Below are 72089 nucleotides of genomic sequence, written 5' to 3' on the forward strand. Positions count from 1 at the left end.
TGATCGGGATTCCAACGTCAAAAATACCAAATTTGTTCGTGGACGTTCGTCAAGACGTTGTCTATGCATACGGTTGGCCATCACGGGTTTTCTGGGCCATTTGGAAGGTCAAACGAGCCCCGGAGCGAGCATACGCCTCATTTTGACGATTTTCGTGTGCTATTGCACACCATTTTTTGGGTGATCAGGATTCCGACGTCAAAAATGCCAAATTTGTTCGTGGACGTCCGTCAAGACGTTGTCTATGCATACGGTTGGCCATCACGGGTTTTCTGGGCCGTTTGGAAGGTCAAACGAGCCCCGGAGCGAGCATACGCCTCATTTTGACGATTTTCGTGTGCTATTGCACACCATTTTTTGGGTGATCGGGATTCCAACGTCAAAAATGCCAAATTTGTTCGTGGACGTCCGTCAAGATGTTGTCTATGCATACGGTTGGCCATCACGGGTTTTCTGGGCCATTTGGAAGGTCAAACGAGCCCCGGAGCGAGCATACGCCTCATTTTGACGATTTTCGTGTGCTATTGCACACCATTTTTTGGGTGATCGGGATTCCGACATCAAAAATGCCAAATTTGTTCGTGGACGTCCGTCAAGACGTTGTCTATGCATACGGTTGGCCATCACGGGTTTTCTGGGCCATTTGGAAGGTCAAACGAGCCCCGGAGCGAGCATACGCCTCATTTTGACGATTTTCGTGTGCTATTGCACACCATTTTTTGGGTGATCAGGATTCCGACGTCAAAAATGCCAAATTTGTTCGTGGACGTCCGTCAAGACGTTGTCTATACATACGGTTGGCCATCACGGGTTTTCTGGGCCGTTTGGAAGGTCAAACGAGCCCCGGAGCGAGCATACGCCTTATTTTGACGATTTTCGTGTGCTATTGCACACCATTTTTTGGGTGATCGGGATTCCGACGTCAAAAATGCCAAATTTGTTCGTGGACGTCCGTCAAGACGTTGTCTATGCATACGGTTGGCCATCACGGGTTTTCTGGGCCATTTGGAAGGTCAAACGAGCCCCGGAGCGAGCATACGCCTCATTTTGACGATTTTCATGTGCTATTGCACACCATTTTTTGGGTGATCAGGATTCCGACGTCAAAAATGCCAAATTTGTTCGTGGACGTCCGTCAAGACGTTGTCTATGCATACGGTTGGCCATCACGGGTTTTCTGGGCCGTTTGGAAGGTCAAACGAGCCCCGGAGCGAGCATACGCCTCATTTTGACGATTTTCGTGTGCTATTGCACACCATTTTTTGGGTGATCGGGATTACGACGTCAAAAATGCCAAATTTGTTCGTGGACATCCGTCAAGACGTTGTCTATGCATACGGTTGGCCATCACGGGTTTTCTGGGCCGTTTGGAAGGTCAAACGAGCCCCGGAGCGAGCATACGCCTCATTTTGACGATTTTCGTGTGCTATTGCACACCATTTTTTGGGTGATCGGGATTCCAACGTCAAAAATGCCAAATTTGTTCGTGGACGTTCGTCAAGACGTTGTCTATGCATACGGTTGGCCATCACGGGTTTTCTGGGCCATTTGGAAGGTCAAACGAGCCCCGGAGCGAGCATACGCCTCATTTTGACGATTTTCGTGTGCTATTGCACACCATTTTTTGGGTGATCGGGATTCCAACGTCAAAAATGCCAAATTTGTTCGTGGACGTCCGTCAAGATGTTGTCTATGCATACGGTTGGCCATCACGGGTTTTCTGGGCCATTTGGAAGGTCAAACGAGCTCCGGAGCGAGCATACGCCTCATTTTGACGATTTTCGTGTGCTATTGCACACCATTTTTTGGGTGATCGGGATTCCGACATCAAAAATGCCAAATTTGTTCGTGGACGTCCGTCAAGACGTTGTCTATGCATACGGTTGGCCATCACGGGTTTTCTGGGCCATTTGGAAGGTCAAACGAGCCCCGGAGCGAGCATACGCCTCATTTTGACGATTTTCGTGTGCTATTGCACACCATTTTTTGGGTGATCAGGATTCCGACGTCAAAAATGCCAAATTTGTTCGTGGACGTCCGTCAAGACGTTGTCTATACATACGGTTGGCCATCATGGGTTTTCTGGGCCGTTTGGAAGGTCAAACGAGCCCCGGAGCGAGCATACGCCTCATTTTGACGATTTTCGTGTGCTATTGCACACCATTTTTTGGGTGATCGAGATTCCGACGTCAAAAATGCCAAATTTGTTCGTGGACGTCCGTCAAGACGTTGTCTATGCATACGGTTGGCCATCACGGGTTTTCTGGGCCATTTGGAAGGTCAAACGAGCCCCGGAGCGAGCATACGCCTCATTTTGACGATTTTCGTGTGCTATTGCACACCATTTTTTGGGTGATCAGGATTGCGACTTTAAAAATGCCAAATTTGTTCGTGGACGTCCGTCAAGACGTTGTCTATGCATACGGTTGGCCATCACGGGTTTTTTGGGCCGTTTGGAAGGTCAAACGAGCCCCGGAGCGAGCATACGCCTCATTTTGACGATTTTCGTGTGCTATTGCACACCATTTTTTGGGTGATCGGGATTCCGACGTCAAAAATGCCAAATTTGTTCGTGGACGTCCGTCAAGACGTTGTCTATGCATACGGTTGGCCATCACGGGTTTTCTGGGCCATTTGGAAGGTCAAACGAGCCCCGGAGCGAGCATACGCCTCATTTTGACGATTTTCGTGTGCTATTGCACACCATTTTTTGGGTGATCAGGATTCCGATGTCAAAAATGCCAAATTTGTTCGTGGACGTCCGTCAAGACGTTGTCTATGCATACGGTTGGCCATCACGGGTTTTCTGGGCCGTTTGGAAGGTCAAACGAGCTCCGGAGCGAGCATACGCCTCATTTTGACAATTTTCGTGTGCTATTGCACACCATTTTTTGGGTGATCGGGATTCCGACGTCAAAAATGCCAAATTTGTTCGTGGACGTCCGTCAAGACGTTGTCTATGCATACGGTTGGCCATCACGGGTTTTCTGGGCCATTTGGAAGGTCAAACGAGCCCCGGAGCGAGCATACGCCTCATTTTGACGATTTTCGTGTGCTATTGCACACCAGTTTTTGGGTGATCAGGATTCCGACGTCAAAAATGCCAAATTTGTTCGTGGACGTCCGTCAAGACGTTGTCTATGCATACGGTTGGCCATCACGGGTTTTCTGGGCCATTTGGAAGGTCAAACGAGCCCCGGAGCGAGCATACGCCTCATTTTGACGATTTTCGTGTGCTATCGCACACCATTTTTTGGGTGATCAGGATTCCGACGTCAAAAATGCCAAATTTGTTCGTGGACGTCCGTCAAGACGTTGTCTATGCATACGGTTGGCCATCACGGGTTTTCTGGGCCATTTGGAAGGTCAAACGAGCCCCGGAGCGAGCATACGCCTCATTTTGACGATTTTCGTGTGCTATTGCACACCATTTTTTGGGTGATCGGGATTCCGACGTCAAAAATGCCAAATTTGTTCGTGGACGTCCGTCAAGACGTTGTCTATGCATACGGTTGGCCATCACGGGTTTCCTTGGCCATTCGGAAGGTCAAACGAGCCCCGGAGCGAGAGTACGCCTCATTTTGACGATTTTCGTGTGCTATTGCACACCATTTTTTGGGTGATCAGGATTCCGACGTCAAAAATGCCAAATTTGTTCGTGGACGTCCGTCAAGACGTTGTCTATGCATACGGTTGGCCATCACGGGTTTTCTGGGCCGTTTGGAAGGTCAAACGAGCCCCGGAGCGAGCATACGCCTCATTTTGACGATTTTCGTGTGCTATTGCACACCATTTTTTGGGTGATCAGGATTCCGACGTCAAAAATGCCAAATTTGTTCGTGGACGTCCGTCAAGACGTTGTCTATGCATACGGTTGGCCATCACGGGTTTTCTGGGCCGTTTGGAAGGTCAAACGAGCCCCGGAGCGAGCATACGCCTCATTTTGACGATTTTCGTGTGCTATTGCACACCATTTTTTGGGTGATCAGGATTCCGACGTCAAAAATGCCAAATTTGTTCGTGGACGTCCGTCAAGACGTTTTCTATGCATACGGTTGGCCATAACGGGTTTTCTGGGCTGTTTGGAAGGTCAAACGAGCCCCGGAGCGAGCATACGCCTCATTTTGACGATTTTCGTGTGCTATTGCACACCATTTTTTGGGTGATCGAGATTCCGATGTCAAAAATGCCAAATTTGTTCGTGGACGTCCGTCAAGACGTTGTCTATGCATACGGTTGGCCATCACGGGTTTTCTGGGCCGTTTGGAAGGTCAAACGAGCTCCGGAGCGAGCATACGCCTCATTTTGACAATTTTCGTGTGCTATTGCACACCATTTTTTGGGTGATCGGGATTCCGACGTCAAAAATGCCAAATTTGTTCGTGGACGTCCGTCAAGACGTTGTCTATGCATACGGTTGGCCATCACGGGTTTTCTGGGCCATTTGGAAGGTCAAACGAGCCCCGGAGCGAGCATACGCCTCATTTTGACGATTTTCATGTGCTATTGCACACCATTTTTTGGGTGATCAGGATTCCGACGTCAAAAATGCCAAATTTGTTCGTGGACGTCCGTCAAGACGTTGTCTATGCATACGGTTGGCCATCACGGGTTTTCTGGGCCGTTTGGAAGGTCAAACGAGCCCCGGAGCGAGCATACGCCTCATTTTGACGATTTTCGTGTGCTATTGCACACCATTTTTTGGGTGATCGGGATTCCGACGTCAAAAATGCCAAATTTGTTCGTGGACGTCCGTCAAGACGTTGTCTATGCATACGGTTGGCCATCACGGGTTTTCTGGGCCATTTGGAAGGTCAAACGAGCCCCGGAGCGAGCATACGCCTCATTTTGACGATTTTCGTGTGCTATTGCACACCATTTTTTGGGTGATCAAGATTCCGACGTCAAAAATGCCAAATTTGTTCGTGGACGTCCGTCAAGACGTTGTCTATCCATACGGTTGGCCATCACGAGTTTTTTGGGCCGTTTGGAAGGTCAAACGAGCCCCGGAGCGAGCATACGCCTCATTGCACACCATTTTTTGGGTGATCAGGATTCCGACGTCAAAAATTCCAAATTTGTTCGTGGACGTCCGTCAAGACGTTTTTTATGCATACGGTTGGCCATCACGTGTTTTCTGGGCCATTTGGAAGGTCAAACGAGCCCCGGAGCGAGCATACGCCTCATTTTGACGATTTTCGTGTGCTATTGCACACCATTTTTTGGGTGATCAGGATTCCGACGTCAAAAATGCCAAATTTGTTTGTGGACATCCGTCAAGACGTTGTCTATGCATACGGTTGGCCATCACGGGTTTTCTGGGCCGTTTGGAAGGTCAAACGACCCCCGGAGCGAGCATACGCCTCATTTTGACGATTTTCGTGTGCTATTGCACACCATTTTTTGGGTGATCGGGATTCTGACGTCAAAAATGCCAAATTTGTTCGTGGACGTCCGTCAAGACGTTGTCTATGCATACGGTTGGCCATCACGGGTTTTCTGGGCCATTTGGAAGGTCAAACGAGCCCCGGAGCGAGCATACGCCTCATTTTGACGATTTTCGTGTGCTATTGCACACCATTTTTTGGGTGATCAGGATTCCGACGTCAAAAATGCCAAATTTGTTCGTGGACGTCCGTCAAGACGTTGTCTATGCATACGGTTGGCCATCACGGGTTTTTTGGGCCGTTTGGAAGGTCAAACGAGCCCCGGAGCGAGCATACGCCTCATTTTGACGATTTTCGTGTGCTATTGCACACCATTTTTTGGGTGATCGGGATTCCGACGTCAAAAATGCCAAATTTGTTCGTGGACGTCCGTCAAGACGTTGTCTATGCATACGGTTGGCCATCACGGGTTTTCTGGGCCATTTGGAAGGTCAAACGAGCCCCGGAGCGAGCATACGCCTCATTTTGACGATTTTCGTGTGCTATTGCACACCATTTTTTGGGTGATCAGGATTCCGACGTCAAAAATGCCAAATTTGTTCGTGGACGTCCGTCAAGACGTTGTCTATGCATACGGTTGGCCATCACGGGTTTTCTGAGCCGTTTGGAAGGTCAAACGAGCTCCGGAGCGAGTATACGCCTCATTTTGACAATTTTCGTGTGCTATTGCACACCATTTTTTGGGTGATCGGGATTCCGACGTCAAAAATGCCAAATTTGTTCGTGGACGTCCGTCAAGACGTTGTCTATGCATACGGTTGGCCATCACGGGTTTTCTGGGCCATTTGGAAGGTCAAACGAGCCTCGGAGCGAGCATACGCCTCATTTTGACGATTTTCGTGTGCTATTGCACACCATTTTTTGGGTGATCAGGATTCCGACGTCAAAAATGCCAAATTTGTTCGTGGACGTCCGTCAAGACGTTGTCTATGCATACGGTTGGCCATCACGGGTTTTTTGGGCCGTTTGGAAGGTCAAACGAGCCCCGGAACGAGCATACGCCTCATTTTGACGATTTTCGTGTGCTATTGCACACCATTTTTTGGGTGATCGGGATTCCGACGTCAAAAATGCCAAATTTGTTTGTGGACGTCCGTCAAGACGTTGTCTATGCATACGGTTGGCCATCACGGGTTTTCTGGGCCATTTGGAAGGTCAAACGAGCCCCGGAGCGAGCATACGCCTCATTTTGACGATTTTCGTGTGCTATTGCACACCATTTTTTGGGTGATCAGGATTCCGACGTTAAAAATGCCAAATTTGTTCGTAGACGTCCGTCAAGACGTTGTCTATGCATACGGTTGGCCATCACGGGTTTTCTGGGCCGTTTGGAAGGTCAAACGAGCCCCGGAGCGAGCATACGCCTCATTTTGACAATTTTCGTGTGCTATTGCACACCATTTTTTGGGTGATCGAGATTCCGACGTCAAAAATGCCAAATTTGTTCGTGGACGTCCGTCAAGACGTTGTCTATGCATACGGTTGGCCATCACGGGTTTTCTGGGCCATTTGGAAGGTCAAACGAGCCCCGGAGCGAGCATACGCCTCATTTTGACGATTTTCGTGTGCTATTGCACACCATTTTTGGGTGATCAGGATTCCGACGTCAAAAATGCCAAATTTGTTCGTGGACGTCCGTCAAGACGTTGTCTATGCATACGGTTGGCCATCACGGTTTTTCTGGGCCGTTTGGAAGGTCAAACGAGCCCCGGAGCGAGCATACGCCTCATTTTGACGATTTTCATGTGCTATTGCACACCATTTTTTGGGTGATCGGGATTCCGACGTCAAAAATGCCAAATTTGTTCGTGGACGTCCGTCAAGACGTTGTCTATGCATACGGTTGGCCATCACGGGTTTTCTGGGCCATTTGGAAGGTCAAACGAGCCCTGGAGCGAGCATACGCCTCATTTTGACGATTTTCGTGTGCTATTGCACACCATTTTTTGGGTGATCAGGATTCCGATGTCAAAAATGCCAAATTTGTTCGTGGACGTCCGTCAAGACGTTGTTTATGCATACGGTTGGCCATCACGGGTTTTCTGGGCCGTTTGGAAGGTCAAACGAGCCCCGGAGCGAGCATACGCCTCATTTTGACGATTTTCGTGTGCTATTGCACACCATTTTTTGGGTGATCGGGATTCCGACGTCAAAAATGCCAAATTTGTTCGTGGACGTCCGTCAAGACATTGTCTATGCATACGGTTGGCCATCACGGGTTTTCTGGGCCATTTGGAAGGTCAAACGAGCCCCGGAGCGAGCATACGCCTCATTTTGACGATTTTCGTGTGCTATTGCACACCATTTTTTGGGTGATCAGGATTCCGACGTCAAAAATGCCAAATTTGTTCGTGGACATCCGTCAAGACGTTGTCTATGCATACGGTTGGCCATCACGGGTTTTCTGGGCCGTTTGGAAGGTCAAACGAGCCCCGGAGCGAGCATACGCCTCATTTTGACGATTTTCGTGTGCTATTGCACACCATTTTTTGGGTGATCGGGATTCCGACGTCAAAAATGCCAAATTTGTTCGTGGACGTCCGTCAAGACGTTGTCTATGCATACGGTTGGCCATCACGGGCTTTCTGGGCCATTTGGAAGGTCATAGGCCCCGGAGCGAGCATACGCCTCATTTTGACGATTTTCGTGTGCTATTGCACACAATTTTTTGGGTGATCAGGATTCCGACGTTAAAAATGCCAAATTTGTTCGTGGACGTCCGTCAAGACGTTTTCTATGCATACGGTTGTCCATCACGGGTTTTCTGGGCCGTTTGGAAGGTCAAACGAGCCCCGGAGCGAGCATACGCCTCATTTTGACGATTTTCGTGTGCTATTGCACACCATTTTTTGGGTGATCGAGATTCCGACGTCAAAAATGCCAAATTTGTTCGTGGACGTCCGTCAAGACGTTGTCTATGCATACGGTTGGCCATCACGGGTTTTCTGGGCCATTTGGAAGGTCAAACGAGCCCCGGAGCGAGCATACGCCTCATTTTGACGATTTTCGTGTGCTATTGCACATCATTTTTGGGTGATCAGGATTCCGACGTCAAAAATGCCAAATTTTTTCGTGGACGTCCGTCAAGACGTTGTCTATGCATACGGTTGGCCATCACGGGTTTTCTGGGCCGTTTGGAAGGTCAAACGAGCCCCGGAGCGAGCATACGCCTCATTTTGACGATTTTCGTGTGCAATTGCACACCATTTTTTGGGTGATCGGGATTCCGACGTCAAAAATGCCAAATTTGTTCGTGGACGTCCGTCAAGACGTTGTCTATGCATACGGTTGGCCATCACGGGTTTTCTGGGCCATTTGGAAGGTCAAACGAGCCCCGGAGCGAGCATACGCCTCATTTTGACGATTTTCGTGTGCTATTGCACACCATTTTTGGGTGATTAGGATTCCGACGTCAAAAATGCCAAATTTGTTCGTGGACGTCCATCAAGACGTTGTCTATGCATACGGTTGTCCATCACGGGTTTTCTGGGCCGTTTGGAAGGTCAAACGAGCCCCGGAGCAAGCATACGCCTCATTTTGACGATTTTCGTGTGCTATTGCACACCATTTTTTGGGTGATCGGGATTCCGACGTCAAAAATGCCAAATTTGTTCGTGGACGTCCGTCAAGACATTGTCTATGCATACGGTTGGCCATCACGGGTTTTCTGGGCCATTTGGAAGGTCAAACGAGCCCCGGAGCGAGCATACGCCTCATTTTGACGATTTTCGTGTGCTATTGCACACCATTTTTTGGGTGATCAGGATTCCGACGTTAAAAATGCCAAATTTGTTCGTGGACGTCCGTCAAGACGTTGTCTATGCATACGGTTGTCCATCACGGGTTTTCTGGGCCGTTTGGAAGGTCAAACGAGCCCCGGAGCGAGCATACGCCTCATTTTGACGATTTTCGTGTGCTATTGCACACCATTTTTTGGGTGATCGGGATTCCGACGTCAAAAATGCCAAATTTGTTCGTGGACGTCCGTCAAGACGTTGTCTATGCATACGGTTGGCCATCACGGGTTTTCTGGGCCATTTGGAAGGTCAAACGAGCCCCGGAGCGAGCATACGCCTCATTTTGACGATTTTCGTGTGCTATTGCACACCATTTTTTGGGTGATCAGGATTCCGACGTCAAAAATGCAAAATTTGTTCGTGGACGTCCGTCAAGACGTTGTCTATGCATACGGTCGGCCATCACGAGTTTTCTGGGCCGTTTGGAAGGTCAAACGAGCTCCGGAGCGAGCATACGCCTCATTTTGACGATTTTCGTGTGCTATTGCACACCATTTTTTGGGTGATCGAAATTCCAACGTCAAAAATGCCAAATTCGTTCGTGGACGTCCGTCAAGACGTTGTCTATGCATACGGTCGGCCATCACGGGTTTTCTAAGCCATTTGGAAGGTCAAACGAGCCCCGGAGCGAGCATACGCCTCATTTTGACGATTATCGTGTGCTATTGCACACCATTTTTTGGGTGATCAGGATTTTGACGTCAAAAATGCCAAATTTGTTCGTGGACGTCCGTCAAGACGTTGTCGATGCATACGGTTGGCCATCACGGGTTTTCTGGGCCGTTTGGAAGGTCAAACGAGCCCCGGAGCGAGCATACGCCTCATTTTGACGATTTTCGTGTGCTATTGCACACCATTTTTTGGGTGATCGGGATTCCGACGTCAAAAATGCCAAATTTGTTCGTGGACGTCCGTCAAGACGTTGTCTATGCATACGGTTGGCCATCACAGGTTTTCTGGGCCGTTTGGAAGGTCAAACGAGCCCCGGAGCGAGCATACGCCTCATTTTGACGATTTTCGTGTGCTATTGCACACCATTTTTTGGGTGATCGGGATTCTGACGTCAAAAATGCAAAATTTGTTCGTGGACGTCCGTCAAGACATTGTCTATGCATACGGTTGGCCATCACGGGTTTTCTGGGCCATTTGGAAGGTCAAACGAGCCCCGGAGCGAGCATACGACTCATTTTGACGATTTTCGTGTGCTATTGCACACCATTTTTTGGGTGATCAGGATTCCGACGTCAAAAATGCCAAATTTGTTCGTGGACGTCCGTCAAGACATTGTCTATGCATACGGTTGGCCATCACGGGTGTTCTGGGCCGTTTGGAAGGTCAAACGAGCCCCGGAGCGAGCATACGCCTCATTTTGACGATTTTCGTGTGCTATTGCACACCATTTTTTGGGTGATCGGGATTCCGACGTCAAAAATGCCAAATTTGTTCGTGGACGTCCGTCAAGACGTTGTCTATGCATACGGTTGGCCATCACGGGTTTTCTGGGCCGTTTGGAAGGTCAAACGAGCCCCGGAGCGAGCATACGCCTCATTTTGACGATTTTCGTGTGCTATTGCACACCATTTTTTGGGTGATCGGGATTCCGACGTCAAAAATGCCAAATTTGTTCGTGGACGTCCGTCAAGACGTTGTCTATGCATACGGTTGGCCATCACGGGTTTTCTGGGCCATTTGGAAGGTCAAACGAGCCCCGGAGCGAGCATACGCCTCATTTTGACGATTTTCGTGTGCTATTGCACACCATTTTTTGGGTGATCAGGATTCCGACGTCAAAAATGCCAAATTTGTTCGTGGACGTCCGTCAAGACGTTGTCTATCCATACGGTTGGCCATCACGGGTTTTCTGGGCCGTTTGGAAGGTCAAACAAGCCCCGGAGCGAGCATACGCCTCATTTTGACGATTTTCGTGTGCTATTGCACACCATTTTTTGGGTGATCGGGATTCCGACGTCAAAAATTCCAAATTTGTTCGTGGACGTCTGTCAAGACGTTGTCTATGCATACGGTTGGCCATCACGGGTTTTCTGGGCCATTTGGAAGGTCAAACGAGCCCCGGAGCGAGCAAACGCCTCATTTTGACGATTTTCGTGTGCTATTGCACACCATTTTTTGGGTGATCAGGATTCCGACGTCAAAAATGCCAAATTTGTTCGTGGACGTCCGTCAAGACGTTGTCTATGCATACGGTTGGCCATCACGGGTTTTCTGGGCCGTTTGGAAGGTCAAACGAGCCCCGGAGCGAGCATACGCCTCATTTTGACGATTTTCGTGTGCTATTGCACACCATTTTTTGGGTGATCGGGATTCCAACGTCAAAAATGCCAAATTTGTTCGTGGACGTCTGTCAAGACGTTGTCTATGCATACGGTTGGCCATCACGGGTTTTCTGGGCTATTTGGAAGGTCAAACGAGCCCCGGAGCGAGCATACGCCTCATTTTGACGATTTTCGTGTGCTATTGCACACCATTTTTTGGGTGATCAGGATTCCGACGTCAAAAATGCCAAATTTGTTCGTGGACGTCCGTCAAGACGTTGTCTATGCATACGGTTGGCCATCACGGGTTTTCTGGGCCGTTTGGAAGGTCAAACGAGCCCCGGAGCGAGCAAACGCCTCATTTTGACGATTTTCGTGTGCTATTGCACACCATTTTTTGGGTGATCGGGATTCCGACGTCAAAAATGCCAAATTTGTTCGTGGACGTCCGTCAAGACGTTGTCTATGCATACGGTTGGCCATCACGGGTTTTCTGGGCCATTTGGAAGGTCAAACGAGCCCCGGAGCGAGCATACGCCTCATTTTGACGATTTTCGTGTGCTATTGCACACCATTTTTTGGGTGATCAGGATTCCGACGTCAAAAATGCCAAATTTGTTCGTGGACGTCCGTCAAGACGTTGTCTATGCATACGGTTGGCCATCACGGGTTTTCTGGGCCGTTTGGAAGGTCAAACGAGCCCCGGAGCGAGCATACGCCTCATTTTGACGATTTTCGTGTGCTATTGCACACCATTTTTTGGGTGATCGGGATTCCGACGTCAAAAATGCCAAATTTGTTCGTGGACGTCCGTCAAGACGTTGTCTATGCATACGGTTGGCCATCACGGGTTTTCTGGGCCGTTTGGAAGGTCAAACGAGCCCCGGAGCGAGCATACGCCTCATTTTGACGATTTTCGTGTGCTATTGCACACCATTTTTTGGGTGATCGGGATTCCAACGTCAAAAATGCCAAATTTGTTCGTGGACGTTCGTCAAGACGTTGTCTATGCATACGGTTGGCCATCACGGGTTTTCTGGGCCATTTGGAAGGTCAAACGAGCCCCGGAGCGAGCATACGCCTCATTTTGACGATTTTCGTGTGCTATTGCACACCATTTTTTGGGTGATCGGGATTCCAACGTCAAAAATGCCAAATTTGTTCGTGGACGTCCGTCAAGATGTTGTCTATGCATACGGTTGGCCATCACGGGTTTTCTGGGCCATTTGGAAGGTCAAACGAGCCCCGGAGCGAGCATACGCCTCATTTTGACGATTTTCGTGTGCTATTGCACACCATTTTTTGGGTGATCGGGATTCCGACATCAAAAATGCCAAATTTGTTCGTGGACGTCCGTCAAGACGTTGTCTATGCATACGGTTGGCCATCACGGGTTTTCTGGGCCATTTGGAAGGTCAAACGAGCCCCGGAGCGAGCATACGCCTCATTTTGACGATTTTCGTGTGCTATTGCACACCATTTTTTGGGTGATCAGGATTCCGACGTCAAAAATGCCAAATTTGTTCGTGGACGTCCGTCAAGACGTTGTCTATACATACGGTTGGCCATCATGGGTTTTCTGGGCCGTTTGGAAGGTCAAACGAGCCCCGGAGCGAGCATACGCCTCATTTTGACGATTTTCGTGTGCTATTGCACACCATTTTTTGGGTGATCGGGATTCCGACGTCAAAAATGCCAAATTTGTTCGTGGACGTCCGTCAAGACGTTGTCTATGCATACGGTTGGCCATCACGGGTTTTCTGGGCCATTTGGAAGGTCAAACGAGCCCCGGAGCGAGCATACGCCTCATTTTGACGATTTTCGTGTGCTATTGCACACCATTTTTTGGGTGATCGGGATTCCGACGTCAAAAATGCCAAATTTGTTCGTGGACGTCCGTCAAGACGTTGTCTATGCATACGGTTGGCCATCACGGGTTTTCTGGGCCATTTGGAAGGTCAAACGAGCCCCGGAGCGAGCATACGCCTCATTTTGACGATTTTCGTGTGCTATTGCACACCATTTTTTGGGTGATCAGGATTCCGACGTCAAAAATGCCAAATTTGTTCGTGGACGTCCGTCAAGACGTTGTCTATGCATACAGTTGGCCATCACGGGTTTTCTAGGCCGTTTGGAAGGTCAAACGAGCCCCGGAGCGAGCATACGCCTCATTTTGACGATTTTCGTGTGCTATTGCACACCATTTTTTGGGTGATCGGGATTCCGACGTCAAAAATGCCAAATTTGTTCGTGGACGTCCGTCAAGACGTTGTCTATGCATACGGTTGGCCATCACGGGTTTTCTGGGCCATTTGGAAGGTCAAACGAGCCCCGGAGCGAGCATACGCCTCATTTTGACGATTTTCGTGTGCTATTGCACACCATTTTTTGGGTGATCAGGATTCCGACAAAAATGCCAAATTTGTTCGTGGACGTCCGTCAAGACGTTGTCTATGCATACGGTTGGCCATCACGGGTTTTCTGGGCCGTTTGGAAGGTCAAACGAGCCCCGGAGCGAGCATACGCCTCATTTTGACGATTTTCGTGTGCTATTGCACACCATTTTTTGGGTGATCGGGATTCTGACGTCAAAAATGCCAAATTTGTTCGTGGACGTCCGTCAAGACGTTGTCTATGCATACGGTTGGCCATCACGGGTTTTCTGGGCCATTTGGAAGGTCAAACGAGCCCCGGAGCGAGCATACGCCTCATTTTGACGACTTTCGTGTGCTATTGCACACCATTTTTTGGGTGATCGGGATTCCAACGTCAAAAATGCCAAATTTGTTCGTGGACGTCCGTCAAGACGTTGTCTATGCATACGGTTGGCCATCACGGGTTTTCTGGGCCGTTTGGAAGGTCAAACGAGCCCCGGAGCGAGCATACGCCTCATTTTGACGATTTTCGTGTGCTATTGCACATCATTTTTTTGATGATCGGGATTCCGACGTCAAAAATGCCAAATTTGTTCGTGGACGTCCGTCAAGACGTTGTCTATTCATACGGTTGGCCATCACGGGTTTTCTGGGCCATTTGGAAGGTCAAACGAGCTCCGGAGCGAGCATACGCCTCATTTTGACGATTTTCGTGTGCTATTGCACACCATTTTTTGGGTGATCAGGATTCCGACGTCAAAAATGCCAAATTTGTTCGTGGACGTCCATCAAGACGTTGTCCATGCATACGGTTGGCCATCACGGGTTTTCTGGGCCGTTTGGAAGGTCAAACGAGCCCCGGAGCGAGCATACGCCTCATTTTGACGATTTTCGTGTGCTATTGCACACCATTTTTTGGGTGATCGGGATTCCGACGTCAAAAATGCCAAATTTGTTCGTGGACGTCCGTCAAGACGTTGTCTATGCATACGGTTGGCCATCACGGGTTTTCTGGGCCATTTGGAAGGTCAAACGAGCCCCGGAGCGAGCATACGCCTCATTTTGACGATTTTCGTGTGCTATTGCACACCATTTTTTGGGTGATCAGGATTCCGACGTCAAAAATGCCAAATTTCTTCGTGGACGTCCCTCAAGACGTTGTCTATGCATACGGTTGGCCATCACGGGTTTTCTGGGCCGTTTGGAAGGTCAAACGAGCCCCGGAGCGAGCATACGCCTCATTTTGACGATTTTCGTGTGCTATTGCACACCATTTTTTGGGTGATCGGGATTCCGACGTCAAAAATGCCAAATTTGTTCGTGGACGTCCCTCAAGACGTTGTCTATGCATACGGTTGGCCATCACGGGTTTTCTGGGTCATTTGGAAGGTCAAACGAGCCCCGGAGCGAGCATACGCCTCATTTTGACGATTTTCGTGTGCTATTGCACACCATTTTTTGGGTGATCAGGATTCCGACGTCAAAAATGCCAAATTTGTTCGTGGACGTCCGTCAAGATGTTGTCTATCCATACGGTTGGCCATCACGGGTTTTCTGGGCCGTTTGGAAGGTCAAACGAGCCCCGGAGCGAGCATACGCCTCATTTTGACGATTTTCGTGTGCTATTGCACACCATTTTTTGGGTGATCGGGATTCCGACGTCAAAAATGCCAAATTTGTTCGTGGACGTCCGTCAAGACGTTTTCTATGCATACGGTTGGCCATCACGGGTTTTCTGGGCCATTTGGAAGGTCAAACGAGCCCCGGAGCGAGCATACGCCTCATTTTGACGATTTTCGTGTGCTATTGCACACCATTTTTTGGGTGATCAGGATTCCGACGTCAAAAATGCCAAATTTGTTCGTGGACGTCCGTCAAGACGTTGTCTATGCATACGGTTGGCCATCACGGGTTTTCTGGGCCGTTTGGAAGGTCAAACGAGCCCCGGAGCGAGCATACGCCTCATTTTGACGATTTTCGTGTGCTATTGCACACCATTTTTTGGGTGATCGGGATTCCGACGTCAAAAATGCCAAATTTGTTCGTGGACGTCCGTCAAGACGTTGTCTATGCATACGGTTGGCCATCACGGGTTTTCTGGGCCATTTGGAAGGTCAAACGAGCCCCGGAGCGAGCATACGCCTCATTTTGACGATTTTCGTGTGCTATTGCACACCATTTTTTGGGTGATCAGGATTCCGACGTCAAAAATGCCAAATTTGTTCATGGACATCCGTCAAGACGTTGTCTATGCATACGGTTGGCCATCACGGGTTTTCTGGGCTGTTTAGAAGGTCAAACGAGCCCCGGAGCGAGCATACGCCTCATTTTAACGATTTTCGTGTGCTATTGCACACCATTTTTTGGGTGATCGGGATTCCGACGTCAAAAATGCCAAATTTGTTCGTGGACGTCCGTCAAGACGTTGTCTATGCATACGGTTGGCCATCACGGCTTTTCTGGGCCATTTGGAAGGTCAAACGAGCCCCGGAGCGAGCATACGCCTCATTTTGACGATTTTCGTGTGCTATTGCACACCATTTTTTGGGTGATCAGGATTCCGATGTCAAAAATGCCAAATTTATTCGTGGACGTCCGTCAAGACGTTGTCTATGCATACGGTTTGCCATCACGGGTTTTCTGGGCCGTTTGGAAGGTCAAACGAGCCCCGGAGCGAGCATACCCCTCATTTTGACGATTTTCGTGTGCTATTGCACACCATTTTTTGGGTGATCGGGATTCCGACGTCAAAAATGCCAAATTTGTTCGTGGACGTCCGTCAAGACGTTGTCTATGCATACGGTTGGCCATCACGGGTTTTCTGGGCCATTTGGAAGGTCAAACGAGCCCCGGAGCGAGCATACGCCTCATTTTGACGATTTTCGTGTGCTATTGCACACCATTTTTTGGGTGATCAGGATTCCGACGTCAAAAATGCCAAATTTGTTCGTGGACGTCCGTCAAGACGTTGTCTATGCATACGGTTGGCCATCACGGGTTTTCTGGGCCGTTTGGAAGGTCAAACGAGCCCCGGAGCGAGCATACGCCTCATTTTGACGATTTTCGTGTGCTATTGCACATCATTTTTTGGATGATCGGGATTCCGACGTCAAAAATGCCAAATTTGTTCGTGGACGTCCGTCAAGACGTTGTCTATGCATACGGTTGGCCATCACGGGTTTTCTGGGCCATTTGGAAGGTCAAACGAGCCCCGGAGCGAGCATACGCCTCATTTTGACGATTTTCGTGTGCTATTGCACACCATTTTTTGGGTGATCAGGATTCCGACGTCAAAAATGCCAAATTTGTCCGTGGACGTCCGTCAAGACGTTGTCTATGCATACGGTTGGCCATCACGGGTTTTCTGGGCCGTTTGGAAGGTCAAACGAGCCCCGGAGCGAGCATACGCCTCATTTTGACGATTTTCGTGTGCTATTGCACACCATTTTTTGGGTGATCGGGATTCCGACGTCAAAAAAGCCAAATTTGTTCGTGGACGTCCGTCAAGACGTTGTCTATGCATACGGTTGGCCATCACGGGTTTTCTGGGCCATTTGGAAGGTCAAACGAGCCCCGGAGCGAGCATACGCCTCATTTTGACGATTTTCGCGTGCTATTGCACACCATTTTTTGGGTGATCAGGATTCCGACGTCAAAAATGCCAAATTTGTTCGTGGACGTCCGTCAAGACGTTGTCTATGCATACGGTTGGCCATCACGGGTTTTCTGGGCCGTTTGGAAGGTCAAACGAGCCCGGAGCGAGCATACGCCTCATTTTGACGATTTTCGTGTGCTATTGCACACTATTTTTTGGGTGATCGGGATTCCAACGTCAAAAATGCCAAATTTGTTCGTGGACGTCCGTCAAGACGTTGTCTATTCATACGGTTGGCCATCACGGGTTTTCTTGGCCGTTTGGAAGGTCAAACGAGCCCCGGAGCGAGCATACGCCTCATTTTGATGATTTTCGTGTGCTATTGCACATCATTTTTTGGATGATCGGGATTCCGACGTCAAAAATGCCAAATTTGTTCGTGGACGTCCGTCAAGACGTTGTCTATGCATACGGTTTGCCATCACGGGTTTTCTGGGCCATTTGGAAGGTCAAACGAGCCCCGGAGCGAGCATACGCCTCATTTTGACGATTTTCGTGTGCTATTGCACACCATTTTTTGGGTGATCAGGATTCCAACGTCAAAAATGCCAAATTTGTTCGTGGACGTCCATCAAGACGTGGTCTATGCATACGGTTGGCCATCACGGGTTTTCAGGGCCGTTTGGAAGGTCAAACAAGCCCCGGAGCGAGCATACGCCTCATTTTGACGATTTTCGTGTGCTATTGCACACCATTTTTTGGGTGATCGGGATTCCGACGTCAAAAATGCCAAATTTGTTCGTGGACGTCCGTCAAGACGTTGTCTATGCATACGGTTGGCCATCACGGGTTTTCTGGGCCATTTGGAAGGTCAAACGAGCCCCGGAGCGAGCATACGCCTCATTTTGACGATTTTCGTGTGCTATTGCACACCATTTTTTGGGTGATCAGGATTCCGACGTCAAAAATGCCAAATTTGTTCGTGGACGTCCGTCAAGACGTTGTCTATGCATACGGTTGGCCATCACGGGTTTTCTGGGCCGTTTGGAAGGTCAAACGAGCCCCGAAGCGAGCATACGCCTCATTTTGACGATTTTCGTGTGCTATTGCACACCATTTTTTGGGTGATCGGGATTCCGACGTCAAAAATGCCAAATTTGTTCGTGGACGTCCGTCAAGACGTTGTCTATGCATACGGTTGGCCATCACGGGTTTTCTTTGCCATTTGGAAGGTCAAACGAGCCCCGGAGCGAGAGTACGCCTCATTTTGACGATTTTCGTGTGCTATTGCACACCATTTTTTGGGTGATCAGGATTCCGACGTCAAAAATGCCAAATTTGTTCGTGGACGTCCGTCAAGACGTTGTCTATGCATACGGTTGGCCATCACGGGTTTTCTGGGCCGTTGGGAAGGTCAAACGAGCCCCGGAGCGAGCATACGCCTCATTTTGACGATTTTCGTGTGCTATTGCACACAATTTTTTGGGTGATCGGGATTCCGACGTCAAAAATGCCAAATTTGTTCGTGGACGTCCGTCAAGACGTTGTCTATGCATACGGTTGGCCATCACGGGTTTTCTGGGCCATTTGGTAGGTCAAACGAGCCCCGGAGCGAGCATACGCCTCATTTTGACGATTTTCGTGTGCTATTGCACACCATTTTTTGGGTGATCAGGATTCCGACGTCAAAAATGCCAAATTTCTTCGTGGACGTCCGTCAAGACGTTGTCTATGCATACGGTTGGCCATCACGGGTTTTCTGGGCCGTTTGGAAGGTCAAACGAGCCCCGGAGCGAGCATACGCCTCATTTTGACGATTTTCGTGTGCTATTGCACACCATTTTTTGGGTTATCGGGATTCCGACGTCAAAAATGCCAAATTTGTTCGTGGACGTCCGTCAAGACGTTGTCTATGCATACGGTTGGCCATCACGGGTTTTCTGGGCCATTTGGAAGGTCAAACGAGCCCCGGAGCGAGCATACGCCTCATTTTGACGATTTTCGTGTGCTATTGCACACCATTTTTTGGGTGATCAGGATTCCGACGTCAAAAATGCCAAATTTGTTCGTGGACGTCCGTCAAGACGTTGTCTATGCATACGGTTGGCCATCACGGGTTTTCTGGGCCGTTTGGAAGGTCAAACGAGCCCCGGAGCGAGCATACGCCTCATTTTGACGATTTTCGTGTGCTATTGCACACCATTTTTTGGGTGATCGGGATTCCGACGTCAAAAATGCCAAATTTGTTCGTGGACGTCCGTCAAGACGTTGTCTATGCATACGGTTGGCCATCACGGGTTTCCTTGGCCATTCGGAAGGTCAAACGAGCCCCGGAGCGAGAGTACGCCTCATTTTGACGATTTTCGTGTGCTATTGCACACCATTTTTTGGGTGATCAGGATTCCGACGTCAAAAATGCCAAATTTGTTCGTGGACGTCCGTCAAGACGTTGTCTATGCATACGGTTGGCCATCACGGGTTTTCTGGGCCGTTTTGAAGGTCAAACGAGCCCCGGAGCGAGCATATGCCTCATTTTGATGATTTTCGTGTGCTATTGCACACCATTTTTTGGGTGATCAGGATTCCGACGTCAAAAATGCCAAATTTGTTCATGGACGTCCGTCAAGACGTTGTCTATGCATACGGTTGGCCATCACGGGTTTTCTGGGCTGTTTGGAAGGTCAAACGAGCCCCGGAGCGAGCATACGCCTCATTTTGACGATTTTCGTGTGCTATTGCACACCATTTTTTGGGTGATCGGGATTCCGACGTCAAAAATGCCAAATTTGTTCGTGGACGTCCGTCAAGACGTTGTCTATGCATACGGTTGGCCATCACGGGTTTTCTGGGCCATTTGGAAGGTCAAACGAGCCCCGGAGCGAGCATACGCCTCATTTTGACGATTTTCGTGTGCTATTGCACACCATTTTTTGGGTGATCAGGATTCCGACGTCAAAAATGCCAAATTTGTTCGTGGACGTCCGTCAAGACGTTGTCTATGCATACGATTGGCCATCACGGGTTTTCTGGGCCGTTTGGAAGGTCAAACGAGCCCCGGAGCGAGCATACGCCTCATTTTGACGATTTTCGTGTGCTATTGCACGCCATTTTTTGGGTGATCGGGATTCCGACGTCAAAAATGCCAAATTTGTTCGTGGACGTCCGTCAAGACGTTGTCTATGCATACGGTTGGCCATCACGGGTTTTCTGGGCCGTTTGGAAGGTCAAACGAGCCCCGGAGCGAGCATACGCCTCATTTTGACGATTTTCGTATGCTATTGCACACCATTTTTTGGGTGATCGGGATTTCGACGTCAAAAATGCCAAATTTGTTCGTGGACGTCCGTCAAGACGTTGTCTATGCATACGGTTGGCCATCACGGGTTTTCTGGGCCATTTGGAAGGTCAAACGAGCCCCGGAGCGAGCATACGCCTCATTTTGACGATTTTCGTGTGCTATTGCACACCATTTTTTGGGTGATCAGGATTCCGACGTCAAAAATGCCAAATTTGTTCGTGGACGTCCGTCAAGACGTTGTCTATGCATACGGTTGGCCATCACGGGTTTTCTGGGCCGTTTGGAAGGTCAAACGAGCCCCGGAGCGAGCATACGCCTCATTTTGACGATTTTCGTGTGCTATTGCACACCATTTTTTGGGTGATCGGGATTCCGACGTCAAAAATGCCAAATTTGTTCGTGGACGTCCGTCAAGACGTTGTCTATGCATACGGTTGGCCATCACGGGTTTCCTTGGCCATTTGGAAGGTCAAACGAGCCCCGGAGCGAGAGTACGCCTCATTTTGACGATTTTCGTGTGCTATTGCACACCATTTTTTGGGTGATCAGGATTCCGACGTCAAAAATGCCAAATTTGTTCGTGGACGTCCGTCAAGACGTTGTCTATGCATACGGTTGGCCATCACGGGTTTTCTGGGCCGTTTGGAAGGTCAAACGAGCCCCGGAGCGAGCATACGCCTCATTTTGACGATTTTCGTGTGCTATTGCACACAATTTTTTGGGTGATCGGGATTCCGACGTCAAAAATGCAAAATTTGTTCGTGGACGTCCGTCAAGACGTTGTCTATGCATACGGTTGGCTATCACGGGTTTTCTGGGCCGTTTAGAAGGTCAAACGAGCCCCGGAGCGAGCATACGCCTCATTTTGACAATTTTCGTGTGCTATTGCACACCATTTTTTGGGTGATCAGGATTCCGACGTCAAAAATGCCAAATTTGTTCGTGGACGTCCGTCAAGACGTTGTCTATGCATACAGTTGGCCATCACGGGTTTTCTGGGCCGTTTGGAAGGTCAAACGAGCCCCGGAGCGAGCATACGCCTCATTTTGACGATTTTCGTGTGCTATTGCACACCATTTTTTGGGTGATCGGGATTCCAACGTCAAAAAAGCCAAATTTGTTCGTGGACGTCCGTCAAGACGTTGTCTATGCATACGGTTGGCCATCACGGGTTTTCTGGGCCGTTTGGAAGGTCAAACGAGCCCCGGAGCGAGCATACGCCTCATTTTGACGATTTTTGTGTGCTATTGCACACCATTTTTTGGGTGATCAGGATTCCGACGTCAAAAATGCCAAATTTGTTCGTGGACGTCCGTCAAGACGTTGTCTATGCATACGGTTGGCCATCACGGGTTTTCTGGGCCGTTTGGAAGGTCAAACGAGCCTCGGAGCGAGCAGACGCCTCATTTTGACGATTTTCGTGTGCTATTGCACACCATTTTTTGGGTGATCGGGATTCCGACGTCAAAAATGCCAAATTTGTTCGTGGACGTCCGTCAAGACGTTGTCTATGCATACGGTTGGCCATCACGGGTTTTCTGGGCCATTTGGAAGGTCAAACGAGCCCCGGAGCGAGCATACGCCTCATTTTGACGATTTTCGTGTGCTATTGCACACCATTTTTTGGGTGATCAGGATTCTGACGTCAAAAATGCCAAATTTGTTCGTGGACGTCCGTCAAGACGTTGTCTATGCATACGGTTGGCCATCACGGGTTTTCTGGGCCATTTGGAAGGTCAAACGAGCCCCGGAGCGAGCATACGCCTCATTTTGACGATTTTCGTGTGCTATTGCACACCATTTTTTGGGTGATCGGGATTCCGACGTCAGAAATGCCAAATTTGTTCGTGGACGTCCGTCAAGACGTTGTCTATGCATACGGTTGGCCATCACGGGTTTTCTGGGCCATTTGGAAGGTCAAACGAGCCCCGGAGCGAGCATACGCCTCATTTTGACGATTTTCGTGTGCTATTGCACACCATTTTTTGGGTGATCAGGATTCCGACGTCAAAAATGCCAAATTTGTTCGTGGACATCCGTCAAGACGTTGTCTATGCATACGGTTGGCCATCACGGGTTTTCTGGGCCGTTTGGAAGGTCAAACGAGCCCCGGAGCGAGCATACGCCTCATTTTGACGATTTTCGTGTGCTATTGCACACCATTTTTTGGGTGATCGGGATTCCGACGTCAAAATGCCAAATTTGTTCGTGGACGTCCGTCAAGACGTTGTCTATGCATACGGTTGGCCATCACGGGTTTTCTGGGCCATTTAGAAGGTCAAACGAGCCCCGGAGCGAGCATACGCCTCATTTTGACGATTTTCGTGTGCTATTGCACACCATTTTTTGGGTGATCAGGATTTCGACGTCAAAAATGCCAAATTTGTTCGTGGACGTCCGTCAAGACGTTGTCTATGCATACGGTTGGCCATCACGGGTTTTCTGGGCCGTTTGGAAGGTCAAACAAGCCCCGAAGCGAGCATACGCCTCATTTTGACGATTTTTGTGTGCTATTGCACACCATTTTTTGGGTGATCGGGATTCCGACGTCAAAATGCCAAATTTTTTCGTGGACGTCCGTCAAGACGTTGTCTATGCATACGGTTGGCCATCACGGGTTTTCTGGGCCATTTGGAAGGTCAAACGAGCCCCGGAGCGAGCATACGCCTCATTTTGACGATTTTCGTGTGCTATTGCACACCATTTTTTGGGTGATCAGGATTCCGACGTCAAAAATGCCAAATTTGTTCGTGGACGTCCGTCAAGACGTTGTCTATCCATATGGTTGGCCATCACGGGTTTTCTGGGCCGTTTGGAAGGTCAAACGAGCCCCGGAGCGAGCATACGCCTCATTTTGACGATTTTCGTGTGCTATTGCACACCATTTTTTGGGTGATCGGGATTCCGACGTCAAAAATGCCAAATTTGTTCGTGGACGTCCGTCAAGACGTTGTCTATGCATACGGTTTGCCATCACGGGTTTTCTGGGCCATTTGGAAGGTCAAACGAGCCCCGGAGCGAGCATACGCCTCATTTTGACGATTTTCGTGTGCTATTGCACACCATTTTTTGGGTGATCAGGATTCCGACGTCAAAAATGCCAAATTTGTTCGTGGACGTCCGTCAAGACGTTGTCTATGCATACGGTTGGACATCACGGGTTTTCTGGGCCGTTTGGAAGGTCAAACGAGCCCCGGAGCGAGCATACGCCTCATTTTGACGATTTTCGTGTGCTATTGCACACCATTTTTTGGGTGATCGGGATTCCGACGTCAAAAATGCCAAATTTGTTCGTGGACGTCCGTCAAGACGTAGTCTATGCATACGGTTGGCCATCACGGGTTTTCTGGGCCATTTGGAAGGTCAAACGAGCCCCGGAGCGAGCATACGCCTCATTTTGACGATTTTCGTGTGCTATTGCACACCATTTTTAGGGTGATCAGGATTCCGACGTCAAAAATGCCAAATTTGTTCGTGGACGTCCGTCAAGACGTTGTCTATGCATACGGTTGGCCATCACGGGTTTTCTGGGCCGTTTGGAAGGTCAAACGAGCCCCGGAGCGAGCATACGCCTCATTTTGACGATTTTCGTGTGCTATTGCACACCATTTTTTGGGTGATCGGGATTCCGACGTCAAAAATGCCAAATTTGTTCGTGGACGTCCGTCAAGACGTTGTCTATGCATACGGTTGGCCATCACGGGTTTTCTTGGCCATTTGGAAGGTCAAACGAGCCCCGGAGCGAGCATACGCCTCATTTTGACGATTTTCGTGTGCTATTGCACACCATTTTTTGGGTGATCAGGATTCCGACGTCAAAAATGCCAAATTTGTTCGTGGATGTCCGTCAAGACGTTGTCTATGCATACGGTTGGCCATCACGGGTTTTCTGGGCCGTTTGGAAGGTCAAACGAGCCCCGGAGCGAGCATACGCCTCATTTTGACGATTTTCGTGTGCAATTGCACACCATTTTTTGGGTGATCGGGATTCCGACGTCAAAAATGCCAAATTTGTTCGTGGACGTCCGTCAAGACGTTGTCTATGCATACGGTTGGCCATCACGGGTTTTCTGGGCCATTTGGAAGGTCAAACGAGCCCCGGAGCGAGCATACGCCTCATTTTGACGATTTTCGTGTGCTATTGCACACCATTTTTTGGGTGATCAGGATTCCAACGTCAAAAATGCCAAATTTGTTCGTGGACGTCTGTCAAGACATTTTCTATGCATACGGTTGGCCATCACGGGTTTTCTAGGCCGTTTGGAAGGTCAAACGAGCCCCGGAGCGAGCATACGCCTCATTTTGACGATTTTCGTGTGCTATTGCACACCATTTTTTGGGTGATGGGGATTCCGACGTCAAAAATGCCAAATTTGTTCGTGGACGCTCGTCAAGACGTTGTCTATGCATACGGTTGGCCATCACGGGTTTTCTGGGCCATTTGGAAGGTCAAACGAGCCCCGGAGCGAGCATACGCCTCATTTTGACGATTTTCGTGTGCTATTGCACACCATTTTTTGGGTAATCCGGATTCTGACGTCAAAAATGCCAAATTTGTTCGTGGACGTTCGTCAAGACGTTGTCTATGCATACGGTTGGCCATCACGGGTTTTCTGGGCCGTTTGGAAGGTAAAACGAGCCCCGGAGCGAGCATACGCCTCATTTTGACGATTTTCGTGTGCTATTGCACACCATTTTTTGGGTGATCGGGATTTCGACGTCAAAAATGCCAAATTTGTTCGTGGACGTCCGTCAAGACGTTGTCTATGCATACAGTTGGCCATCACGGGTTTTCTGGGCCATTTAGAAGGTCAAACGAGCCCCGGAGCGAGCATACGCCTCATTTTGACGATTTTCGTGTGCTATTGCACACCATTTTTTGGGTGATCAGGATTCCGACGTCAAAAATGCCAAATTTGTTCGTGGACGTCCGTCAAGACGTTGTCTATGCATACGGTTGGCCATCACGAGTTTTCTGGGCCGTTTGGAAGGTCAAACGAGCCCCGGAGCGAGCATACGCCTCATTTTGACGATTTTCGTGTGCTATTGCACACCATTTTTTGGGTGATCGGGATTCCGACGTCAAAAATGCCAAATTTGTTCGTGGACGTCCGTCAAGACGTTGTCTATGCATACGGTTGGCCATCACGGGTTTTCTGGGCCATTTGGAAGGTCAAACGAGCCCCGGAGCGAGCATATGCCTCATTTTGACGATTTTCGTGTGCTATTGCACACCATTTTTTGGGTGATCAGGATTCCGACGTCAAAAATGCCAAATTTGTTCGTGGACGTCCTTCAAGACGTTGTCTATGCATACGGTTGGCCATCACGGGTTTTCTGGGCCGTTTGGAAGGTCAAACGAGCCCCGGAGCGAGCATACGCCTCATTTTGACGATTTTCGTGTGCTATTGCACACCATTTTTTGGGTGATCGGGATTTCGACGTCAAAAATGCCAAATTTGTTCGTGGACGTCCGTCAAGACGTTGTCTATGCATACAGTTGGCCATCACGGGTTTTCTGGGCCATTTGGAAGGTCAAACGAGCCCCGGAGCGAGCATACGCCTCATTTTGACGATTTTCGTGTGCTATTGCACACCATTTTTTGGGTGATCAGGATTCCGACGTCAAAAATGCCAAATTTGTTCGTGGACGTCCGTCAAGACGTTGTCTATGCATACGGTTGGCCATCACGGGTTTTCTGGGCCGTTTGGAAGGTCAAACGAGCCCCGGAGCGAGCATACGCCTCATTTTGACGATTTTCGTGTGCTATTGCACACCATTTTTTGGGTGATCGGGATTCCGACGTCAAAAATGCCAAATTTGTTCGTGGACGTCCGTCAAGACGTTGTCTATGCATACGGTTGGCCATCACGGGTTTTCTGGGCCATTTGGAAGGTCAAACGAGCCCCGGAGCGAGCATACGCCTCATTTTGATGATTTTCGTGTGCTATTGCACACCATTTTTTGGGTGATCAGGATTCCGACGTCAAAAATGCCAAATTTGTTCGTGGACGTCCGTCAAGACGTTGTCTATGCATACGGTTGGCCATCACGGGTTTTCTGGGCCGTTTGGAAGGTCAAACGAGCCCCGGAGCGAGCATACGCCTCATTTTGACGATTTTCGTGTGCTATTGCACACCATTTTTTGGGTGATCGGGATTCCGACGTCAAAAATGCCAAATTTGTTCATGGACGTCCGTCAAGACGTTGTCTATGCATACGGTTGGCCATCACGGGTTTTCTAGGCCATTTGGAAGGTCAAACGAGCCCCGGAGCGAGCATACGCCTCATTTTGACGATTTTCGTGTGCTATTGCACACCATTTTTTGGGTGATCAGGATTCCGACGTCAAAAATGCCAAATTTGTTCGTGGACGTCCGTCAAGACGTTGTCTATGCATACGGTTGGCCATCACGGGTTTTCTGGGCCGTTTGGAAGGTCAAACGAGCCCTGGAGCGAGCATACGCCTCATTTTGACGATTTTCGTGTGCTATTGCACACCATTTTTTGGGTGATCGGGATTCCGACGTCAAAAATGCCAAATTTGTTCGTGGACGTCCGTCAAGACGTTGTCTATGCATACGGTTGGCCATCACGGGTTTTCTGGGCCGTTTGGAAGGTCAAACGAGCCCCGGAGCGAGCATACGCCTCATTTTGACAATTTTCGTGTGCTATTGCACACCATTTTTTGGGTGATCAGGATTCCGACGTCAAAAATGCCAAATTTGTTCGTGGACGTCTGTCAAGACGTTGTCTATGCATACGGTTGGCCATCACGGGTTTTCTGAGCCATTTGGAAGGTCAAACGAGCCCCGGAGCGAGCATACGCCTCATTTTGACGATTTTCGTGTGCTATTGCACACCATTTTTTGGGTGATCAGGATTCCGACGTCAAAAATGCCAAATTTGTTCGTGGACATCCGTCAAGACGTTGTCTATGCATACGGTTGGCCATCACGGGTTTTCTGGGCCGTTTGGAAGGTCAAACGAGCCCCGGAGCGAGCATACGCCTCATTTTGACGATTGTCGTGTGCTATTGCACACCATTTTTTGGGTGATCGGGATTCCGACATCAAAAATGCCAAATTTGTATGTGGACGTCCGTCAAGACGTTGTCTATGCATACGGTTGGCCATCACGGGTTTTCTGGGGCCATTTGGAAGGTCAAACGAGCCCCGGAGCGAGCATACGCCTCATTTTGACGATTTTCGTGTGCTATTGCACACCATTTTTTGGGTGATCAGGATTCCGACATCAAAAATGCCAAATTTGTTCGTGGACGTCCGTCAAGACGTTGTCTATGCATACGGTTGGCCATCACGGGTTTTCTGGGCCGTTTGGAAGGTCAAACGAGCCCCGGAGCGAGCATACGCCTCATTTTGACGATTTTCGTGTGCTATTGCACACCATTTTTTGGGTGATCGGGATTCCGACGTCAAAAATGCCAAATTTGTTCGTGGACGTCCGTCAAGACGTTGTCTATGCATACGGTTGGCCATCACGGGTTTTCTGGGCCATTTGGAAGGTCAAACGAGCCCCGGAGCGAGCATACGCCTCATTTTGACGATTTTCGTGTGCTATTGCACACCATTTTTTGGGTGATCAGGATTCCGACGTCAAAAATGCCAAATTTGTTCGTGGACGTCCGTCAAGACGTTGTCTATGCATACGGTTGGCCATCACGGGTTTTCTGGGCCGTTTGGAAGGTCAAACGAGCCCCGGAGCGAGCATACGCCTCATTTTGACGATTTTCGTGTGCTATTGCACACCATTTTTTGGGTGATCGGGATTCCGACGTCAAAAATGCCAAATTTGTTCGTGGACGTCCGTCAAGACGTTGTCTATGCATACGGTTGGCCATCACGGGTTTTCTGGGCCATTTGGAAGGTCAAACGAGCCCCGGAGCGAGCATACGCCTCATTTTGACGATTTTCGTGTGCTATTGCACACCATTTTTTGGGTGATCAGGATTCCGACGTCAAAAATGCCAAATTTGTTCGTGGACGTCCGTCAAGACGTTGTCTATGCATACGGTTGGCCATCACGGGTTTTCTGGGCCGTTTGGAAGGTCAAACGAGCCCCGGAGCGAGCATACGCCTCATTTTGACGATTTTCGTGTTCTATTGCACACCATTTTTTGGGTGATCAGGATTCCGACGTCAAAAATGCCAAATTTGTTCGTGGACGTCCGTTAAGACGTTGTCTATGCAAACGGTTGGCCATCACGGGTTTTCTGGACCATTTCGAAGGTCAAACGAGCCCCGGAGCGAGCATACGCCTCATTTTGACGATTTTCGTGTGCTATTGCACACCATTTTTTGGGTGATCGGGATTCCGACGTCAAAAATGCCAAATTTGTTTGTGGACGTCCGTCAAGACGTTGTCTATGCATACGGTTGGCCATCACGGGTTTTCTGGGCCGTTTGGAAGGTCAAACGAGCCCCAGAGCGAGCATACGCCTCATTTTGACGATTTTCGTGTGCTATTGCACACCATTTTTTGGGTGATCGAGATTCCGACGTCAAAAATGCCAAATTTGTTCGTGGACGTCCGTCAAGACGTTGTCTATGCATACGGTTGGCCATCACGGGTTTTCTGGGCCATTTGGAAGGTCAAACGAGCCCCGGAGCGAGCATACGCCTCATTTTGACGATTTTCGTGTGCTATTGCACACCATTTTTTGGGTGATCAGGATTCCGACGTCAAAAATGCCAAATTTGTTCGTGGACGTCCGTCAAGACGTTGTCTATGCATACGGTTGGCCATCACGGGTTTTCTGAGCCGTTTGGAAGGTCAAACGAGCCTCGGAGCGAGCATACGCCTCATTTTGACGATTTTCGTGTGCTATTGCACACCATTTTTTGGGTGATCGGGATTCCGACGTCAAAAATGCCAAATTTATTTGTGGACGTCCGTCAAGACGTTGTCTATGCATACGGTTGGCCATCACGGGTTTTCTGGGCCATTTGGAAGGTCAAACGAGCCCCGGAGCGAGCATACGCCTCATTTTGACGATTTTCGTGTGCTATTGCACACCATTTTTTGGATGATCAGGATTCCGACGTCAAAAATGCCAAATTTGTTCGTGGACGTCCGTCAAGACGTTGTCTATGCATACGGTTGGCCATCACGGGTTTTCTGGGCCGTTTGGAAGGTCAAACGAGCCCCGGAGCGAGCATACGCCTCATTTTGACGATTTTCGTGTGCTATTGCACACCATTTTTTGGGTGATCGGGATTCCGACGTCAAAAATGCCAAATTTGTTCGTGGACGTCCGTCAAGACGTTGTCTATGCATACGGTTGGCCATAACGGGTTTTCTGGGCCATTTGGAAGGTCAAACGAGCCCAGGAGCGAGCATACGCCTCATTTTGACGATTTTCGTGTGCTATTGCACACCATTATTTGGGTGATCAGGATTCTGACGTCAAAAATGCCAAATTTGTTCGTGGACGTCCAACAAGACGTTGTCTATGCATACGGTTGGCCATCACGGGTTTTCTGGGCCGTTTGGAAGGTCAAACGAGCCCCGGAGCGAGCATACGCCTCATTTTGACGATTTTCGTGTGCTATTGCACACCATTTTTTGGGTGATCAGGATTCCGACGTCAAAAATGCCAAATTTGTTCGTGGACGTCCGTCAAGACGTTGTCTATGCATACGGTTGGCCATCACGGGTTTTCTGGGCCATTTAGAAGGTCAAACGAGCCCCGGAGCGAGCATACGCCTCATTTTGACGATTTTCGTGTGCTATTGCACACCATTTTTTGGGTGATCGGGATTCCGACGTCAAAAATGCCAAATTTGTTCGTGGACATCCGTCAAGACGTTGTCTATGCATACGGTTGGCCATCACGGGTTTTCTGGGCCGTTTGGAAGGTCAAACGAGCCCCGGAGCGAGCATACGCCTCATTTTGACGATTTTCGTGTGCTATTGCACACCATTTTTTGGGTGATCGGGATTCCGACATCAAAAATGCCAAATTTGTTCGTGGACGTCCGTCAAGACGTTGTCTATGCATACGGTTGGCCATCATGGGTTTTCTGGGCCATTTAGAAGGTCAAACGAGCCCCGGAGCGAGCATACGCCTCATTTTGACGATTTTCGTGTGCTATTGCACACCATTTTTTGGGTGATCAGGATTCCGACGTCAAAAATGCCAAATTTGTTCGTGGACGTCCGTCAAGACGTTGTCTATGCATACGGTTGGCCATCACGGGTTTTCTAGGCCGTTTGGAAGGTCAAACGAGCCCCGGAGCGAGCATACGCCTCATTTTGACGATTTTCGTGTGCTATTGCACACCATTTTTTGGGTGATCAGGATTCCGACGTCAAAAATGCCAAATTTGTTCGTGGACGTCCGTCAAGACGTTGTCTATGCATACGGTTGGCCATCACGGGTTTTCTGGGCCGTTTGGAAGGTCAAACGAGCCCCGGAGCGAGCATACGCCTCATTTTGACGATTTTCGTGTGCTATTGCACACCATTTTTTGGGTGATCGGGATTCCAACGTCAAAAATGCCAAATTTGTTCGTGGACGTCCGTCAAGACGTTGTCTATGCATACGGTTGGCCATCACGGGTTTTCTGGGCCATTTGGAAGGTCAAACGAGCCCCGGAGCGAGCATACGCCTCATTTTGACGATTTTCGTGTGCTATTGCACACCATTTTTTGGGTGATCAGGATTCCGACGTCAAAAAGTCCAAATTTGTTCGTGGACGTCCTTCAAGACGTTGTCTATGCATACGGTTGGCCATCACGGGTTTTCTGGGCCGTTTGGAAGGTCAAACGAGCCCCGGAGCGAGCATACGCCTCATTTTGACGATTTTCGTGTGCTATTGCACACCATTTTTTGGGTGATCGGGATTCCGATGTTAAAAATGCCAAATTTGTTCGTGGACGTCTGTCAAGACGTTGTCTATGCATACGGTTGGCCATCACGGGTTTTATGGGCCATTTGGAAGGTCAAACGAGCCCTGGAGCGAGCATACGCCTCATTTTGACGATTTTCGTGTGCTATTGCACACCATTTTTTGGGTGATCAGGATTCCGACGTCAAAAATGCCAAATTTGTTCGTGGACGTCCGTCAAGACGTTGTCTATGCATACGGTTGGCCATCACGGGTTTTCTGTGCCGTTTGGAAGGTCAAACGAGCCCCGGAGCGAGCATACGCCTCATTTTGACGATTTTTGTGTGCTATTGCACACCATTTTTTGGGTGATCGGGATTCCGACGTTAAAAATGCCAAATTTGTTCGTGGACGTCCGTCAAGACGTTGTCTATGCATACGGTTGGCCATCACGGGTTTTCTGGGCCATTTGGAAGGTCAAACGAGCCCCGGAGCGAGCATACGCCTCATTTTGACGATTTTCGTGTGCTATTGCACACCATTTTTTGGGTGATCAGGATTCCGATATCAAAAATGCCAAATTTGTTCGTGGACGTCCGTCAAGACATTGTCTATGCATACGGTTGGCAATCACGGGTTTTCTGGGCCATTTGGAAGGTCAAACGAGCCCCGGAGCGAGCATACGCCTCATTTTGACGATTTTCGTGTGCTATTGCACACCATTTTTTGGGTGATCGGGATTCCGACGTCAAAAATGCCAAATTTGTTCGTGGACGTCCGTCAAGATGTTGTCTATGCATACGGTTGGCCATCACGGGTTTTCTGGGCCGTTTGGAAGGTCAAACGAGCCCCGGAGCGAGCATACGCCTCATTTTGACGATTTTCGTGTGCTATTGCACACCATTTTTTGGGTGATCAGGATTCCGACGTCAAAAATGCCAAATTTGTTCGTGGACATCCGTCAAGACGTTGTCTATGCATACGGTTGGCCATCAAGGGTTTTCTGGGCCGTTTGGAAGGTCAAACGAGCCCCGGAGCGAGCATACGCCTCATTTTGACGATTTTCGTGTGCTATTGCACACCATTTTTTGGGTGATCGGGATTCCGACATCAAAAATGCCAAATTTGTTCGTGGACGTCCGTCAAGACGTTGTCTATGCATACGGTTGGCCATCACGGGTTTTCTGGGCCATTTAGAAGGTCAAACGAGCCCTGGAGCGAGCATACGCCTCATTTTGACGATTTTCGTGTGCTATTGCACACCATTTTTTGGGTGATCAGGATTCCGACGTCAAAAATGCCAAATTTGTTCGTGGACGTCCATCAAGACGTTGTCTATGCATACGGTTGGCCATCACGGGTTTTCTGGGCCGTTTGGAAGGTCAAACGAGCCCCGGAGCGAGCATACGCCTCATTTTGACGATTTTCGTGTGCTATTGCACACCATTTTTTGGGTGATCAGGATTCCGACGTCAAAAATGCCAAATTTGTTCGTGGACGTCCGTCAAGACGTTGTCTATGCATACGGTTGGCCATCACGGGTTTTCTGGGCCGTTTGGAAGGTCAAACGAGCCCCGGAGCGAGCATACGCCTCATTTTGACGATTTTCGTGTGCTATTGCACACCATTTTTTGGGTGATCGGGATTCCAACGTCAAAAATGCCAAATTTGTTCGTGGACGTCCGTCAAGACGTTGTCTATGCATACGGTTGGCCATCACGGGTTTTCTGGGCCATTTGGAAGGTCAAACGAGCCCCGGAGCGAGCATACGCCTCATTTTGACGATTTTCGTGTGCTATTACACACCATTTTTTGGGTGATCAGGATTCCGACGTCAAAAAGTCCAAATTTGTTCGTGGACGTCCTTCAAGACGTTGTCTATGCATACGGTTGGCCATCACGGGTTTTCTGGGCCGTTTGGAAGGTCAAACGAGCCCCGGAGCGAGCATACGCCTCATTTTAACGATTTTCGTGTGCTATTGCACACCATTTTTTGGGTGATCGGGATTCCGATGTTAAAAATGCCAAATTTGTTCGTGGACGTCCGTCAAGACGTTGTCTATGCATACGGTTGGCCATCACGGGTTTTATGGGCCATTTGGAAGGTCAAACGAGCCCTGGAGCGAGCATACGCCTCATTTTGACGATTTTCGTGTGCTATTGCACACCATTTTTTGGGTGATCAGGATTCCGACGTCAAAAATGCCAAATTTGTTCGTGGACGTCCGTCAAGACGTTGTCTATGCATACGGTTGGCCATCACGGGTTTTCTGTGCCGTTTGGAAGGTCAAACGAGCCCCGGAGCGAGCATACGCCTCATTTTGACGATTTTTGTGTGCTATTGCACACCATTTTTTGGGTGATCGGGATTCCGACGTTAAAAATGCCAAATTTGTTCGTGGACGTCCGTCAAGACGTTGTCTATGCATACGGTTGGCCATCACGGGTTTTCTGGGCCATTTGGAAGGTCAAACGAGCCCCGGAGCGAGCATACGCCTCATTTTGACGATTTTCGTGTGCTATTGCACACCATTTTTTGGGTGATCAGGATTCCGACATCAAAAATGCCAAATTTGTTCGTGGACGTCCGTCAAGACATTGTCTATGCATACGGTTGGCAATCACGGGTTTTCTGGGCCATTTGGAAGGTCAAACGAGCCCCGGAGCGAGCATACGCCTCATTTTGACGATTTTCGTGTGCTATTGCACACCATTTTTTGGGTGATCGGGATTCCGACGTCAAAAATGCCAAATTTGTTCGTGGACGTCCGTCAAGATGTTGTCTATGCATACGGTTGGCCATCACGGGTTTTCTGGGCCGTTTGGAAGGTCAAACGAGCCCCGGAGCGAGCATACGCCTCATTTTGACGATTTTCGTGTGCTATTGCACACCATTTTTTGGGTGATCGGGATTCCGACGTCAAAAATGCCAAATTTGTTCGTGGACGTCCGTCAAGACGTTGTCTATGCATACGGTTGGCCATCACGGCTTTTCTGGGCCATTTGGAAGGTCAAACGAGCCCCGGAGCGAGCATACGCCTCATTTTGACGATTTTCGTGTGCTATTGCACACCATTTTTTGGGTGATCGGGATTCCGACGTCAAAAATGCCAAATTTGTTCATGGACGTCCGTCAAGACGTTGTCTATGCATACGGTTGGCCATCACGGGTTTTCTAGGCCATTTGAAAGGTCAAACGAGCCCCGGAGCGAGCATACGCCTCATTTTGACGATTTTCGTGTGCTATTGCACACCATTTTTTGGGTGATAAGGATTCCGACGTCAAAAATGCCAAATTTGTTCGTGGACGTCCGTCAAGACGTTGTCTATGCATACGGTTGGCCATCACGGGTTTTCTGGGCCGTTTGGAAGGTCAAACGAGCCCCGGAGCGAGCATACGCCTCATTTTGATGATTTTCGTGTGCTATTGCACACCATTTTTTGGGTGATCGGGATTCCGACGTCAAAAATGCCAAATTTGTTCGTGGACGTCCGTCAAGACGTTGTCTATGCATACGGTTGGCCATCACGGGTTTTCTGGGCCATTTGGCAGGTCAAACGAGCCCCGGAGCGAGCATACGCCTCATTTTGACGATTTTCGTGTGCTATTGCACACCATTTTTTGGGTGATCAGGATTCCGACGTCAAAAATGCCAAATTTGTTCGTGGACGTCCGTCAAGACGTTGTCTATGCATACGGTTGGCCATCACGGGTTTTCTGGGCCGTTTGGAAGGTCAAACGAGCCCCGGAGCGAGCATACGCCTCATTTTGACAATTTTCGTGTGCTATTGCACACCATTTTTTGGGTGATCGGGATTCCGATGTCAAAAATGCCAAATTTGTTCGTGGACGTCCGTCAAGACGTTGTCTATGCATACGGTTTGCCATCACGGGTTTTCTGGGCCATTTGGAAGGTCAAACGAGCCCCGGAGCGAGCATACGCCTCATTTTGACGATTTTCGTGTGCTATTGCACACCATTTTTTGGGTGATCAGGATTCCGACGTCAAAAATGCCAAATTTGTTCGTGGACGTCCGTCAAGACGTTGTCTATGCATACGGTTGGCCATCACGGGTTTTCTGGGCCGTTTGGAAGGTCAAACGAGCCCCGGAGCGAGCATACGCCTCATTTTGACGATTTTCGTGTGCTATTGCACACCATTTTTTGGGTGATCGGGATTCCGACGTCAAAAATGCCAAATTTGTTCGTGGACGTCTGTGAAGACGTTGTCTATGCATACGGTTCGCCATCACGGGTTTTCTGGGCCATTTGGAAGGTCAAACGAGCCCCGGAGCGAGCATACGCCTCATTTTGACGATTTTCGTGTGCTATTGCACACCATTTTTTGGGTGATCGGGATTCCGACGTCAAAAATGCCAAATTTGTTCGTGGACGTCCGTCAAGACGTTGTCTATGCATACGGTTGGCCATCACGGGTTTTCTGGGCCGTTTGAAAGGTCAAACGAGCCCCGGAGCGAGCATACGCCTCATTTTGACGATTTTCGTGTGCTATTGCACACCATTTTTTGGGTGATCAGGATTCCGACGTCAAAAATGCCAAATTTGTTCGTGGACGTCCGTCAAGACGTTGTCTATGCATACGGTTGGCCATCACGGGTTTTCTGGGCCGTTTGGAAGGTCAAACGAGCCCCGGAGCGAGCATACGCCTCATTTTGACGATTTTCGTGTGCTATTGCACACCATTTTTTGGGTGATCGGGATTCCGACGTCAAAAATGCCAAATTTGTTCGTGGACGTTCGTCAAGACGTTGTCTATGCATACGGTTGGCCATCACGGGTTTTCGTGGCCATTTGGAAGGTCAAACGAGCCCCGGAGCGAGCATACGCCTCATTTTGACGATTTTCGTGTGCTATTGCACACCATTTTTTGGGTGATCGGGATTCCGACGTCAAAAATGCCAAATTTGTTCGTGGACGTCCGTCAAGACGTTGTCTATGCATACGGTTGGCCATCACGGGTTTTCTGGGCCGTTTGGAAGGTCAAAGGAGCCCCGGAGCGAGCATACGCCTCATTTTGACGATTTTCGTGTGCTATTGCACACCATTTTTTGGGTGATCGGGATTCCGACGTCAAAAATGCCAAATTTGTTCGTGGACGTCCGTCAAGACGTTGTCTATGCATACGGTTGACCATCACGGGTTTTCTGAGCCATTTGGAAGGTCAAACGAGCCCCGGAGCGAGCATACGCCTCATTTTGACGATTTTCGTGTGCTATTGCACACCATTTTTTGGGTGATCAGGATTCCGACGTCAAAAATGCCAAATTTGTTCGTGGACGTCCGTCAAGACGTTGTCTATGCATACGGTTGGCCATCACGGGTTTTCTGGGCCATTTGGAAGGTCAAACGAGCCCCGGAGCGAGCATACGCCTCATTTTGACGATTTTCGTGTGCTATTGCACACCATTTTTTGGGTGATCAGGATTCCGACGTCAAAAATGCCAAATTTGTTCGTGGACGTCCGTCAAGACGTTGTCTATGCATACGGTTGGCCATCACGGGTTTTCTGGGCCGTTTGGAAGGTCAAACGAGCCCCGGAGCGAGCATACGCCTCATTTTGACGATTTTCGTGTGCTATTGCACACCATTTTTTTGGGTGATCGGGATTCCGACGTCAAAAATGCCAAATTTGTTCGTGGACGTCCGTCAAGACGTTGTCTATGCATACGGTTGGCCATCACGGGTTTTCTGGGCCATTTGGAAGGTCAAACGAGCCCCGGAGCGAGCATACGCCTCATTTTGACGATTTTCGTGTGCTATTGCACACCATTTTTTGGGTGATCAGGATTCCGACGTCAAAAATGCCAAATTTGTTCGTGGACGTCCGTCAAGACGTTGTCTATGCATACGGTTGGCCATCACGGGTTTTCTGGGCCGTTTGGAAGGTCAAACGAGCCCCGGAGCGAGCATACGCCTCATTTTGACGATTTTCGTGTTCTATTGCACACCATTTTTTGGGTGATCGGGATTCCGACGTCAAAAATGCCAAATTTGTTCGTGGACGTCCGTTAAGACGTTGTCTATGCAAAAGGTTGGCCATCACGGGTTTTCTGGACCATTTCGAAGGTCAAACGAGCCCCGGAGCGAGCATACGCCTCATTTTGACGATTTTCGTGTGCTATTGCCCACCATTTTTTGGGTGATCGGGATTCCGACGTCAAAAATGCCAAATTTGTTTGTGGACGTCCGTCAAGACGTTGTCTATGCATACGGTTGGCCATAACGGGTTTTCTGGGCCGTTTGGAAGGTCAAACGAGCCCCGGAGCGAGCATACGCCTCATTTTGACGATTTTCGTGTGCTATTGCACACCATTATTTGGGTGATCAGGATTCTGACGTCAAAAATGCCAAATTTGTTCGTGGACGTCCAACAAGACGTTGTCTATGCATACGGTTGGCCATCACGGGTTTTCTGGGCCGTTTGGAAGGTCAAACGAGCCCCGGAGCGAGCATACGCCTCATTTTGACGATTTTCGTGTGCTATTGCACACCATTTTTTGGGTGATCAGGATTCCGACGTCAAAAATGCCAAATTTGTTCGTGGACGTCTGTCAAGACGTTGTCTATGCATACGGTTGGCCATCACGGGTTTTCTGGGCCATTTAGAAGGTCAAACGAGCCCCGGAGCGAGCATACGCCTCATTTTGACGATTTTCGTGTGCTATTGCACACCATTTTTTGGGTGATCGGGATTCCGACGTCAAAAATGCCAAATTTGTTCGTGGACATCCGTCAAGACATTGTCTATGCATACGGTTGGCCATCACGGGTTTTCTGGGCCGTTTGGAAGGTCAAACGAGCCCCGGAGCGAGCATACGCCTCATTTTGACGATTTTCGTGTGCTATTGCACACCATTTTTTGGGTGATCGGGATTCCGACGTCAAAAATGCCAAATTTGTTCGTGGACGTCCGTCAAGACGTTGTCTATGCATACGGTTGGCCATCACGGGTTTTCTGGGCCATTTAGAAGGTCAAACGAGCCCCGGAGCGAGCATACGCCTCATTTTGACGATTTTCGTGTGCTATTGCACACCATTTTTTGGGTGATCAGGATTCCGACGTCAAAAATGCCAAATTTGTTCGTGGACGTCCGTCAAGACGTTGTCTATGCATACGGTTGGCCATCACGGGTTTTCTGGGCCGTTTGGAAGGTCAAACGAGCCCCGGAGCGAGCATACGCCTCATTTTGACGATTTTCGTGTGCTATTGCACACCATTTTTTGGGTGATCGGGATTCCGACGTCAAAAATGCCAAATTTGTTCGTGGACGTCCGTCAAGACGTTGTCTATGCATACGGTTGGCCATCACGGGTTTTCTGGGCCATTTGGAAGGTCAAACGAGCCCCGGAGCGAGCATACGCCTCATTTTGACGATTTTCGTGTGCTATTGCACACCATTTTTTGGGTGATCGGGATTCCAACGTCAAAAATGCCAAATTTGTTCGTGGACGTCCGTCAAGACGTTGTCTATGCATACGGTTGGCCATCACGGGTTTTCTGGGCCATTTGGAAGGTCAAACGAGCCCCGGAGCGAGCATACGCCTCATTTTGACGATTTTCGTGTGCTATTGCACACCATTTTTTGGGTGATCAGGATTCCGACGTCAAAAAGTCCAAATTTGTTCGTGGACGTCCGTCAAGACGTTGTCTATGCATACGGTTGGCCATCACGGGTTTTCTGGGCCGTTTGGAAGGTCAAACGAGCCCCGGAGCGAGCATACGCCTCATTTTGACGATTTTCGTGTGCTATTGCACACCATTTTTTTGGTGATCGGGATTCCGATGTTAAAAATGCCAATTTTGTTCGTGGACGTCCGTCAAGACGTTGTCTATGCATACGGTTGGCCATCACGGGTTTTATGGGCCATTTGGAAGGTCAAACGAGCCCTGGAGCGAGCATACGCCTCATTTTGACGATTTTCGTGTGCTATTGCACACCATTTTTTGGGTGATCAGGATTCCGACGTCAAAAATGCCAAATTTGTTCGTGGACGTCCTTCAAGACGTTGTCTATGCATACGGTTGGCCATCACCGGTTTTCTGTGCCGTTTGGAAGGTCAAACGAGCCCCGGAGCGAGCATACGCCTCATTTTGACGATTTTTGTGTGCTATTGCACACCATTTTTTGGGTGATCGGGATTCCGACGTTAAAAATGCCAAATTTGTTCGTGGACGTCCGTCAAGACGTTGTCTATGCATACGGTTGGCCATCACGGGTTTTCTGGGCCATTTGGAAGGTCAAACGAGCCCCGGAGCGAGCATACGCCTCATTTTGACGATTTTCGTGTGCTATTGCACACCATTTTTTGGGTGATCAGGATTCCGACATCAAAAATGCCAAATTTGTTCGTGGACGTCCGTCAAGACATTGTCTATGCATACGGTTGGCAATCACGGGTTTTCTGGGCCATTTGGAAGGTCAAACGAGCCCCGGAGCGAGCATACGCCTCATTTTGACGATTTTCGTGTGCTATTGCACACCATTTTTTGGGTGATCGGGATTCCGACGTCAAAAATGCCAATTTTGTTCGTGGACGTCCGTCAAGATGTTGTCTATGCATACGGTTGGCCATCACGGGTTTTCTGGGCCGTTTGGAAGGTCAAACGAGCCCCGGAGCGAGCATACGCCTCATTTTGACGATTTTCGTGTGCTATTGCACACCATTTTTTGGGTGATCGGGATTCCGACGTCAAAAATGCCAAATTTGTTCGTGGACGTCCGTCAAGACATTATCTATGCATACGGTTGGCCATCACGGCTTTTCTGGGCCATTTGGAAGGTCAAACGAGCCCCGGAGCGAGCATACGCCTCATTTTGACGATTTTCGTGTGCTATTGCACACCATTTTTTGGGTGATCGGGATTCCGACGTCAAAAATGCCAAATTTGTTCATGGACGTCCGTCAAGACGTTGTCTATGCATATGGTTGGCCATCACGGGTTTTCTAGGCCATTTGGAAGGTCAAACGAGCCCCGGAGCGAGCATACGCCTCATTTTGACGATTTTCATGTGCTATTGCACACCATTTTTTGGGTGATCAGGATTCCGACGTCAAAAATGCCAAATTTGTTCGTGGACGTCCGTCAAGACGTTGTCTATGCATACGGTTGGCCATCACGGGTTTTCTGGGCCGTTTGGAAGGTCAAACGAGCCCCGGAGCGAGCATACGCCTCATTTTGATGATTTTCGTGTGCTATTGCACACCATTTTTTGGGTGATCGGAATTCCGACGTCAAAAATGCCAAATTTGTTCGTGGACGTCCGTCAAGACGTTGTCTATGCATACGGTTGGCCATCACGGGTTTTCTGGGCCATTTGGCAGGTCAAACGAGCCCCGGAGCGAGCATACGCCTCATTTTGACGATTTTCGTGTGCTATTGCACACCATTTTTTGGGTGATCAGGATTCCGACGTCAAAAATGCCAAATTTGTTCGTGGACGTCCGTCAAGACGTTGTCTATGCATACGGTTGGCCATCACGGGTTTTCTGGGCCGTTTGGAAGGTCAAACGAGCCCCGGAGCGAGCATACGCCTCATTTTGACAATTTTCGTGTGCTATTGCACACCATTTTTTGGGTGATCGGGATTCCGATGTCAAAAATGCCAAATTTGTTCGTGGACGTCCGTCAAGACGTTGTCTATGCATACGGTTTGCCATCACGGGTTTTCTGGGCCATTTGGAAGGTCAAACGAGCCCCGGAGCGAGCATACGCCTCATTTTGACGATTTTCGTGTGCTATTGCACACCATTTTTTGGGTGATCAGGATTCCGACGTCAAAAATGCCAAATTTGTTCGTGGACGTCCGTCAAGAGGTTGTCTATGCATACGGTTGGCCATCACGGGTTTTCTGGGCCGTTTGGAAGGTCAAACGAGCCCCGGAGCGAGCATACGCCTCATTTTGACGATTTTCGTGTGCTATTGCACACCATTTTTTGGGTGATCGGGATTCCGACGTCAAAAATGCCAAATTTGTTCGTGGACGTCTGTCAAGACGTTGTCTATGCATACGGTTCGCCATCACGGGTTTTCTGGGCCATTTGGAAGGTCAAACGAGCCCCGGAGCGAGCATACGCCTCATTTTGACGATTTTCGTGTGCTATTGCACACCATTTTTTGGGTGATCGGGATTCCGACGTCAAAAATGCCAAATTTGTTCATGGACGTCCGTCAAGACGTTGTCTATGCATACGGTTGGCCATCACGGGTTTTCTGGGCCGTTTGAAAGGTCAAACGAGCCCCGGAGCGAGCATACGCCTCATTTTGATGATTTTCGTGTGCTATTGCACACCATTTTTTGGGTGATCAGGATTCCGACGTCAAAAATGCCAAATTTGTTCGTGGACGTCCGCCAAGACGTTGTCTATGCATACGGTTGGCCATCACGGGTTTTTTGGGCCGTTTGGAAGGTCAAACGAGCCCCGGAGCGAGCATACGCCTCATTTTGACGATTTTCGTGTGCTATTGCACACCATTTTTTGGGTGATCGGGATTCCGACGTCAAAAATGCCAAATTTGTTCGTGGACGTCCGTCAAGACGTTGTCTATGCATACGGTTTGCCATCACGGGTTTTCTGGGCCATTTGGAAGGTCAAACGAGCCCCGGAGCGAGCATACGCCTCATTTTGACGATTTTCGTGTGCTATTGCACACCATTTTTTGGGTGATCGGGATTCCGACGTCAAAAATGCCAAATTTGTTCGTGGACGTCCGTCAAGACGTTGTCTATGCATACGGTTGGCCATCACGGGTTTTCTGGGCCGTTTGGAAGGTCAAACGAGCCCCGGAGCGAGCATACGCCTCATTTTGACGATTTTCGTGTGCTATTGCACACCATTTTTTGGGTGATCGGGATTCCGACGTCAAAAATGCCAAATTTGTTCGTGGACGTCCGTCAAGACGTTGTCTATGCATACGGTTGGCCATCACGGGTTTTCTGGGCCATTTGGCAGGTCAAACGAGCCCCGGAGCGAGCATACGCCTCATTTTGACGATTTTCGTGTGCTATTGCACACCATTTTTTGGGTGATCAGGATTCCGACGTCAAAAATGCCAAATTTGTTCGTGGACGTCCGTCAAGACGTTGTCTATGCATACGGTTGGCCATCACGGGTTTTCTGGGCCGTTTGGAAGGTCAAACGAGCCCCGGAGCGAGCATACGCCTCATTTTGACAATTTTCGTGTGCTATTGCACACCATTTTTTGGGTGATCGGGATTCCGATGTCAAAAATGCCAAATTTGTTCGTGGACGTCCGTCAAGACGTTGTCTATGCATACGGTTTGCCATCACGGGTTTTCTGGGCCATTTGGAAGGTCAAACGAGCCCCGGAGCGAGCATACGCCTCATTTTGACGATTTTCGTGTGCTATTGCACACCATTTTTTGGGTGATCAGGATTCCGACGTCAAAAATGCCAAATTTTTTCGTGGACGTCCGTCAAGACGTTGTCTATGCATACGGTTGGCCATCACGGGTTTTCTGGGCCGTTTGGAAGGTCAAACGAGCCCCGGAGCGAGCATACGCCTCATTTTGACGATTTTCGTGTGCTATTGCACACCATTTTTTGGGTGATCGGGATTCCGACGTCAAAAATGCCAAATTTGTTCGTGGACGTCTGTCAAGACGTTGTCTATGCATACGGTTCGCCATCACGGGTTTTCTGGGCCATTTGGAAGGTCAAACAAGCCCCGGAGCGAGCATACGCCTCATTTTGACGATTTTCGTGTGCTATTGCACACCATTTTTTGGGTGATCGGGATTCCGACGTCAAAAATGCCAAATTTGTTCGTGGACGTCCGTCAAGACGTTGTCTATGCATACGGTTGGCCATCACGGGTTTTCTGGGCCGTTTGAAAGGTCAAACGAGCCCCGGAGCGAGCATACGCCTCATTTTGACGATTTTCGTGTGCTATTGCACACCATTTTTTGGGTGATCAGGATTCCGACGTCAAAAATGCCAAATTTGTTCGTGGACGTCCGTCAAGACGTTGTCTATGCATACGGTTGGCCATCACGGGTTTTCTGGGCCGTTTGGAAGGTCAAACGAGCCCCGGAGCGAGCATACGCCTCATTTTGACGATTTTCGTGTGCTATTGCACACCATTTTTTGGGTGATCGGGATTCCGACGTCAAAAATGCCAAATTTGTTCGTGGACGTCCGTCAAGACGTTGTCTATGCATACGGTTTGCCATCACGGGTTTTCTGGGCCATTTGGAAGGTCAAACGAGCCCCGGAGCGAGCATACGCCTCATTTTGACGATTTTCGTGTGCTATTGCACACCATTTTTTGGGTGATCGGGATTCCGATGTCAAAAATGCCAAATTTGTTCGTGGACGTCCGTCAAGACGTTGTCTATGCATACGGTTGGCCATCACGGGTTTTCTGGGCCGTTTGGAAGGTCAAACGAGCCCCGGAGCGAGCATACGCCTCATTTTGACGATTTTCGTGTGCTATTGCACACCATTTTTTGGGTGATCGGGATTCTGACGTCAAAAATGCCAAATTTTTTCGTGGATGTCCGTCAAGACGTTGTCTATGCATACGGTTGGCCATCACGGGTTTTCTGGGCCATTTGGAAGGTCAAACGAGCCCCGGAGCGAGCATACGCCTCATTTTGACGATTTTCGTGTGCTATTGCACACCATTTTTTGGGTGATCAGGATTCCAACGACAAAAATGCCAAATTTGTTCGTGGACGTCCGTCAAGACGTTGTCTATGCATACGGTTGGCCATCACGGGTTTTCTGGGCCGTTTGGAAGGTCAAACGAGCCCCGGAGCGAGCATACGCCTCATTTTGACGATTTTCGTGTGCTATTGCACACCATTTTTTGGGTGATCGGGATTCCGACGTCAAAAATGCCAAATTTGTTCGTGGACGTCCGTCAAGACGTTGTCTGTGCATACGGTTGGCCATCACGGGTTTTCTGGGCCATTTGGAAGGTCAAACGAGCCCCGGAGCGAGCATACGCCTCATTTTGACGATTTTCGTGTGCTATTGCACACCATTTTTTGGGTGATCAGGATTCCGACGTCAAAAATGCCAAATTTATTCGTGGACGTCCGTCAAGACGTTGTCTATGCATACGGTTGGCCATCACGGGTTTTCTGGGCCGTTTGAAAGGTCAAACGAGCCCCGGAGCGAGCATACGCCTCATTTTGACGGTTTTCGTGTGCTATTGCACACCATTTTTTGGGTGATCGGGATTCTGATGTCAAAAATGCCAAATTTGTTCGTGGACATCCGTCAAGACGTTGTCTATGCATACGGTTGGCCATCACGGGTTTTCTGGGCCATTTGGAAGGTCAAACGAGCTCCGGAGCGAGCATACGCCTCATTTTGACGATTTTCGTGTGCTATTGCACACCATTTTTTGGGTGATCGGGATTCCGACGTCAAAAATGCCAAATTTGTTCGTGGACGTCCGTCAAGACGTTGTCTATGCATACGGTTGGCCATCACGGGTTTTCTGGCCCATTTGGAAGGTCAAACGAGCCCCGGAGCGAGCATACGCCTCATTTTGACGATTTTCGTGTGCTATTGCACACCATTTTTGGGTGATCAGGATTCCGACGTCAAAAATGACAAATTTGTTCGTGGACGTCCGTCAAGACGTTGTCTATGCATACGGTTGGCCATCACGGGTTTTCTGGGCCGTTTGGAAGGTCAAACGAGCCCCGGAGCGAGCATACGCCTCATTTTGACGATTTTCGTGTTCTATTGCACACCATTTTTTGGATGATCAGGATTCCGACGTCAAAAATGCCAAATTTGTTCGTGGACGTCCGTCAAGACGTTGTCTATGCATACGGTTGGCCATCACGGGTTTTCTGGGCCGTTTGGAAGGTCAAACGAGCCCCGGAGCGAGCATACGCCTTATTTTGACGATTTTCGTGTGCTATTGCACACCATTTTTTGGGTGATCCGGATTCCGACGTCAAAAATGCCAAATTTGTTCGTGGACGTCCGTCAAGACGTTGTCTATGCATACGGTTGGCCATCACGGGTTTTCTAGGCCATTTGGAAGGTCAAACGAGCCCCGGAGCGAGCATACACCTCATTTTGACGATTTTCGTGTGCTATTGCACACCATTTTTAGGGTGATCGGGATTTCGACGTCAAAAATGCCAAATTTGTTCGTGGACGTCCGTCAAGACGTTGTCTATTCATACGGTTGGCCATCACGGGTTTTCTGGGCCATTTGCAAGGTCAAACGAGCCCCGAAGCGAGCATACGCCTCATTTTGACGATTTTCGTGTGCTATTGCACACCATTTTTTGGGTGATCAGGATTCCGACGTCAAAAATGCCAAATTTGTTCGTGGACGTCTGTCAAGACGTTGTCTATGCATACGGTTGGCCATCACGGGTTTTCTGGGCCGTTTGGAAGGTCAAACGAGCCCCGGAGCGAGCATACGCCTCATTTTGACGATTTTCGTGTGCTATTGCACACTATTTTTTGGGTGATCGGGATTCCGACGTCAAAAATGCCAAATTTGTTTGTGGACGTCCTTCAAGACGTTGTCTATGCATACAGTTGGCCATCACGGGTTTTCTGGGCCATTTGGAAGGTCAAACGAGCCCCGGAGCGAGCATACGCCTCATTTTGACGATTTTCGTGTGCTATTGCACACCATTTTTTGGGTGATCCGGATTCCGACGTCAAAAATGCCAAATTTGTTCGTGGACGTCCGTCAAGACGTTGTCTATGCATACGGTTGGCCATCACGGGTTTTCTGGGCCATTTGGAAGGTCAAACGAGCCCCGGAGCGAGCATACGCCTCATTTTGACGATTTTCGTGTGCTATTGCACACCATTTTTTGGGTGATCGGGATTCCGACGTCAAAAATGCCAAATTTGTTCGTGGATGTCCGTCAAGACGTTGTCTATGCATACGGTTGGCCATGACGGGTTTTCTGGGCCATTTGAAAGGTCAATCGAGACCCGGAGCGGGCATACGCCTCATTTTGACAATTTTCGTGTGCTATTTCACACCATTTTTTGGGTGATCGGGATTCCGACGTCAAAAATGCCAAATTTGTTCGTGGACGTCCGTCAAGACGTTGTCTATGCATACGGTTGGCCATCACGGGTTTTCTGGGCCATTTGGAAGGTCAAACGAGCCCCGGAGCGAGCGTACGCCTCATTTTGACGATTTTCGTGTGCTATTGCACACCATTTTTTGGGTGATCAGGATTCCGACGTCAAAAATGCCAAATTTGTTCGTGGACATTCGTCAAGACGTTTTCTATGCATAGGGTTGGCCATCACGGGTTTTCTGGGCTGTTTGGAAGGTCAAACGAGCCCCGGAGCGAGCATACGCCTCATTTTGACGATTTTCGTGTGCTATTGCACACCATTTTTTGGGTGATCGGGATTCCGTCGTCAAAAATGCCAAATTTGTTCGTGGACGTCCGTCAAGACGTTGTCTATGCATACGGTTGGCCATCACGGGTTTTCTGGGCCATTTGGAAGGTCAAACGAGACCCGGAGCGAGCATACGCCTCATTTTGACGATTTTCGTGTGCTATTGCACACCATTTTTTGGGTGATCAGGATTCCGACGTCAAAAATGCCAAATTTGTTCGTGGACGTCCGTCAAGACGTTGTCTATGCATACGGTTGGCCATCATGGGTTTTCTGGGCCGTTTGGAAGGTCAAACGAGCCCCGGAGCGAGCATACGCCTCATTTTGACGATTTTCGTGTGCTATTGCACACCATTTTTTGGGTGATCGGGATTCCGACGTCAAAAATGCCAAATTTGTTCGTGGACGTCCGTCAAGACGTTGTCTATGCATACGGTTGGCCATCATGGGTTTTCTGGGCCATTTGGAAGGTCAAACGAGCCCCGGAGCGAGCATACGCCTCATTTTGACGATTTTCGTGTGCTATTGCACACCATTTTTTGGGTGATCAGGATTCCGACGTCAAAAATACCAAATTTGTTCGTGGACGTCCGTCAAGACGTTGTCTATGCATACGGTTGGCCATCACGGGTTTTCTGGGCCGTTTGGAAGGTCAAACGAGCCCCGGAGCGAGCATACGCCTCATTTTGACGATTTTCGTGTGCTATTGCACACCATTTTTTGGGTGATCGGGATTCCGACGTCAAAAATGCCAAATTTGTTCATGGACGTCCGTCAAGACGTTGTCTATGAATACGGTTGGCCATCACGGGTTTTCTGGGCCATTTGGAAGGTCAAACGAGCCCCGGAGCGAGCATACGCCTCATTTTGACGATTTTCGTGTGCTATTGCACACCATTTTTTGGGTGATCCGGATTCCGACGTCAAAAATGCCAAATTTGTTCCTGGACGTCCGTCAAGATGTTGTCTATGCATACGGTTGGCCATCACGGGTTTTCTGGGCCGTTTGGAAGGTCAAACGAGCCCCGGAGCGAGCATACGCCTCATTTTGATGATTTTCGTATGCTATTGCACACCATTTTTTGGGTGATCGGGATTCCGACGTCAAAAATGCCAAATTTGTTCGTGGACGTCCATCAAGACGTTGTCTATGCATACGGTTGGCCATCACGGGTTTTCTGGGCCATTTGGAAGGTCAAACGAGCCCCGGAGCGAGCATACGCCTCATTTTGACGATTTTCGTGTGCTATTGCACACCATTTTTTGGGTGATCCGGATTCCGACGTCAAAAATGCCAAATTTGTTCCTGGACGTCCGTCAAGACGTTGTCTATGCATACGGTTGGCCATCACGGGTTTTCTGGGCCGTTTGGAAGGTCAAACGAGCCCCGGAGCGAGCATACGCCTCATTTTGACGATTTTCGTGTGCTATTGCACACCATTTTTTGGGTGATCAGGATTCCGACGTCAAAAATGCCAAATTTGTTTGTGGACGTCCGTCAAGACGTTGTCTATGCATACGGTTGGCCATCACGGGTTTTCTGGGCCGTTTGGAAGGTCAAACGAGCCCCGGAGCGAGCATACGCCTCATTTTGACGATTTTCGTGTGCTATTGCACACCATTTTTTGGGTGATCGGGATTCCGACGTCAAAAATGCCAAATTTGTTCGTGGACGTCCGTCAAGACGTTGTCTATGCATACGGTTGGCCATCACGGGTTTTCTGGGCCGTTTGGAAGGTCAAACGAGCCCCGGAGCGAGCATACGCCTCATTTTGACGATTTTCGTGTGCTATTGGACACCATTTTTTGGGTGATCCGGATTCCGACGTCAAAAATGCCAAATTTTTTCGTGGACGTCCGTCAAGACGTTGTCTATACATACAGTTGGCCATCACGGGTTTTCTGGGCCATTTGGAAGGTCAAACGAGACCCGGAGCGAGCATACGCCTCATTTTGACGATTTTCGTGTGCTATTGCACACCATTTTTTGGGTGATCAGGATTCCGACGTCAAAAATGCCAAATTTGTTCGTGGACATCCGTCAAGACGTTGTCTATGCATACGGTTGGCCATCACGGGTTTTCTGGGCCGTTTGGAAGGTCAAACGAGCCCCGAAGCGAGCATACGCCTCATTTTGACGATTTTCGTGTGCTATTGCACACCATTTTTTGGGTGATCGGGATTCCGACGTCAAAAATGCCAAATTTGTTCGTGGACGTCCGTCAAGACGTTGTCTATGCATACGGTTGGCCATCACGGGTTTTCTGGGCCATTTGGAAGGTCAAACGAGCCCCGGAGCGAGCATACGCCTCATTTTGACGATTTTCGTGTGCTATTGCACACCATTTTTTGGGTGATCCGGATTCCGACGTCAAAAATACCAAATTTGTTCGTAGACGTCCGTCAAGACGTTGTCTATGCATACGGTTGGCCATCACGGGTTTTCTGCGCCGTTTGGAAGGTCAAACGAGCCCCGGAGCAAGCATACGCCTCATTTTGACGATTTTCGTGAGCTATTGCACACCATTTTTTGGGTGATCGGGATTCCGACGTCAAAAATGCCAAATTTGTTCGTGGACATCCGTCAAGACGTTTTCTATGCATACGGTTGGCCATCACGGGTTTTCTGGGCCATTTGGAAGGTCAAACGAGCCCCGGAGCGAGCATACGCCTCATTTTGACGATTTTCGTGTGCTATTGCACACCATTTTTTGGGTGATCCGGATTCCGACGTCAAAAATGCCAAATTTGTTCGTGGACGTCCGTCAAGACATTGTCTATGCATACGGTTGGCCATCACGGGTTTTCTGGGCCATTTGGAAGGTCAAACGAGACCCGGAGCGAGCATACGCCTCATTTTGACGATTTTTGTGTGCTATTGCACACCATTTTTTGGGTGATCGGGATTCCGACGTCAAAAATGCCAAATTTGTTCGTGGACGTCCGTCAAGACGTTGTCTATGCATACGGTTGGCCATCACGGGTTTTCTGGGCCATTTGGAAGGTCAAACGAGACCCGGAGCGAGCATACTCTTCATTTTGACGATTTTCGTGTGCTATTGCACACCATTTTTTGGGTGATCAGGATTCCGACGTCAAAAATGCCAAATTTGTTCGTGGACATCCGTCAAGACGTTGTCTATGCATACGGTTGGCCATCACGGGTTTTCTGGGCCGTTTGGAAGGTCAAACGAGCCCCGGAGCGAGCATACGCCTCATTTTGACGATTTTCGTGTGCTATTGCACACCATTTTTTGGGTGATCGGGATTCCGACGTCAAAAATGCCAAATTTGTTCGTGGATGTCCGTCAAGACGTTGTCTATGCATACGGTTGGCCATCACGGGTTTTCTGGGCCATTTGGAAGGTCAAACGAGCCCCGGAACGAGCATACGCCTCATTTTGACGATTTTCGTGTGCTATTGCACACCATTTTTTGGGTGATCAGGATTCCGACGTCAAAAATGCCAAATTTGTTCATGGACGTCCGTCAAGACGTTGTCTATGCATACGATTGGCCATCACGGGTTTTCTGGGCCGTTTATAAGGTCAAACGAGCCCCGAAGCGAGCATACGCCTCATTTTGGTGATTTTCGTGTGCTATTACAAACCATTTTTTGGGTGATCGGGATTCCGACGTCAAAAATGCCAAATTTGTTCGTGGACGTCCGTCAAGACGTTGTCTATGCATACGGTTGGCCATCACGGGTTTTCTGGGCCATTTGGAAGGTCAAACGAGCCCCGGAGCGAGCATACTCCTCATTTTGACGATTTTCGTGTGCTATTGCACACCATTTTTTGGGTGATCCGGATTCCGTCGTTAAAAATGCCAAATTTGTTCGTGGACGTCCGTCAAGACGTTGTCTATGCATACGGGTGGCCATCACGGGTTTTCTGGGCCGTTTGGAAGGTCAAACGAGCCCCGGAGCGAGCATACGCCTCATTTTGATGATTTTCGTGTGCTATTGCACACCATTTTTTGGGTGATCGGGATTCCGACGTCAAAAATGCCAAATTTGTTCGTGGACGTCGGTCAAGACGTTGTCTATGCATACGGTTGGCCATCACGGGTTTTCTGGGCCATTTGAAAGGTCAAACGAGACCCGGAGCGAGCATACGCCTTATTTTGACGATTTTCGTGTGCTATTGCACACCATTTTTTGGGTGATCAGGATTCCGACATCAAAAATGCCAAATTTGTTCGTGGACTTCCGTCAAGACGTTGTCTATGCATACGGTTGGCCATCACGGGTTTTCTGGGCCGTTTGGAAGGTCAAACGAGCCCCGGAGCGAGCATACGCCTCATTTTGATGATTTTCGTGTGCTATTGCACACCATTTTTTGGGTGATCGGGATTCCGACGTCAAAAATGCCAAATTTGTTCGTGGACGTCCGTTAAGACGTTGTATATGCATACGGTTGGCCATCACGGGTTTTCTGGGCCATTGGAAGGTCAAACGAGCCCCGGAGCGAGCATACGCCTCATTTTGACGATTTTCGTGTGCTATTGCACACCATTTTTTGGGTGATCAGGATTCCGACGTCAAAAATGCCAAATTTGTTCGTGGACATCCGTCAAGACGTTGTCTATGCATACGGTTGGCCATCATGGGTTTTCTGGGCCGTTTGGAAGGTCAAACGAGTCCCGGAGCGAGCATACGCCTCATTTTGACGATTTTCGTGAGCTATTGCACACCATTTTTTGGGTGATCGGGATTCCGACGTCAAAAATGCCAAATTTGTTCGTGGACGTCCGTCAAGACGTTGTCTATGCATACGGTTGGCCATCACGGGTTTTCTGGGCCATTTGGAAGGTCAAACGAGCCCCGGAGCGAGCATACGCCTCATTTTGACGATTTTCGTGTGCTATTGCACACCATTTTTTGGGTGATCAGGATTCCGACGTCAAAAATGCCAAATTTGTTCGTGGACGTCCGTCAAGACGTTGTCTATGCATACGGTTGGCCATCACGGGTTTTCTGGGCCGTTTGGAAGGTCAAACGAGCCCCGAAGCGAGCATACGCCTCATTTTGGTGACACACCATTTTTTGGGTGATCGGGATTCCGACGTCAAAAATGCCAAATTTGTTCGTGAACGTCCGTCAAGATGTTGTCTATGCATACGGTTGGCCATCACGGGTTTTCTGGGCCATTTGGAAGGTCAAACGAGCCCCGGAGCGAGCATACGCCTCATTTTGACGATTTTCGTGTGCTATTGCACACCATTTTTTGGGTGATCCGGATTCCGACGTCAAAAGTGCAAAATTTGTTCGTGGACGTCCGTCAAGACGTTGTCTATGCATACGGTTGGCCATCACGGGTTTTCTGGGCCGTTTGGAAGGTCAAACGAGCCCCGGAGCGAGCATACTCTTCATTTTGACGATTTTCGGGTGCTATTGCACACCATTTTTTGGGTGATCGGGATTTCGACGTCAAAAATGCCAAATTTGTTCGTGGACGTCCGTCAAGACGTTGTCTATGCATACGGTTGGCCATCACGGGTTTTCTGGGCCATTTGGAAGGTCAAACGAGACCCGGAGCGAGCATACACCTCATTTTGACGATTTTCGTGTGCTATTGCACACCATTTTTTGGGTGATCGGGATTCCGACGTCAAAAATGCCAAATTTGTTCATGGACGTCCATCAAGACGTTGTCTATGCATACGGTTGGCCATCACGGGTTTTCTGGGCCATTTGGAAGGTCAAACGAGCCCCGGAGCGAGCATACGCCTCATTTTGACGATTTTCGTGTGCTATTGCACACCATTTTTTGGGTGATCGGGATTCCGACGTCAAAAATGCAAAATTTGTTCGTGGACATCCGTCAAGACGTTGTCTATGCATACGGTTGGCCATCACGGGTTTTCTGGGCCGTTTGGAAGGTCAAACGAGCCCCGGAGCGAGCATACGCCTCATTTTGACGATTTTCGTGTGCTAGCACACCATTTTTTGGGTGATCGGGATTCCAATGTCAAAAATGCCAAATTTGTTCGTGGATGTCTGTCAGGACGTTGTCTATGCATACGGTTGGCAATCACGGGTTTTCTGGGCCATTTGGAAGGTCAAACGAGACCCGGAGCGAGCATACGCCTCATTTTGACGATTTTCGTGTGCTATTGCACACCATTTTTTGGGTGATCAGGATTCCGACGTCAAAAATGCCAAATTTGTTCGTGGACATCCGTCAAGACGTTGTCTATGCATACGGTTGGCCATCACGGGTTTTCTGGGCCATTTGGAAGGTCAAACGAGACCCAGAGCGAGCATACGCCTCATTTTGACGATTTTCGTGTGCTATTGCACACCATTTTTTGGGTGATCAGGATTCCGACGTCAAAAATGCCAAATTTGTTCGTGGACGTCCGTCAAGACGTTGTCTATGCATACGGTTGCCCATCACGGGTTTTCTGGGCCGTTTGGAAGGTCAAACGAGCCCCGGAGCGAGCATACGCCTCATTTTGACGATTTTCGTGTGCTATTGCACACCATTTTTTGGGTGATCGGGATTCCGACGTCAAAAATGCCAAATTTGTTCGTGGACGTCCGTCAAAACATTGTCTATGCATACGGTTTGCCATCACGGGTTTTCTGGGCCATTTGGAAGGTCAAACGAGCCCCGTAGCGAGCATACGCCTCATTTTGACGATTTTCGTGTGCTATTGCACACCATTTTTTGGGTGATCCGGATTCCGACGTCAAAAATGCCAAATTTGTTCGTGGACGTCCGTCAAGACGTTGTCTATGCATACGGTTGGCCATCACGGGTTTTCTGGGCCGTTTGGAAGGTCAAACGAGCATCGGAGCGAGCATACGCCTCATTTTGACGATTTTCGTGTGCTATTGCACACCATTTTTTGGGTGATCGGGATTCCGACGTCAAAAATGCCAAATTTGTTCGTGGACGTCCGTCAAGACGTTGTCTATGCATACGGTTGGCCATCACGGGTTTTCTGGGCCATTTGGAAGGTCAAACGAGCCCCGGAGCGAGCATACGCCTCATTTTGACGATTTTCGTGTGCTATTGCACACCATTTTTTGGGTGATCAGGATTCCGACGTCAAAAATGCCATATTTGTTCGTGGACGTCCGTCAAGACGTTGTCTATGCATACGGTTGGCCATCACGGGTTTTCTGGGCCGTTTGGAAGGTCAAACGAGCCCCGGAGCGAGCATACGCCTCATTTTGACGATTTTCGTGTGCTATTGCACACCATTTTTTGGGTGATCGGGATTCCGACGTCAAAAAAGCCAAATTTGTTCGTGGACGTCCGTCAAGACGTTGTCTATGCATACGGTTGGCCATCACGGGTTTTCTAGGCCATTTGGAAGGTCAAACGAGCCCCGGAGCGAGCATACGCCTCATTTTGATGATTTTCGTGTGCTATTGCACACCATTTTTTAGGTGATCCGGATTCCGACGTCAAAAATTCCAAATTTGTTCGTGGACGTCCGTCAAGACGTTGTCTATGCATACGGTTGGCCATCACGGGTTTTCTGGGCCATTTGGAAGGTCAAACGAGCCCCGGAGCGAGCATACGCCTCATTTTGACGATTTTCGTGTGCTATTGCACACCATTTTTTGGGTGATCGGGATTCCGACGTCAAAAATGCCAAATTTGTTCGTGGACGTCCGTCAAGACGTTGTCTATGCATACGGTTGGCCATCACGGGTTTTCTGGGCCATTTGGAAGGTCAAACGAGCCCCGGAGCGAGCATACGCCTCATTTTGACGATTTTCGTGTGCTATTGCACACCATTTTTTGGGTGATCCGGATTCCGACGTCAAAAATGCCAAATTTAATTGTGGACGTCCTTCAAGACGTTGTCTATGCATACGGTTGGCCATCACGGGTTTTCTGGGCCGTTTGGAAGGTCAAACGAGCCCCGGAGCGAGCATACGCCTCATTTTGATGATTTTCGTGTGATATTGCACACCATTTTTTGGGTGATCGGGATTCCGACGTCAAAAATGCCAAATTTGTTCGTGGACGTCCGTCAAGACGTTGTCTATGCATACGGTTGGCCATCACGGGTTTTCTGGGCCATTTGGAAGGTCAAACGAGACCCGGAGCGAGCATACGCCTCATTTTGACGATTTTCGTGTGCTATTGCACACCATTTTTTGGGTGATCAGGATTCCAACGTCAAAAATGCCAAATTTGTTCGTGGACGTCCGTCAAGACGTTGTCTATGCATACGGTTGGCCATCACGGGTTTTCTGGGCCGTTTGGAAGGTCAAACGAGCCCCGGAGCGAGCATACGCCTCATTTTGACGATTTTCGTGTGCTATTGCACACCATTTTTTGGGTGATCGGGATTCCGACGTCAAAAATGCCAAATTTGTTCGTGGACGTCCGTCAAGACGTTGTTTATGCATACGGTTGGCCATCACGGGTTTTCTGGGCCGTTTGGAAGGTCAAACGAGCCCCGGAGCGAGCATACGCCTCATTTTGACGATTTTCGTGTGCTATTGCACACCATTTTTTGGGTGATCAGGATTCCGACGTCAAAAATGCCAAATTTGTTCGTGGACATCTGTCAAGACGTTGTCTATGCATACGGTTGGCCATCACAGGTTTTCTGGGCCGTTTGGAAGGTAAAACGAGCCCCGGAGCGAGCATACGCCTCATTTTGACAATTTTCGTGTGCTATTGCACACCATTTTTTGGGTGATCGGGATTCCGACGTCAAAAATGCCAAATTTGTTCGTGGACGTCCGTCAAGACGTTGTCTATGCATACGGTTGGCCATCACGGGTTTTCTGGGCCATTTGGAAGGTCAAACGAGCCCCGGAGCGAGCATACGCCTCATTTTGACGATTTTCGTGTGCTATTGCACACCATTTTTTGGGTGATCGGGATTCCGACGTCAAAAATGCCAAATTTGTTCGTGGACATCCGTCAAGACGTTGTCTATGCATACGGTTGGCAATCACGGGTTTTCTGGGCCATTTGGAAGGTCAAACGAGCCCCGGAGCGAGCATACGCCTCATTTTGACGATTTTCGTGTGCTATTGCACACCATTTTTTGGGTGATCAGGATTCCGACGTCAAAAATGCCAAATTTGTTCGTGGACGTCCGTCAAGACGTTGTCTATGCATACGGTTGGCCATCACGGGTTTTCTGGGCCGTTTGGAAGGTCAAACGAGCCCCGGAGCGAGCATACGCCTCATTTTGACGATTTTCGTGTGCTATTGCACACCATTTTTTGGGTGATCCGGATTCCGACGTCAAAAATGCCAAATTTGTTCGTGGACGTCCGTCAAGACATTGTCTATGCATACGGTTGGCCATCACGGGTTTTCTGGGCCATTTGGAAGGTCAAACGAGACCCGGAGCGAGCATACGCCTCATTTTGACGATTTTCGTGTGCTATTGCACACCATTTTTTGGGTGATCGGGATTCCGACGTCAAAAATGCCAAATTTGTTCGTGGACGTCCGTCAAGACGTTGTCTATGCATACGGTTGGCCATCACGGGTTTTCTGGGCCATTTGGAAGGTCAAACGAGACCCGGAGCGAGCATACTCCTCATTTTGACGATTTTCGTGTGCTATTGCACACCATTTTTTGGGTGATCAGGATTCCGACGTCAAAAATGCCAAATTTGTTCGTGGACATCCGTCAAGATGTTGTCTATGCATACGGTTGGCCATCACGGGTTTTCTGGGCCGTTTGGAAGGTCAAACGAGCCCCGGAGCGAGCATACGCCTCATTTTGACGATTTTCGTGTGCTATTGCACACCATTTTTTGGGTGATCGGGATTCCGACGTCAAAAATGTCAAATTTGTTCGTGGACGTCCGTCAAGACGTTGTCTATGCATACGGTTGGCCATCACGGGTTTTCTGGGCCATTTGGAAGGTCAAACGAGCCCCGGAGCGAGCATACGCCTCATTTTGACGATTTTCGTGTGCTATTGCACACCATTTTTTGGGTGATCAGGATTCTGACGTCAAAAATGCCAAATTTGTTCGTGGACGTCCGTCAAGACGTTGTCTATGCATACGATTGGCCATCACGGGTTTTCTGGGCCGTTTATAAGGTCAAACGAGCCCCGAAGCGAGCATACGCCTCATTTTGGTGATTTTCGTGTGCTATTACACACCATTTTTTGGGTGATCGGGATTCCGACGTCAAAAATGCATAATTTATTCGTGGACGTCCGTCAAGACGTTGTCTATGCATACGGTTGGCCATCACGGGTTTTCTGGGCCATTTGGAAGGTCAAACGAGCCCCGGAGCGAGCATACTCCTCATTTTGACGATTTTCGTGTGCTATTGCACACCATTTTTTGGGTGATCCGGATTCCGTCGTCAAAAATGCCAAATTTGTTCGTGGACGTCCGTCAAGACGTTGTCTATGCATACGGGTGGCCATCATGGGTTTTCTGGGCCGTTTGGAAGGTCAAACGAGCCCCGGAGCGAGCATACGCCTCATTTTGATGATTTTCGTGTGCTATTGCACACCATTTTTTGGGTGATCGGGATTCCGACGTCAAAAATGCCAAATTTGTTCGTGGACGTCGGTCAAGACGTTGTCTATGCATACGGTTGGCCATCACGGGTTTTCTGGGCCATTTGAAAGGTCAAACGAGACCCGGAGCGAGCATACGCCTCATTTTGACGATTTTCGTGTGCTATTGCACACCATTTTTTGGGTGATCGGGATTCCGACATCAAAAATGCCAAATTTGTTCGTGGACTTCCGTCAAGACGTTGTCTATGCATACGGTTGGCCATCACGGGTTTTCTGGGCCGTTTGGAAGGTCAAACGAGCCCCGGAGCGAGCATACGCCTCATTTTGACGATTTTCGTGTGCTATTGCACACCATTTTTTGGGTGATCGGGATTCCGTCGTCAAAAATGCCAAATTTGTTCGTGGACGTCCGTTAAGACGTTGTCTATGCATACGGTTGGCCATCACGGGTTTTCTGGGCCATTGGAAGGTCAAACGAGCCCCGGAGCGAGCATACGCCTCATTTTGACGATTTTCGTGTGCTATTGCACACCATTTTTTGGGTGATCAGGATTCCGACGTCAAAAATGCCAAATTTGTTCGTGGACGTCCGTCAAGACGTTGTCTATGCATACGGTTGGCCATCATGGGTTTTCTGGGCCGTTTGGAAGGTCAAACGAGTCCCGGAGCGAGCATACGCCTCATTTTGACGATTTTCGTGAGCTATTGCACACCATTTTTTGGGTGATCGGGATTCCGACGTCAAAAATGCCAAATTTGTTCGTGGACGTCCGTCAAGATGTTGTCTATGCATACGGTTGGCCATCACGGGTTTTCTGGGCCATTTGGAAGGTCAAACGAGCCCCGGAGCGAGCATACGCCTCATTTTGACGATTTTCGTGTGCTATTGCACACCATTTTTTGGGTGATCAGGATTCCGACGTCAAAAATGCCAAATTTGTTCGTGGACGTCCGTCAAGACGTTGTCTATGCATACGGTTGGCCATCACGGGTTTTCTGGGCCGTTTGGAAGGTCAAACGAGCCCCGAAGCGAGCATACGCCTCATTTTGGTGACACACCATTTTTTGGGTGATCGGGATTCCGACGTCAAAAATGCCAAATTTGTTCGTGAACATCCGTCAAGACGTTGTCTATGCATACGGTTGGCCATCACGGGTTTTCTGGGCCATTTGGAAGGTCAAACGAGCCCCGGAGCGAGCATACGCCTCATTTTGACGATTTTCGTGTGCTATTGCACACCATTTTTTGGGTGATCCGGATTCCGACGTCAAAAGTGCAAAATTTGTTCGTGGACGTCCGTCAAGACGTTGTCTATGCATACGGTTGGCCATCACGGGTTTTCTGGACCGTTTGGAAGGTCAAACGAGCCCCGGAGCGAGCATACTCCTCATTTTGACGATTTTCGGGTGCTATTGCACACCATTTTTTGGGTGATCGGGATTTCGACGTCAAAAATGCCAAATTTGTTCGTGGACGTCCGTCAAGACGTTGTCTATGCATACGGTTGGCCATCACGGGTTTTCTGGGCCATTTGGAAGGTCAAACGAGACCCAGAGCGAGCATACACATCATTTTGACGATTTTCGTGTGCTATTGCACACCATTTTTTGGGTGATCAGGATTTCGACGTCAAAAATGCCAAATTTGTTCGTGGACGTCTGTCAAGACGTTGTCTATGCATACGGTTGGCCATCACGGGTTTTCTGGGCCGTTTGGAAGGTCAAACGAGCCCCGGAGCGAGCATACGCCTCATTTTGACGATTTTCGTGTGCTATTGCACACCATTTTTTGGGTGATCGGGATTCCGACGTCAAAAATGCCAAATTTGTTCGTGGACGTCCGTCAAGACGTTGTCTATGCATACGGTTGGCCATCACGGGTTTTCTGGGCCATTTGGAAGGTCAAACGAGACCCGGAGCGAGCATACGCCTCATTTTGACGATTTTCGTGTGCTATTGCACACCATTTTTTGGGTGATCAGGATTCCGACGTCAAAAATGCCAAATTTGTTCGTGGACATCCGTCAAGACGTTGTCTATGCATACGGTTGGCCATCACGGGTTTTCTGGGCCATTTGGAAGGTCAAACGAGACCCGGAGCGAGCATACGCCTCATTTTGACGATTTTCGTGTGCTATTGCACACCATTTTTTGGGTGATCAGGATTCCGACGTCAAAAATGCCAAATTTGTTCGTGGACGTCCGTCAAGACGTTGTCTATGCATACGGTTGGCCATCACGGGTTTTCTGGGCCGTTTGGAAGGTCAAACGAGCCCCGGAGCGAGCATACGCCTCATTTTTACGATTTTCGTGTGCTATTGCACACCATTTTTTGGGTGATCGGGATTCCGACGTCAAAAATGCCAAATTTGTTCGTGAACGTCCGTCAAGACATTGTCTATGCATACGGTTTGCCATCACGGGTTTTCTGGGCCATTTGGAAGGTCAAACGAGCCCCGTAGCGAGCATACGCCTCATTTTGACGATTTTCGTGTGCTATTGCACACCATTTTTTGGGTGATCCGGATTCCGACGTCAAAAATGCCAAATTTGTTCGTGGACGTCCGTCAAGACGTTGTCTATGCATACGGTTGGCCATCACGGGTTTTCTGGGCCGTTTGGAAGGTCAAACGAGCATCGGAGCGAGCATACGCCTCATTTTGACGATTTTCGTGTGCTATTGCACACCATTTTTTGGGTGATCGGGATTCCGACGTCAAAAATGCCAAATTTGTTCGTGGATGTCCGTCAAGACGTTGTCTATGCATACGGTTGGCCATCACGGGTTTTCTGGGCCATTTGGAAGGTCAAACGAGCCCCGGAGCGAGCATACGCCTCATTTTGACGATTTTCGTGTGCTATTGCACACCATTATTTGGGTGATCAGGATTCCGACGTCAAAAATGCCATATTTGTTCGTGGACGTCCGTCAAGACGTTGTCTATGCATACGGTTGGCCATCACGGGTTTTCTGGGCCGTTTGGAAGGTCAAACGAGCCCCGGAGCGAGCATACGCCTCATTTTGACGATTTTCGTGTGCTATTGCACACCATTTTTTGGGTGATCGGGATTCCGACGTCAAAAATGCCAAATTTGTTCGTGGACGTCCGTCAAGACGTTGTCTATGCATACGGTTGGCCATCACGGGTTTTCTAGGCCATTTGGAAGGTCAAACGAGCCCCGGAGCGAGCATACGCCTCATTTTGACGATTTTCGTGTGCTATTGCACACCATTTTTTGGGTGATCCGGATTCCGACGTCAAAAATTCCAAATTTGTTCGTGGACGTCCGTCAAGACGTTGTCTATGCATACGGTTGGCCATCACGGGTTTTCTGGGCCGTTTGGAAGGTCAAACGAGCCCCGGAGCGAGCATACGCCTCATTTAGACGATTTTCGTGTGCTATTGCACACCATTTTTTGGGTGATCGGGATTCCGACGTCAAAAATGCCAAATTTGTTCGTGGACGTCCGTCAAGACGTTGTCTATGCATACGGTTGGCCATCACGGGTTTTCTGGGCCATTTGGAAGGTCAAACGAGACCCGGAGCGAGCATACGCCTCATTTTGACGATTTTCGTGTGCTATTGCACACCATTTTTTGGGTGATCAGGATTCCGACGTCAAAAATGCCAAATTTGTTCGTGGACGTCCGTCAATACGTTGTCTATGCATACGGTTGGCCATCACGGGTTTTCTGGGCCGTTTGGAAGGTCAAACGAGCCCCGGTGCGAGCATAAGCCTCATTTTGACGATTTTCGTGTGCTATTGCACACCATTTTTTGGGTGATCGGGATTCCGACGTCAAAAATGCAAAATTTGTTCGTGGACGTCCGTCAAGACGTTGTCTATGCATACGGTTGTCCATCACGAGTTTTCTGGGCCATTTGGAAGGTCAAACGAGCCCCAGAGCGAGCATACGCCTCATTTTGACGATTTTCGTGTGCTATTGCACACCATTTTTTGGGTGATCAGGATTCCGACGTCAAAAATGCCAAATTTGTTCGTGGACGTCCGTCAAGACGTTGTCTATGCATACGGTTGGCCATCACGGGTTTTCTGGGCCGTTTGGAAGGTCAAACGAGCCCCGGAGCGAGCATACGCCTCATTTTGACGATTTTCGTGTGCTATTGCACACCATTTTTTGGGTGATCGGGATTCCAACGTCAAAAATGCCAAATTTGTTCGTGGACGTCCGTCAAGACGTTGTCTATGCATACGGTTGGCCATCACGGGTTTTCTGGGCCATTTGGAAGGTCAAACGAGCCCCGGAGCGAGCATACGCCTCATTTTGACGATTTTCGTGTGCTATTGCACACCATTTTTTGGGTGATCCGGATTCCGACGTCAAAAATGCCAAATTTAATTGTGGAAGTCCTTCAAGACGTTGTCTATGCATACGGTTGGCCATCACGGGTTTTCTGGGCCGTTTGGAAGGTCAAACGAGCCCCGGAGCGAGCATACGCCTCATTTTGATGATTTTCGTGTGCTATTGCACACCATTTTTTGGGTGATCGGGATTCCGACGTCAAAAATGCCAAATTTGTTCGTGGACGTCCGTCAAGACGTTGTCTATGCATACGGTTGGCCATCACGGGTTTTCTGGGCCATTTGGAAGGTCAAACGAGACCCGGAGCGAGCATACGCCTCATTTTGACGATTTTCGTGTGCTATTGCACACCATTTTTTGGGTGATCAGGATTCCAACGTCAAAAATGCCAAATTTGTTCGTGGACGTCCGTCAAGACGTTGTCTATGCATACGGTTGGCCATCACGGGTTTTCTGGGCCGTTTGGAAGGTCAAACGAGCCCCGGAGCGAGCATACGCCTCATTTTGACGATTTTCGTGTGCTATTGCACACCATTTTTTGGGTGATCGGGATTCCGACGTCAAAAATGCCAAATTTGTTCGTGGACGTCCGTCAAGACGTTGTTTATGCATACGGTTGGCCATCACGGGTTTTCTGGGCCATTTGGAAGGTCAAACGAGCCCCGGAGCGAGCATACGCCTCATTTTGACGATTTTCGTGTGCTATTGCACACCATTTTTTGGGTGATCAGGATTCCGACGTCAAAAATGCCAAATTTGTTCGTGGACGTCCGTCAAGACGTTGTCTATGCATACAGTTGGCCATCACAGGTTTTCTGGGCCGTTTGGAAGGTCAAACGAGCCCCGGAGCGAGCATACGCCTCATTTTGACGATTTTCGTGTGCTATTGCACACCATTTTTTGGGTGATCGGGATTCCGACGTCAAAAATGCCAAATTTGTTCGTGGACGTCCGTCAAGACGTTGTCTATGCATACGGTTGGCCATCACGGGTTTTCTGGGCCATTTGGAAGGTCAAACGAGCCCCGGAGCGAGCATACGCCTCATTTTGACGATTTTCGTGTGCTATTGCACACCATTTTTTGGGTGATCGGGATTCCGACGTCAAAAATGCCAAATTTGTTCGTGGACGTCCGCCAAGACGTTGTCTATGCATACGGTTGGCCATCACGGGTTTTCTGGGCCGTTTGGAAGGTCAAACGAGCCCCGGAGCGAGCATACGCCTCATTTTGACGATTTTCGTGTGCTATTGCACACCATTTTTTGGGTGATCGGGAATTCGACGTCAAAAATGCCAAATTTGTTCGTGGACGTCCGTCAAGACGTTGTCTATGCATACGGTTAGCCATCACAGGTTTTCTGGGCCGTTTGGAAGGTCAAACGAGCCCCGGAGCGAGCATACGCCTCATTTTGACGATTTTCGTGTGCTATTGCACACCATTTTTTGGGTGATCCGGATTCCGATGTCAAAAATGCCAAATTTGTTCGTGGACATCCGTCAAGACGTTGTCTATGCATACGGTTGGCCATCATGGGTTTTCTGGGCCGTTTGGAAGGTCAAACGAGCCCCGGAGCGAGCATACGCCTCATTTTGACGATTTTCGTGTGCTATTGCACACCATTTTTTGGGTGATCGGGATTCCGACGTCAAAAATGCCAAATTTGTTCGTGGACGTCCGTCAAGATGTTGTCTATGCATACGGTTGGCCATCACGGGTTTTCTGGGCCATTTGGAAGGTCAAACGAGCCCCGGAGCGAGCATACGCCTCATTTTGACGATTTTCGTGTGCTATTGCACACCATTTTTTGGGTGATCAGGATTCCGACGTCAAAAATGCCAAATTTGTTCGTGGACGTCCGTCAAGACGTTGTCTATGCATACGGTTGGCCATCACGGGTTTTCTGGGCCGTTTGGAAGGTCAAACGAGCCCTGGAGCGAGCATACGCCTCATTTTGACGATTTTCGTGTGCTATTGCACACCATTTTTTGGGTGATCGGGATTCCGACGTCAAAAATGCCAAATTTGTTCGTGGACGTCCGTCAAGACGTTGTCTATGCATACGGTTGGCCATCACGGGTTTTCTGGGCCATTTGGAAGGTCAAACGAGCCCCGGAGCGAGCATACGCCTCATTTTGACGATTTTCGTGTGCTATTGCACACCATTTTTTGGGTGATCGGGATTCCGACGTCAAAAATGCCAAATTTGTTCGTGGACGTCCGTCAAGACGTTGTCTATGCATACGGTTGGCCATCACGGGTTTTCTGGGCCATTTGGAAGGTCAAACGAGCCCCGGAGCGAGCATACGCCTCATTTTGACGATTTTCGTGTGCTATTGCACACCATTTTTTGGGTGATCGGGATTCCGACGTCAAAAATGCCAAATTTGTTCGTGGACGTCCGTCAAGACGTTGTCTATGCATACGGTTGGCCATCACGGGTTTTCTGGGCCATTTGGAAGGTCAAACGAGCCCCGGAGCGAGCATACGCCTCATTTTGACGATTTTCGTGTGCTATTGCACACCATTTTTTGGGTGATCGGGATTCCGACGTCAAAAATGCCAAATTTGTTCGTGGATGTCCGTCAAGACGTTTTCTATGCATACGGTTGGCCATCACGGGTTTTCTGGGCCGTTTGGAAGGTCAAACGAGCCCTGGAGCGAGCATACGCCTCATTTTGACGATTTTCGTGTGCTATTGCACACCATTTTTTGGGTGATCGGGATTCCGACGTCAAAAATGCCAAATTTGTTCGTGGACGTCCGTCAAGACGTTGTCTATGCATACGGTTGGCCATCACGGGTTTTCTGGGCCATTTGGAAGGTCAAACGAGCCCCGGAGCGAGCATACGCCTCATTTTGACGATTTTCGTGTGCTATTGCACACCATTTTTTGGCTGATCGGGATTCCGACGTCAAAAATGCCAAATTTGTTCGTGGACGTCCGCCAAGACGTTGTCTATGCATACGGTTGGCCATCACGGGTTTTCTGGGCCGTTTGGAAGGTCAAACGAGCCCCGGAGCGAGCATACGCCTCATTTTGACGATTTTCGTGTGCTATTGCACACCATTTTTTGGGTGATCGGGAATCCGACGTCAAAAATGCCAAATTTGTTCGTGGACGTCCGTCAAGACGTTGTCTATGCATACGGTTGGCCATCACAGGTTTTCTGGGCCATTTGGAAGGTCAAACGAGCTCCGGAGCGAGCATACGCCTCATTTTGACGATTTTCGTGTGCTATTGCACACCATTATTTGGGTGATCGGGATTCCGACGTCAAAAATGCCATATTTGTTCGTGGACGTCTGTCAAGACGTTGTCTATGCATACGGTTGGCCATCACGGGTTTTCTGGGCCGTTTGGAAGGTCAAACGAGACCCGGAGCGAGCATACGCCTTATTTTGACGATTTTCGTGTGCTATTGCACACAATTTTTTGGGTGATCGGGATTCCGACGTCAAAAATGCCAAATTTGTTCGTGGACGTCCGTCAAGACGTTGTCTATGCATACGGTTGGCCATCACGGGTTTTCTGGGCCATTTGGAAGGTCAAACGAGCTCCGGAGCGAGCATACGCCTCATTTTGACGATTTTCGTGTGCTATTGCACACCATTATTTGGGTGATCAGGATTTCGACGTCAAAAATGCCAAATTTGTTCGTGGACGTCCGTCAAGACGTTTTCTATGCATACGGTTGGCCATCACGGGTTTTCTGGGCCGTTTGGAAGGTCAAACGAGCCCTGGAGCGAGCATACGCCTCATTTTGACGATTTTCGTGTGCTATTGCACACCATTTTTTGGGTGATCGGGATTCCGACGTCAAAAATGCCAAATTTGTTCGTGGACGTCCGCCAAGACGTTGTCTATGCATACGGTTGGCCATCACGGGTTTTCTGGGCCGTTTGGAAGGTCAAACGAGCCCCGGAGCGAGCATACGCCTCATTTTGACGATTTTCGTGTGCTATTGCACACCATTTTTTGGGTGATCGGGAATCCGACGTCAAAAATGCCAAATTTGTTCGTGGACGTCCGTCAAGACGTTGTCTATGCATACGGTTGGCCATCACAGGTTTTCTGGGCCATTTGGAAGGTCAAACGAGCTCCGGAGCGAGCATACGCCTCATTTTGACGATTTTCGTGTGCTATTGCACACCATTATTTGGGTGATCGGGATTCCGACGTCAAAAATGCCATATTTGTTCGTGGACGTCTGTCAAGACGTTGTCTATGCATACGGTTGGCCATCACGGGTTTTTTGGGCCGTTTGGAAGGTCAAACGAGACCCGGAGCGAGCATACGCCTCATTTTGACGATTTTCGTGTGCTATTGCACACAATTTTTTGGGTGATCGGGATTCCGACGTCAAAAATGCCAAATTTGTTCGTGGACGTCCGTCAAGACGTTGTCTATGCATACGGTTGGCCATCACGGGTTTTCTGGGCCATTTGGAAGGTCAAACGAGCTCCGGAGCGAGCATACGCCTCATTTTGACGATTTTCGTGTGCTATTGCACACCATTATTTGGGTGATCAGGATTTCGACGTCAAAAATGCCAAATTTGTTCGTGGACGTCCGTCAAGACGTTTTCTATGCATACGGTTGGCCATCACGGGTTTTCTGGGCCGTTTGGAAGGTCAAACGAGCCCTGGAGCGAGCATACGCCTCATTTTGACGATTTTCGTGTGCTATTGCACACCATTTTTTGGGTGATCGGGATTCCGACGTCAAAAATGCCAAATTTGTTCGTGGACGTCCGTCAAGACGTTGTCTATGTATACGGTTGGCCATCACGGGTTTTCTGGGCCATTTGGAAGGTCAAACGAGCCCCGGAGCGAGCATACGCCTCATTTTGACGATTTTCGTGTGCTATTGCACACCATTTTTTGGGTGATCGGGATTCCGACGTCAAAAATGCCAAATTTGTTCGTGGACGTCCGTCAAGACGTTGTCTATGCATACGGTTGGCCATCACGGGTTTTCTGGGCCATTTGGAAGGTCAAACGAGCCCCGGAGCGAGCATACGCCTCATTTTGACGATTTTCGTGTGCTATTGCACACCATTTTTTGGGTGATCAGGATTCCGACGTCAAAAATGCCAAATTTGTTCGTGGACGTCCGTCAAGACGTTGTCTATGCATACGGTTGGTCATCACGGGTTTTCTGGGCCGTTTGGAAGGTCAAACGAGCCCCGGAGCGAGCATACGCCTCATTTTGACGATTTTCGTGTGCTATTGCACACCATTTTTTGGGTGATCGGGATTCCGACGTCAAAAATGCCAAATTTGTTCGTGGACGTCCGTCAAGACGTTGTCTATGCATACGGTTGGCCATCACGGGTTTTCTAGGCCGTTTGGAAGGTCAAATGAGCCCCGGAAAGAGCATACGCCTCATTTTGACGATTTTCGTGTGCTATTGCACACCATTTTTTGGGTGATCCGGATTCCGACGTCAAAAATGCCAAATTTAATCGTGGACGTCCGTCAAGACGTTGTCTATGCATACGGTTGGCCATCACGGGTTTTCTGGGCCATTTGGAAGGTCAAACGAGCCCCGGAGCGAGCATACGCCTCATTTTGACGATTTTCGTGTGCTATTGCACACCATTTTTTGGGTGATCAGGATTCCGACGTCAAAAATGCCAAATTTGTTCGTGGACGTCCGTCAAGACGTTGTCTATGCATACGGTTGGCCATCACGGGTTTTCTAGGCCGTTTGGAAGGTCAAACGAGCCCCGGAGAGAGCATACGCCTCATTTTGACGATTTTCGTGTGCTATTGCACACCATTTTTTGGGTGATCCGGATTCCGACGTCAAAAATGCCAAATTTAATCGTGGACGTCCGTCAAGACGTTGTCTATGCATACGGTTGGCCATCACGGGTTTTCTGGGCCATTTGGAAGGTCAAACGAGCCCCGGAGCGAGCATACGCCTCATTTTGACGATTTTCGTGTGCTATTGCACACCATTTTTTGGGTGATAAGGATTCCAACGTCAAAAATGCCAAATTTGTTCGTGGACGTCCGTCAAGACGTTGTCTATGCATACGGTTGGCCATCACGGGTTTTCTGGGCCGTTTGGAAGGACAAAGGAGCCCCGGAGCGAGCATACGCCTCATTTTGACGATTTTCGTGTGCTATTGCACACCATTTTTTGGGTGATCAGGATTCCGACGTCAAAAATGCCAAATTTAATCGTGGACGTCCGTCAAGACGTTGTCTATGCATACGGTTGGCTATCACGGGTTTTCTAGGCCGTTTGGAAGGTCAAACGAGCCCCGGAGCGAGCATACGCCTCATTTTGACGATTTTCGTGTGCTATTGCACACCATTTTTTGGGTGATCAGGATTCCAACATCAAAAATGCCAAATTTGTTCGTGGACGTCCGTCAAGACGTTGTCTATGCATACGGTTGGCCATCACAGGTTTTCTGGGCCATTTGGAAGGTCAAACGAGCCCCGGAGCGAGCATACGCCTCATTTTGACGATTTTCGTGTGCTATTGCACACCATTTTTTGGGTGATCAGGATTCCGACGTCAAAAATGCAAAATTTGTTCGTGGACGTCCGTCAAGACGTTGTCTATGCATACGGTTGGCCATCACGGGTTTTCTAGGCCATTTGGAAGGTCAAACGAGCCCCGGAGCGAGCATACGCCTCATTTTGACGATTTTCGTGTGCTATTGCACACCATTTTTTGGGTGATCAGGATTCCGACGTCAAAAATGCCAAATTTGTTCGTGGACGTCCATCAAGACGTTGTCTATGCATACGGTTGGCCATCACGGGTTTTCTGGTCCATTTGGAAGGTCAAACGAGCCCCGGAGCGAGCATACGCCTCATTTTGACGATTTTCGTGTGCTATTGCACACCATTTTTTGGGTGATCGGGATTCCGACGTCAAAAATGCAAAATTTGTTCGTGGACGTCCGTCAAGACGTTGTCTATGCATACGGTTGGCCATCACGGGTTTTCTGGGCCGTTTGGAAGGTCAAACGAGCCACGGAGCGAGCATACGCCTCATTTTGACGATTTTCGTGTGCTATTGCACACCATTTTTTGGGTGATCGGGATTCCGACGTCAAAAATGCCAAATTTGTTCGTGGACGTCCGTCAAGACGTTGTCTATGCATACGGTTTGCCATCACGGGTTTTCTGGGCCGTTTGGAAGGTCAAAGGAGCCCCGGAGCGAGCATACGCCTCATTTTGACGATTTTCGTGTGCTATTGCACACCATTTTTTGGGTGATAAGGATTCCGACGTCAAAAATGCCAAATTTGTTCGTGGACGTCCGTCAAGACGTTGTCTATGCATACGGTTGGCCATCACGGGTTTTCTGGGCCGTTTGGAAGGTCAAACGAGCCCCGGAGCGAGCATACGCCACATTTTGACGATTTTCGTGTGTTATTGCACACCATTTTTTGGATGATCGGGATTCCGATGTCAAAAATGCCAAATTTGTTCGTGGACGTCCGTCAAGACGTTGTCTATGCATACGGTTGGCCATCACGGGTTTTCTGGAACATTTGGAAGGTCAAACGAGCCCCGGAGCGAGCATACGCCTCATTTTGACGATTTTCGTGTGCTATTGCACACCATTTTTTGGGTGATCAGGATTCCGACGTCAAAAATGCCAAATTTGTTTGTGGACGTCCGTCAAGACGTTGTCTATCCATACGGTTGGCCATCACGGGTTTTCTGGGCCATTTGGAAGGTCAAACGAGCCCCGGAGCGAGCATACGCCTCATTTTGACGATTTTCGTGTGCTATTGCACACCATTTTTTGGGTGATCAGGATTCCGACGTCAAAAATGCAAAATTTGTTCGTGGACGTCCGTCAAGACGTTGTCTATGCATACGGTTGGCCATCACGGGTTTTCTGGGCCATTTGGAAGGTCAAACGAGCCCCGGAGCGAGCATACGCCTCATTTTGACGATTTTCGTGTGCTATTGCACACCATTTTTTGGGTGATCAGGATTCTAACGTCAAAAATGCCAAATTTGTTCGTGGACGTCCGTCAAGACGTTGTCTATGCATACGGTTGGCCATCACCGGTTTTCTGGGCCGTTTGGAAGGTCAAACGAGCCCCGGAGCGAGCATACGCCTCATTTTGACGATTTTCGTGTGCTATTGCACACCATTTTTTGGGTGATCGGGATTCCGACGTCAAAAATGCCAAATTTGTTCGTGGACGTCTATCAAGACATTGTCTATGCATACGGTTGGCCATCACGGGTTTTTTGGGCCATTTGGAAGGTCAAACGAGCCCCGGAGCGAGCATACGCCTCATTTTGATGATTTTCGTGTGCTATTGCACACCATTTTTTGGGTGATCGAGATTCCGACGTCAAAAATGCAAAATTTGTTCGTGGACGTCCGTCAAGACGTTGTCTATGCATACGGTTGGCCATCACGGGTTTTCTGGGCCGTTTGGAAGGTCAAACGAGCCCCGGAGCGAGCATACGCCTCATTTTGACGATTTTCGTGTGCTATTGCACACCATTTTTTGGGTGATCGGGATTCCGACGTCAAAAATGCCAAATTTGTTCGTGGACGTCCGTCAAGACGTTGTCTATGCATACGGTTGGCCATCACGGGTTTTCTGGGCCGTTTGGAAGGTAAAACGAGCCCCGGAGCGAGCATACGCCTCATTTTGACGATTTTCGTGTGCTATTGCACACCATTTTTTGGGTGATCAGGATTCCGACGTCAAAAATGCCAAATTTGTTCGTGGATGTCCGTCAAAACGTTGTCTATGCATACGGTTGGCCATCACGGGTTTTCTGGGCCGTTTGGAAGGTCAAACGAGCCCCGGAGTGAGCATACGCCACATTTTGACGATTTTCTTGTGTTATTGCACACCATTTTTTGGATGATCGGGATTCCGATGTCAAAAATGCCAAATTTGTTCGTGGACGCCCGTCAAGACGTTGTCTATGCATACGGTTGGCCATCACGGGTTTTCTGGAACATTTGGAAGGTCAAACGAGCCCCGGAGCGAGCATACGCCTCATTTTGACGATTTTCGTGTGCTATTGCATACCATTTTTTGGGTGATCAGGATTCCGACGTCAAAAATGCCAAATTTGTTCGTGGACGTCCGTCAAGACATTGTCTATCCATACGGTTGGCCATCACGGGTTTTCTGGGCCGTTTGGAAGGTCAAACGAGCCCCGGAGCGAGCATACGCCTCATTTTGACGATTTTCGTGTGCTATTGCACACCATTTTTTGGGTGATCGGGATTCCGACGTCAAAAATGCCAAATTTGTTCGTGGACGTCCGTCAAGACATTGTCTATGCATACGGTTGGCCATCACGGGTTTTCTGGGCCGTTTGGAAGGTCAAACGAGCCCCGGAGCGAGCATACGCCTCATTTTGACGATTTTTGTGTGCTATTGCACACCATTTTTTGGGTGATCCGGATTCCAACGTCAAAAATGCCAAATTTGTTCGTGGACGTCCGTCAAGACGTTGTCTATGCATACGGTTGGCCATCACGGGTTTTCTGGGCCGTTTGGAAGGTCAAACGAGCCCCGGAGCGAGCATACGCTTCATTTTGACGATTTTCGTGTGCTATTGCACACAATTTTTTGGGTGATCGGGATTCCAACGTCAAAAATGCCAAATTTGTTTGTGGACGTCCATCAAGACGTTGTCTATGCATACGGTTGGCCATCACGGGTTTTCTGGGCCATTTGGAAGGTCAAACGAGCCCCGGAGCGAGCATACGCCTCATTTTGACGATTTTCGTGTGCTATTGCACACCATTTTTTGGGTGATCAGGATTCCGACGTCAAAAATGCCAAATTTGTTCGTGGACGTCCGTCAAGACGTTGTCTATGCATACGGTTGGCCATCACGGGTTTTCTGGGCCGTTTGGAAGGTCAAACGAGCCCCGGAGCGAGCATACGCCTCATTTTGACGATTTTCGTGTGCTATTGCACACCATTTTTTGGGTGATCAGGATTCTGACGTCAAAAATGCCAAATTTGTTCGTGGACGTCCGTCAAGACGTTGTCTATGCATACGGTTGGCCATCACGGGTTTTCTGGGCCGTTTGGAAGGTCAAACGAGCCCCGGAGCGAGCATACGCCTCATTTTGACGATTTTCGTGTGCTATTGCACACCATTTTTTGGGTGATCGGGATTCCGACGTCAAAAATGCCAAATTTGTTCGTGGACGTCCGCCAAGATGTTGTCTATGCATACGGTTGGCCATCACGGGTTTTCTGGGTCGTTTGGAAGGTCAAACGAGCC

The sequence above is a fragment of the Solanum lycopersicum genome, chromosome 1, assembly GCF_036512215.1.
Source record: "Solanum lycopersicum chromosome 1, SLM_r2.1".
In the NCBI taxonomy this organism is placed as follows: Eukaryota; Viridiplantae; Streptophyta; class Magnoliopsida; order Solanales; family Solanaceae; genus Solanum; species Solanum lycopersicum.